This window comes from Toxorhynchites rutilus, chromosome 3 (assembly GCF_029784135.1).
Source record: "Toxorhynchites rutilus septentrionalis strain SRP chromosome 3, ASM2978413v1, whole genome shotgun sequence".
NCBI classification, from domain to species: Eukaryota; Metazoa; Arthropoda; class Insecta; order Diptera; family Culicidae; genus Toxorhynchites; species Toxorhynchites rutilus.
The window spans coordinates 151508361-151580449 of record NC_073746.1 but is presented as its reverse complement, the minus strand read 5'-3'; the positions used below and the strand labels follow the sequence as shown (position 1 = coordinate 151580449).

Here is a 72089-nt window from a genome sequence, read left to right as displayed (position 1 = left end):
ATACCAATTTTCCTGTCGATCGGTTCAGTACTTTCCGAGTCCATACGAATTAGACAGACAGACAGACAGACAGAAATACATTTATATTTATATATATAGATAATGTAATTTAAATATAATTTTAATATAATTTTAATTTTTCCCAAACGTATCATCAAAGTTATCATCAAAAGTCGCTGCGAAAGTGGTACGATTTACGCAATGTTGTGTCCAGAATGCATTAAGGTTCGAGATGTAAAGCGATATAAATCTGGAATCTGACGAAGAGTCATTCAAGAAAGATCTACAAGAATTTGCTGACGACAGATGATTACGTCGTTGTGGATGATGAAACGTTCTACTAGACCGTCTGGACAAGAATTTTATACCTCTCTCGATCACTGAGTTTCATTGAGAATTTATATCTCAGAAACTATAAGTCGTACCGAAAAAGTGTCTGAGAAAGAGTTATAGAGTATTGATGTTGAAACGTGAAAAAAATATACACTGAGAATAAAAATTAGTACTCCTTTTTTATTTACGAAAAAAACTTTAAATTGCAATATCTAAAATATGTATTTTTTATTTCTTTTTATTTTTCATATAGAATATAAGTAATGTAGAAAATTTTAAAAATAAGTCCAAGATGGTAAAACTATTTAAAACTATCTGCAACAGTCTTCCGAAAAACACTTACACATGTCCACGCGATGTGAAAATTCCATGTTTTTGTTTGAACTCGAGCATGGTTTTCGCTAGTGTTGAATGTCCATCCCAAACACGAACAATGATACACAAACATAAACATGTGTAAACAAACACGATGTTTATAATTCAAGAACATCATGTACAAACATACCACCCGTTTTCGCAGTATTCATTGCTTTCGTTTCGTTTCTTTTTATGCACGGGAAAAAATAATTCCTCCTAAAACATTGTAGTTTGTATTCATGCACATTTTGCAAGTCTGATTAAATAATCCATAGCTATTTCCCGTGAAAAGAAAACATTCTCTGAATAAAAAGAAGCTTTCTATGATTTTTTTTTCTCCGTGCATGTTGCCAATTGAAGTCTGGGGAACCGAGTGCACAGCGGGGCGACGTCATACAAATACTGGCCAAATAAATAAATACCCAAAAACTAGTTTTAGACGCAGTTTCAGGAAAGTTCAAACCTATTCTTGGTATTTTGATGTGGGTAACTAAACATCTCCGCCACACTCTATTCAATTTAAGTACTTGTTCAAAAAGCTAATAATAGCGGATATATTTAATTTATAAATTGATGCGTGGACTAAATAATGACATTAATTGTGAAGAACTTTGATATCAATTGACGCTTATTTTGTTCAGAACAGATTAAGAGGTGTATTTTTTGCCCAAAATTTCAGATGAAGCACCCATTGTCATGATTAATGCTTCCCTTCCCTTTTCATATCAGCACACCAACTCACCATGTGTTGAGTGGTGTCCAATTCGCTTCTTTTACTCTACACACTGCTGTTGCTTGGGATGAAAATGCGAGAGAAACTGAACATCATGTTTGAACATCATGTGGAACAAACATGTCACATTTTGAAACAACGTGTACGAAAAAAATATTTTTTTTCTGCAAACATAAAACTGCGAGAGTAGGGAGAACATTGTTCGTCTCGTACCCAGTGTTTAATGTGAAACACGGAAGACTGATCCGCTAAATAAGCTCCATCGTCAAACGGAACCTGCAAAATCCCCGAAAAACGGTTGGAAGCGAGAAGCGAGAGATTTAAATATATTGCTTTATTCTCATTTGTTCAAAATTTCCAGCGATTATCATTTTGTCTCAAATTCCGAACACTTCATTCTAAATGTAAATTTACTGAACTTTAATATTATAGATGATTGAATAAAACCCTTTGAATAACCCTAACAATCTTTGTGGTATAGGCTTAATTTTAACATCATTTGTAGGTTTCGATACTGCCTTGGGGTAGTGGGGGCAAATTGGTCATGGGGGGGGGCAAAGTGGTCACCTGCTTGTTTGGTACCGTATTGATAGTCACCTTACGTTTGGAGAATTTAATGGCTTTTGAGTCACCCTGTACTTCAGTAGAGCTGTCGCATGTTGAAATATAAATAGAAACAGAAATTGCTCTCTCGATAGCAATTCGGCCGTAGTTCTGTGCACAATTTTCTCGAATTTCTCGTGAAATTTAGTTTATTCAATTTGATATATTGCACAAATCATCATTTTGGATGGCTTTTCACATATTCTAGGAGAGGTGAACAAATATTTTGTTTAATTTCAGCGATTAATCAGCATAGACATTATTTTGATGTTTGGGGGCAAGGTGGTCATAGGTGAATAACAACTTACAATGTTCTATTTACTAAAGCTGATATACCTCATCACATTTTGCTCTTGAAGAAGATCCTTTTGTAGCTTTCACCCTGGATAAATATGCCACTCCAACTAAACCAAGCCTTATTATGCGGAACGTTATGTGTTTCTTACTACGTTTTTGTATGCAAGAGAAAATTTAAATTAAGACTCTAGGTGAATAGGCCAAGCTTATTTCATACATGTACCTACTGTATCAAATATGATTTGAACAAGTTTGGACGAAAAAAACGCATAAATCTATCCCATTTAGCTTGATATGTGCGGGTGACAACTTTACCTCCAAGCAAAAAAAAAGTTCGTTTTTGCACCTTTTTTTCTAATGATGAAAAATGTACTATTTTTATAGTACAAACCGTTTGCTATCTTGAAGAACAATGAGTTGAACTATAATATTCTTCGAGAAACGGGAATTGAATTGGTATGTGGGCTCTGGAAATGCGTATATTTCTAAGGGTGACCACTATGCCCCCACTTCCCCTATAACTTATAATACTAAGCATTCGCAAAAAAGTGACTTGAATCAAATGTCGAAGCACGAAATCCAAATTTTTGGGAGTATAGTATTTTTCCAAAGAAGAATAGCTAATTGGCTTTAATTTGATGTATCGATCATCTGAATCGGTCTAGTAGCTCAAAAGTTATGGTTTTTCTGAAAAAATTGCATTTTGGCTTTTCGGAATTTGAGACAAATGTAATGAAACATATTTTAAGTATTTGTAAATCAATTTTCTGGTGGATAAATGAAAGAAAACAGACTCTATTGTATCCAAAAACTACACTAATCTCACGAAAATGTACCATTTTGAGTAATGAGACACTGTTTAAAGGCCAACAATGCTTAAGTGTTCGGAATTTGAGACAAAACGGTATGTGCTTTGTGGATGACTGCCCAGAAAATGAAATAGTTGACTAAAAAAATTATTTTTATGCAGATTTCGGTGGGTTCGAAAAGAGCCTTTGGTACTGTCGAGATAACGTTGCTGGTGTAATGCGAAGCCATTAGTGTAACTAGATTCGATTTTCGTTGGATTCAGATGAATTTTTATTTTGTGTATACAATTTGCCAATTCCTTCTCACTTCCGTTTGAATTCTTCTTCTCATCTGTAACAGAGGTTTAGAGATTTAATCTTCTTTATCTAATCGCATGTAATCTTAAAAACGAACAATTTGGAAAAGAAACCTACACTTTAATATTTCGGCCTTATAAAAGGCCATTTGGACGCTTTCACCGCCGTCTGATTGCTGGCTGGATGACTGTTGAATCGTTAATGATGTTTTGGCGAGAGAGTGATTGTTTGATTATAGAGATTTTAAACTTTTGAATTCATTCGTCTCTAGCCTTGAAAAATGCCAATCAAGTAAATTTATTTTAAACTCCGAAAACGCCGTTTTGAACAGGCTTCTCGATTTTGTCGTTCGAGTTAGGGAAACACATTCCGATGGTACAAATGTACGCTAGAACAAACGTGCCAGCAACTTACATCTATCGCCAACGACGATTTCGTCAGGCTTCACAAATCCTTGCATCTGATGATGTTCTGGCGGTTCGGTTCAGTTTTTGTATTATTGAGACTTTCAGCTTTATCAGTTCATTCGTCTCCGTCTCTAGCCTTGAAAAAGGCCCTTTCTGGATAACATAAGCTAAACTTCGCTTAACGCACGCGGGCAATTGATGTTGACTCGATAATACACCAAACGAGATTATGATGTGGCGTATGCAAATAATGTGTTACCAAAATCATGCTATGCAGTTTGGGAGGAATTCTGTTAGCGCATAAACCGGGCTAACTGCGGTTGGATGGTTCTGGCTAAGCACACTGTGGAAATTGAAAAACACAAGTTTTTGGAGTCCAAATTTTCTCTTTATATTTCACTCATTACACAACATTTGGTAATCACTTTGTCGATGGCGGTTAGGAAAATAACTGGGATCATGAATCACGTTGTGCGTTGCTTTTATGTTTGTCGGAAGTTGGTGGGGTGATTATCCTGTCGGCTCGACTCGGCTCGCTCGGGTGCTGTTCGTTTGTAATGTTGCTACTTATTTCATCTCGCTCTCGCACGTTGCGGGTGATACGATGGAATGAAATGGAGTGCCTTTCCTTCGGGTAGTGAATGGAAAATTTCTGTTGCTGACAAAATGGAGGATTTCAATTTATTTGTCCTGACATGTCAGAACACGTAAGCGCTCGCTACACGTGGCGCGAACTATTCCTTCGCTTCCACACTTCCAAAACCACAAATGTTCCTTTTCACAAAAGCCCTCGTTGTCCAAGCCACGAGAGACGCTTACTGGTATCACAAGTTCACAAAAAAACTTATTGCAGGAGGATATCGATCAATTGTAATGCAATGTTCTTTCGACACCTCTATTCACAAATGAAGGGATCTATCGTTGTTTGGCAGCTTCACGCAGAAGCACTACCACAGGAAATTTTCAAATAAGTTGATCAATTGCTACGCAATGTTCTTTCAACTTATTCACTTCACGCAACATACTTTATTCTCAAATGAAGGGCAGTTTCACGCAGAAACACTACTGCAAGAGAATTTCACACATGTTGATCAATTGCTACGCAATGTTTTTTCAACTAATTAATTTCACGTAAAACACTTGTGAATGAATTTCATTCTAATTCCACAGGGTAGCAGAAGCTAATCCGGTTCGAAGGACCAAATGTTAGCGCATAAACCGGGCTAACTGCGGTTGGATGGTTCTGGCTAAGCACACTGTGGAAATTGAAAAACACAAGTTTTTGGCGGTTAGGCTTTGTCGATGGCGGTTAGGAAAATCACTGGGATCATGAATCACGTTGTGCGTTGCTTTTATGTTTGTCGGAAGTTGGTGGGGTGATTATCCTGTCGGCTCGACTCGGCTCGCTCGGGTGCTGTTCGTTTGTAATGTTGCTACTTATTTCATCTCGCTCTCGCACGTTGCGGGTGATACGATGGAATGAAATGGAGAGCCTTTGCTTCGGGTAGTGAATGGAAAATTTCTGTTGCTGACAAAATGGAGGATTTCAATTTATTTGTCCTGACATGTCAGAACACGTAAGCGCTCGCTACACGTGGCGCGAACTATTCCTTCGCTTCAATCATTCTTAACTGTTCGTTGTCTGGGTGTACAGCTACGATTTTTCCCAGCTTCCATGTTTGGGTAGGTGTGTTGTCTTCAGCTATGATGACTATCATGTTCGGCTGTATGTTCGGACGTTTCTTTGACCATTTTACACGAGTTTGTAGTGTGGACAAATATTCCTTGGACCATCGTTTCCAAAACTGGTCCCGTAACAGGTTGAGATACTGCCAACGAGATAAACGATTTGATTGGACGTCTAAATAAGAAGGTCTTGGTACTGGTTCCAACGGTTTTCTTTGCTGGAGATGAGCTGGAGTTATCGGCAGCGGGTCATTTGGATCATCTGAATGTGCATATAATGGACGAGAATTTAGTATAGCTTCAATATGGGTTAGCATAGTGTAAAACTCTTCAAATGTTAAAACAGCGGTCTGAAGAGTTCGTTTCAGGTGATTTTTCACACTTTTTATTCCGGCTTCCCATAGACCGCCGATGTTCGGTGCTCTTGGCGGAATAAAACTCCATTCGATTTCCTTTGGATGAAGAAAATTGACAATTCTTGATTGCGTTGATTCGTCCTTAAGAAATGAATACAAGAAATGCAATTCACGAGCGGCTCCTGTGAAATTCGTTGCACTATCGGAAAAAATAGTTTTCACCAAACTTCTTCGATTTACGAAACGATCCATGGAGGCTAGGAAGGCATCAGTGCTCAGATCTGTCACCAGTTCTAGATGGATATTCTTTGTTGTAAGACATACAAATAGCGCGATGTAAGCCTTCACGTGTTTTGGCTTATGTTTCCCTTCCTTCACAGTGATTGGACCAGCGTAGTCAACACCAGTTAATTCGAAAGGCAAAGCTGGAACCACACGATTTTTCGGCAAACTGCCCATCAATTGCTGAACGCCTTTCGGATTCATTTTAAAACAAGTAACACAGCTGCGGACGATCCCTGACTTTGCCCTTGTCAACCAAAATTTCTGGCGAACCGTAGCTATAAGTCCTGATGACCCGATGTGGAGATTTCCGACATGTAATGCGTGAAGTAGTGATTCGGTAACTGGATGACCATGCGGTAGAAGTAATTGATCCTTTGCATCATTATGTAGAGTCGAGTTTTGAAGACGACCACCAACTCGTAACAATCCTTTTTCATCTATGATCGGACATAGTGAAGATAATTTGTTTAGAGTTTCGCCATTGATTGTACTATTCACCACAAATGAAATTTCGATTCCTTGAATCACCTTCACGATGCATTCTAAGGACTGTCTCATTTCGGAAACCATAACAAACAGGGTTTTGATTCTTTCCGATGGTTTTGATCGTAAATTTCGAGTAAAACGTTGAACATGAGCGATGACTCTTTGTAATTTCCGGAAATTGCTGAATTTTTCAAACACTGGTAAATATTGAGTGGAGCTAGATGTAACAACTATAACATGTTCTTTAATTCCAGGAAGACCTTCATCAGGAATGTCAGGAATTGCTTCAACATCATAGTTCCTAAGGTGCAAGAAGTCTGGTCCTTCCCACCACAATCGATTCTTCTTTAGATCAACAGGATACTGACTTCGCGAAACAATATTAACTGGGTTGAATTCTGTGCGAACGTGTCTCCATTCGCAATTATTTGTTGAGCGATTCATTTCGATAACTCTGTTGCGTTGGAAAACCTCTAATTTATGAACCGACTTCTTCAGCCAGCACAACACAATTTGACTATCTGACCACAGCCAAATATCATCAATGGATAGTTTCATTGCGGCAGAAACCTTCTCCATCAACCGAGCCAGAAGTAATGCAGCATATAATTCTTTTCTGGGAATGGTCATCTCGATAATCGGAACAATTTTAGAACTGATGCACAGTAAATTAACTGTTACTGATCCATCCTTCTTAAAACATCGCAGGTAGACACACGCCCCACATGCCTTATTGGAAGCATCGGCAAATCCATGTATTTCTATACGAGTGGAGTTTGATTCAACTATGCATATAGGCGTCCGCAGTTCAGCAATCTCCGACAATGAGTCTCTAAAAATAATCCCCTCTCGAAGCAAGTCATAATCGAACTTGTCGCCCCAATCAATTTCGGAGGTCCAAATACGTTGCATCAGTATTTTAGCAAGTACTAGTACAGGAGGCACTAGTCCCAACGGATCGAATAATCTAGCGATTTCTGAGAAAACGTACCTCTTAGTGACAAGCTTGTCAATGATAGCATCACCGACTTCGAATCGGAAACTATTAGGAATTGAATCCCACAATATTCCGAGTGATTCAACTGATCCATACACAGAAAGTTCATCGAATGTAGTGCAGATTTCTCTCGCCAACAGCTTCTGGAATTCTTCTTGTAAACGGACTGCTTCATTGTAACTTTCAGCTCCAGACAATACATCAGTAGTGAGCTCTAACACCTTTAATGGTTCTGAAGGAAATTTTCGCCAGAATATGCGCTGGAAGCGAGTTTGATGTTCATCAATATTAATTTGTCGATACATCTTGCTGATGTCAGTGATAAATGCACGACGATGTTTTTTAAATCTCAGGACCATCGAAAAAATATGGCTCTGTATCGTGGGACCTTCCTTCAGTACGTCGTTTAAAGAATGTTGAGATGATTTTGCTGTTCCATTAAACATAACTCGAAGCTTAGTTGTTGTACTAGAAGGTTTTAAAGCAGCATGAACAGGAGGATAATATACTTGAACACTTGGCGGATCCTGCCCATCATCGATTTTGTTACCATGACCAACATTGAGATATTCATCAATGAAACTGCAGTACTGACGCTTGATGTCTGGTTGACGGATGCTACTTAGATCACTTTCGGTTTCTCTGAGTGGAAGTTGCATGATGAATCTCCCGGTTTCATTACGACTGTGTGTTCGCTGGAAAAGCTCTTCAGTTCTTTCCTTTTCGGTTGTGTGTAATGGGCTGAATCCGACGTCTTCTATCTCCCACAGACGTTGAATGCTTTGTATAAAATCTTCAGTTGTTACCTCATTCGAATGTATTTCTGTTTGTTGATGTACTATGACTGGAAGCTGATTACTACCTGCTGAGTTGTTCTGCACACCACCTGGATCAGTGACATAAGCTTGCAGTAGTTCCTCGATGGTGGTTGACACTGAATTGAAACGGCTTTCAAAGTCAATGTAGATTTCCTCTTGAATCTGAATCGCTTCATCGGCAATAATCGCAATTACTTCGCTGTGGATACCACTGAACTCCGAGTATGCCGCATCGACATTTTTAGAAAACGTTTTCAGCTGCGCCATACTGACTTGGTTCCTTGCAGTTATAAGAGCATCCTGCACACGAACAATCTTCTGATTCGCTTGCTCACGTTGACGAAATAAAGACGCTAATAGTATTTGGCTGTCAGAATCGACAGCGAGCTCCCAATTAACAAAACTTATAAAACTTGCAGACTCATCTGCACACTGTGTAAGTCTCGGCACTGTCTTAGAGCCTTCAGCACTGGTGGCTTTGTTTGGGATATATTGCGTCATCATTTTTTACGGTATAGTTTGTTAATCGTTCAACACTGTTCCTCACGTTAAAAAACCACAAATGTTCCTTTTCACAAAAGCCCTCGTTGTCCAAGCCACGAGAGACGCTTACTGGTATCACAAGTTCACAAAAAAACTTATTGCAGGAGGATATCGATCAATTGTAATGCAATGTTCTTTCGACACCTCTATTCACAAATGAAGGGATCTATCGTTGTTTGGCAGCTTCACGCAGAAGCACTACCACAGGAAATTTTCAAATAAGTTGATCAATTGCTACGCAATGTTCTTTCAACTTATTCACTTCACGCAACATACTTTATTCTCAAATGAAGGGCAGTTTCACGCAGAAACACTACTGCAAGAGAATTTCACACATGTTGATCAATTGCTACGCAATGTTTTTTCAACTAATTAATTTCACGTAAAACACTTGTGAATGAATTTCATTCTAATTCCACAGGGTAGCAGAAGCTAATCCGGTTCGAAGGACCAAATGTTAGCGCATAAACCGGGCTAACTGCGGTTGGATGGTTCTGGCTAAGCACACTGTGGAAATTGAAAAACACAAGTTTTTGGCGGTTAGGCTTTGTCGATGGCGGTTAGGAAAATAACTGGGATCATGAATCACGTTGTGCGTTGCTTTTATGTTTGGAGGAAGTTGGTGGGGTGATTATCCTGTCGGCTCGACTCGGCTCGCTCGGGTGCTGTTCGTTTGTAATGTTGCTACTTATTTCATCTCGCTCTCGCACGTTGCGGGTGATACGATGGAATGAAATGGAGAGCCTTTGCTTCGGGTAGTGAATGGAAAATTTCTGTTGCTGACAAAATGGAGGATTTCAATTTATTTGTCCTGACATGTCAGAACACGTAAGCGCTCGCTACACGTGGCGCGAACAAATTCTAAACAAAATTTTAGTTCACTTTGCCCCCCGGTTCAATTTTGTGAAAAAAACATACAGAAAACTAGAAGTGGGTTACATCTGTGATACAACCGCAAGGAAGACGTAGGACTACCGCTGGCTCTGTAATCATTTATTTTGAAATTGCATGGCTTTCACATTATCTGACCACTGATGTACACGACCTTATAGATGGATAGTTTAATGATTTCTGTATTGACAAAATATTGTTTTCATACTTAAATATATATTTTTCCATGTTCAGTTAGCGCTCATCTTCCGAGCCAAGCAGACGCGTTTCACGCTTTAGCCAAAATAGGAAGTCAAAACAAGCTAACTTTTCTATCGTTCCGCTGCGTCATTATTGTCGCCGAGCCGTTTGCGTGTTGTCGCATACTACGACTCCGCGATGGTACGCCGCGAAAACACATTCCGCATAGATTATGCGGTGTTGCAACGAAAACCGGACTATGCGAAAGTGCAAAATTTCGTTGGGACTGTTCTGGGTTTAAAACCAGGTGAAGTGACACGAATCCAATGCAGCCGAAGCCTTGGATGTGCCTTCGTGAAGGTCGTTGATCTAGCGCTGGCACAAAAAGTGTGCGAAGAGCACGATGGGAAGCACGAAGTGACAGTGGAAGGAGGGGTGAAGCTTCCCCTACGAATTACGATGGAGGACGGTGCAGTGGAGGTCAAATTGTTCGATTTGTCTGAAGATGTATCGGATGAAGCCATCACTGAATTCCTTTCCGCATATGGTGATGTTATCTCAATACGAGATCAGATATGCGGAAATGACCAGCAGTACTTCTTTCCGGGTATCTGCACAGGTGTTCGAATCGCGAAAATGATCGTGAAACAAAATATTGAGTCGTGGGTCGTCATTGATGGCGAATTAACATTGCTGTCTTATTTTGAACAGCGTCAAACATGTCGACACTGCCGGGAATTCATCCATGTCGGAGCGTCCTGTGTGCAGAACAAAAAGCTGCTAGTGCAAAAATCGTACGCCGATGCTACGAAACAGCCCGCAGCAGCAACGGCAAAGCCGATTGCGAAGCCGCCAGTCCAAAAAATAGCGAAACCGAGTCAAAATACGTCAGCATTGCGATTCCCGCCGTCGAAAAAGCAGAAACAGCAACAACAGCCGATGCCTGTACAGACAAGTAAACCGATCGATACGCAGTCGGTAACACAATTTCCTCCTCTCACTAGTCCCATCATACCCATATCGGATTCGAAACAACCATCGGATAGCAGGTCAATGCCCAGCACTTCTGGTCAACAACCTCCTGCTAGTGGCGAAGTGTACCACGGACCTGCTAGTGGAAAATCCGATGGGAACGAAACAGACGAAGCGGCAATTTCAATCACACGCTCGAGAACACGCCGGCAATGCAAGAAGCGCCGGGACGAAAGCGACGACGAGCGGGAACAGGCCAATATATAATGACTCATATCGCCAGTTACAACGTCGCCACTATAAACATAAACAATATTACCAACGAAACGAAGATCAATGCCCTCAAAACCTTCTGCAGAACGATGGATCTTGACATCGTGTTCTTGCAAGAGGTAGAGAACGAGCAGCTGCTTATTCCTGGCTACAATGTCGTCATAAACGTTGATCAGTCAAGGAGAGGGACGGCAATAGCACTAAAAGAGTACATACGTTTCTCCCATATCGAAAAAAGTTTGGACGGCCGACTGATTGCTCTTCGCGTCGAAAACACGACGTTGGTCAACATCTACGCACCATCGGGCACAGCAATGCGCGCCGAACGAGAGCGTTTCTTTAATGACACAATTTCTTTTTATCTACGTCATAATACCGACAATATAATTCTCGCTGGCGACTTCAACTGTGTGCTGCGCACATGTGACTCGACAGGCTACAACAACAGCCCCGCCCTCCAATCCACCATACAGCAGCTCCAACTCAGCGACATTTGGGTGAAATTGTATCCCACGACTCCTGCCCCCACATATATAACGCACAACTCTGTCTCTCGGCTCGATCGCATTTACGTCACCCATGGACTTTGCAGGCATCTGCGAAAAGCAGCAACACACGTGTGCTCGTTTACAAATCATAAAGCGCTAACTGCTCGTATATGCCTCCCAAGTCTCGGACGCGCACCTGGTCGCGCATACTGGTTGCTACGTCCACATGTTTTAACAGCAGAGAACATAGATGAATTCCAAATCTCATGGCAATATGTTACAAGACAGAGGCAAAACTACCCAAACTGGCTCACGTGGTGGCTATCATTTGCTAAGAAAAAAAATTCAGTCCTTTTTTCGATGGAAATCCCGAGAAGCGTACAGCGTATTTTACGCGGAACATCAACGACTATACACGCAATTAAAGCAAGCGAATGATGGGTATTTCCAGAATCCTGCGATGCTAACCACAATAAACCGTGTTAAGGCACAAATGCTCGCGCATCAGCGCAGTTTCTCTCAAAATTTCATGCGCATCAACGACACCATTATTGCTGGAGAAAACATCAGTACATTTCAGCTGGGTGAGAGACGTAGGAAAAAAAACATTATCACAGAAATGCGTGGCGAAAACGACGAAACTCTAAACACTTCCGAAGCGATCGAGAACCATCTGCTTCGGTATTTCACGAGATTGTACACAGCGACAGAGGTAGAGGACACATCTCGGTATCCATTCCAATGCGAGAGGGTGATACCAATAAATGACGAGTCGAACGAAGCTTGCATGGCTGAGATAACAACAGCAGAAATTTGGTCAGCAATTCGAACATCAGCTAAGAAGAAAGCGGCGGGGAGTGATGGGTTACCCATCGAATTTTATCAACGCACATTTGACGTCATCCACCGAGAGTTGAACCTTGTGTTAAACGAGGCCCTAGTATCGGAGATGCCGTCTGAGTTCGCGAACGGTATTATCGTGTTAGTACGAAAGAGAGGAGCAGAAAACACTGCACGAGGATATCGACCAATCAGCCTTTTGAATGCGGACTTCAAAATCTTGAGCAGAATCCTGAAGTCTCGCCTCGAGCGTGTAATACAGACTCATCAAGTACTGAGCGATGCACAAAAGTGCTCTAACGACGGGCACTCAATCTTTGAAGCCACTCTTTCTCTGAAAGATAGAATCACACAGCTGAAAGCGAGCAAGCAAAAAGGGAAGCTGATTAGCTACGATCTCGACCATGCGTTCGATCGGGTATCCCTTTCTTACCTTCACCAAACTATGCGGCAGCTAGGAATAAACCCAGCTTTCGTAAGCTTATTAGTTCGAATTGCCGAGCGATCTTTCTCTCGGTTACTAGTGAACGGACACCTCTCGGAGCGCATCCGCATCGAACGCTCGGTTCGGCAAGGAGATCCGATGTCGATGCTGCTCTTCGTCCTATACCTCCACCCGTTTCTGAAACAACTAGAGCGACAACTCGGTTCCGATCTTGTTGTGGCCTATGCAGATGACATATCTGTGATTGTAACCAATACAAATACAATAGAGAGTATCAATGATCTATTTAATGATTTCGAGCACGCTGCGGGAGCAAAACTCAACAGGCTAAAAACTGTTGCAATAAACGTCGGGCTCATAGATGAGAATCCATTGAATGTTCCGTGGCTGGTCACAGCAGAAAAGGTGAAGATCCTGGGTGTGATTTTTACCAACTCGATCCGGGAAATGGTAAACATAAATTGGAACGCACTTGTATCGAAATTTGCTCAGCAGGTGTGGTTACACTCGTTGAGAAATCTAAATTTACAACAAAAAATTATTTTACTGAACACCTTCATTACCGCAAAGATATGGTATGTGGCATCAATCCTGCCAACGTATTGTATCCACACAGCGAAATTAGCGGCGATCATGGGCTCCTTCCTGTGGCGCGGAATACCGGCGCGAGTTCCAATGGAGCAACTGGCGCGTGACAAAGAAGCTGGTGGATTTAAACTGCATCTACCAGGCATAAAATGCAAAGCGCTATTGGTAAATCGTCACATGCAAGCAAGTGGTTCCCTTCCCTATTATCAATCCCTTCTGAACCAAGCTACTCCTCCTCCCGCAGACCTTCCCTGCCTCAAAATCCTTTCCCAACAAATCCCCCTTCTCCCCCCACTTGTTAGAGTACATCCCACGAGCGATCTAATACACCGCTTTTTCTTGGAGCGAACTGAAACGCCTCGTATTGAAAGGAGAAATCCGGAAGCGAATTGGAAACGAATATGGAAGAACATTGCGACTAAACAGCTATCATCATGCCAGCGGAGCAACTTATATTTGTTTATAAACGAAAAGATAGAGCACAGAAAACTGATGAGAACCATTCAACGAGCAGACGGTGAAGGCTGCTTACATTGTAATGCTGCAGTAGAAACACTACAACATAAATTCAGTAGCTGCCCCCGCGTAGTAGGTGCATGGGCAACGGAAGATAACTGACTTACTAGAAGGATGGCAACTCCTGTCTTTCGAAGAATTGATTAAACCAGCGCTGCCAAACATCGGACCTACCAAACGAAGTCACATACTGAAAATATTTATATTATACATCTCCTATGTAAATTCAATGAACGATAGAATCGATGTAGGCGAACTTGCATTCTTTTTAAGATGCGAAAATTAATTTAAATGTAAATAATATTTTAAAATAGAATGGAATAAACGATATATTAAATTTGAAAAAAACACCTTATTTTTAGTCCTCTATTGCGTCATGCGCAATTGTCGTTATTTGCGGTGACCTTGTCAGACTATTCCGCGAATTTTCGGGATTCCACTGTATTTGATACCTGAGACGATAACATTTTATATCTCATATCTGATAACATACTATAGTCATGCCATTCGCCTTTGGTAAATACGTTATTCGCTGCGCGGAATAAAGAAGTGGCATCAACCAATTGAAGAAGCCGTACACTAATTGCACAGCAGTGGAACTCCATACAATTCACTGACTAAAAAGTGTCCACATTTTCATCGCTTGTTTACGTGAAGAATATAATTTTTTCAGGCACACTTGATTTGAGAGTGTATCGATTTCTAGCTGTCCTGACGAAAGGTCTTTAATGAAGAATGAGAAGATGGGAAGGTTCATATAAACATGTTTATAATTACATAAGTTTATTCAAATATTAATATTGCCCTTATTTAACTATTCAGTGCAATTTTATCAAAATTTGAAAGAGAAATTAAAAAAAATTTTCAATATTTTGCTGAGATGGTTATGAAAAATCCATGATTACCCTTGCTTTATTATTTACCCAACCCCCCACAACACAGTTTTACAGTACCATTTGCTTATTGGCGTTTTTTTAGTTGGAGTGCCTTTTAATTGGCGGTTCGCCAGTTGGAGCACGCGCCAATCAAAAAACAATCCTCCGTCATAATTGTATGTCAGTTTTACTCTGTTGTTTCAATGCCATTTTTATTGAAGGGTCTTTGCATGTTAAACTCAAAAAATGAAGGCACTGTATAAAAGTATTTAGTTTTGCATTATGTTTTACACGTTTATTCCTTTGAAAATATTTATTAATATATATACATATATAAAGTGGATTATATCACATTCACTATTCAAGGAAGTTAATGATATGTTGTAGCATCAATCCAAATGCAGTAATCCTAATTATTATTATGGCCGCACTAAAAGACATGAAAAACAAAAAGAAAAACGCGAACTTTGAAATTTGTGAACTATTGCCATTTCATGCCAAACTGATATAGTGGTTTTCAGATTTTCGTGAAAATTGGTAGCTTGTTTTCGTTATGGTAAAACATTGAACCTGTATTATTTTTTTTGGGTAATTCGGTTTTGTTCACTTTTTCCCAAAAATGACTTTTATCAAAAACTCCTAACTTTTGAACCACAAAGCCGATTCAGATGATCAATACATTTGAAGTTAATTAGCTAGTTTTTTTTTGGAAAAATATCAAACTTGCAAGAAATTTGAATTTTGTTTTCGTAATTCTTGATTGTATCCGTTTTTATAGTTTACATGGTTTCGGCACCAAATGGCGCTTTATTTTTCTATATTTTTTTTTTTTGGAAACTGAAGATTTTTTTACACATTCACATTTTTTTTTTTAATTAGATATGTTCTTTTTTTTTTGAGTTATATTTTTTTAAAGTTAACCGATAGTTCGGAATATTAATTTCTTCCCCTTTTTCCTATTCTCAAAAATTCATAACATTTGAACTGCTAGAGCGATTCAGATGATCGATATATCAAATTAAAGCCTAGAATTTTTTGGAAAAATATTGCACTAGCGAAAAAAAAATTGTTTTCGTGATTAATAATTGTATCTGTTTTTTTGTAAGTAAAAAAAAATAATTTTTTGCAGGTGTGAAATTATTGACTTAAATTAACTATGTCGATTATCTGAATCGGTTCAGTAGATCAAAAATTATGAATTTTTGATAAACGTAATTTTTGGAAAATAGGGGAAAAATTATTTTTTGAACCATCAATTAAATTTGAAAAATTATAATTTAAAAACGAAGAAGAACACATTTTTGGATATGTTATCTAAAAAATCCTCAGCTTTCGAGAAAAAATATAAAAAAATATAGCACCCCTGAATGAAAACTATAAAGAACAATTACGATCAATAATTAAGAAAACAAAATTATTTTTTGTTGCAAGTATAGTATTTTTTCAAAAAAACCTAGCTAACTGGCCAATTTGATATATCGATCATCTAAATGGGTTTAGTAGTTCAAAAGATATGAATTTAAAAAAAAAATATTTTTGGAAAAAGGGGAAAAACTAGATTTTTTGAACCACCCTAAAATGGAATGGAATCTAATATTTAACGATAAGGAACAAAACTACCAATTAACACGAAAATTTGAGAACCACTATGTCGGTTTGGCATGGAATATATATAATACTAAAAAAATATAGTTAGTTAATTTCACCTGCAACTAAAAAGCTGATTACTAGAAACTAATTGACGTTAACGTTTCATTGCCTTGTAAATTCTGGATACAATACCAACAGAGGGTATTTTAAAAAATATAAATGGCTTTTTACGGGGTGTGTTCGAAACCGAAAAAAAAATAATTCAGAAATCATATTTTTATGTTGTTTTTAAGCGTACATACATCATTTAGTCGTATAATTATTGTATCATTCAATTTATTCCGATGAGAATGCTTTAAAATATTTCAACTGTTGCTCTTACTACATTTTAATTTTTTTATTCAATGTTCAGTTTCTATGGCGAAGCTTCATTCGTAAATTACACAATTGTCACCATTGGTGGAATACGACCATAAATGTTGTTCTGAATAGCACAGCAAGTTATGATTACAATACATATGGGTTTATTTCGATTATGCATTATACATAAACCGATAAAAATACATTATAATATTAGTCCACAGCGTTTCAGCGTCTATATGTATATTTTACTCAATTTTCAGTTCGTAATTTCTATCCCATTCGCCGTGTTTATCATGATGATGCTAACATTAATAACATTATATACGAACCTCCCACCTTATATATGATGTCTCCCACCCTTTAAGAGACATCTCAACAATATGTTCAATTTTTAGAGCGTAAACCATCTGTCAATTTTTTCACTGTTTACATTTTCTTGCCACAAATCGTTGCCACTTTTTTCTCTCAAGTTCCACTTCTCTTCTCTGCTAATTGTCTGGTGGTCAAATGACAGATTTGTACAAACACTATTTTGTTTGCCACTCTTCAATTATCAACAGTGGTAAATAATGTCAAACATCAAACATGGAAGAATTTTGACTAAACTATTTAAGGTAACCTAACCATCTATCGACAGGTTCGAAGAACAGATCGAAAAAATATATTAGGCTTCCAATAAGTGTCAAATGTCAATCTTTCGCTACTTTTATTCTAATAGCAGGAAAAAATCAACACTTGTTGCTACATCGAACATGTTTCAATCAATTGTTGCTCATTTGTTGCTCCTCTCCCCACCAATATTCATCCCACATGGAAACAACTGCATTCAAAGGAATTCTTAATCGGACAAAAACAAAACTGGTGTCTTCAAAATTTATCTCAATTCATATCACCACAAGAATAGCCCGTGTCATCACCGGATCTCAATCCTTTGGATTGCTATGCATGAGCACATACGAGGGCAGTCCGATAAGTACATAGCCTACAAAAACAACAGAAATTTTGGAAAAGTGGCGATTTATTTCTCAACATAGTCTCCTTTCAGCTCGATACGCTTGACCCAGTGACTTCTACAACTTCTTTAATCCATCTAAAAAATACGTTTTCTCGAGGTCTGCAAAGTAGGCCTCCGTGGCGGCGATAACCTTCTCATTCGACTCAAATTTCTGCCCGTGACTTTTTTCAGTTTGGAAACAAAAAAAAAAGGCGCACGGGGCCAAATCTGGAGAATACGGTGGATGGGGCAGCAGTTCGTAGTGCAATTCGACCAATTTTGCTGTGGCGACGGCGGAATTCCCATTCCCTTTTTCCATTTTTCTGAAATCCGCGGACACGCCCGCTTCCACACACGGTCAAAACAAAACTACGTGGCCGATTCGGCTGAAATTTTGACAGTAGCCGTTTACGAGAATGTTCTACACGATAAGTAATCTCTCTTGCGATACTGACACCATCGGGCGATGAGACTAAGTACTTATCGAACCGCCCTCGTATACTCAGTAAAATTGGAAGTGCAAAAAGACACATTCCAGAATCATTCAAACAACTTCTGATCGGTGTTTGGGATAGTATGTTCCAAGATGCCGTACGTGTCACTTAGTTAACTGGTAAATCTGTTGATTCCAACACTTTAAACATTTCCTTAGAGTGGAACAATCATGAATCATGCTCGGATTATTGTTATCATCTGAATAACGATTTTGTTTTCTATTGCTGTTGCTGTTACGTTATTTTTCCTTTTGTTTGTTATTACAGTGTACGAAACACTCTAAACTTTTAACAGAAGTGATAGCGTTTCTTCAACTCACCATTACCAGACCAAGTTGTGACAGTTGAGATTTTTAATAGAAATGTGAATTACTTCCATGAACTGCTTGGAATATTTATTCTCTGTCTCGTTCACAACTGTATTTAAATAATACCCACGATGCAGTCATTCAGTATGAAAACACAAACCAGACAGAAGAACTTGTGAAAGAATACTAAACAAAATCAGTCAGAAATTACACCTTTCCATATCATCATGGTAATAATACCGTTATTCGCGCTTAGGATGCTGTTTTGTGGCACCATTTAATATCTGCAACATGTGCGCTCGTCGCTCCGGAATCTCGTTAACTCCAAATGTATTCATGAAAGTCTTCCGTTTAGTTTCTGATCTTCATTTCTGCAGAGTGTGTAGAGCAAACTCAGAATATTCACTACAAACCGAAATCTTCTTCGAACATTAGGTAGAAGGAATTATTTCATTCTCTCTCTTCCCATGCTGTGTATAAGTATTTATTGCCAGAAAATATAATCGATCCAACGATTCTCAGAACGTCAGGAATTTTGCGACATCACAACCTTAATAGGATCTCCAACGAGCGCATGTTGGGGAACTGGGGGGAATACTGTTAGGTTAAGAATAACTTCACTCGTATCTGTGGAAACTAATGTTCTCCAAAACTTAAGTACAGTTTTTTTTTGCAGTTCTATATACAATAGTCGTTCGCTAACTGGATTGCTGTTTAGAAGTGCGTGCATAAAAAGTGTGTTCCATTAGTGTTACAAATAGATCAGAGAGTTGAACATTTATTGTGGTGCCGATAACACAGACATATTGTGGGGTGTGAAACAAACAGTTACTGTAATATACAAACTAGGATATGACATCATTTCGAGTGTTTGAGCTTGAATTTGAATTTGAAATTGAGCTTGAACTTGAGCTTGGGTGGACTTTACACTTCATAGTTGCTCTCCGTGATTGACCTGAACCAGGGAAATTGCACGAAGAACACACTGAATGATGCTTGAGAGTAGCAAACCATTCTCATTGTGCAAGTATCTGTGATCCGAGCCTTAAATAGTCAATAATGTCGCAGGCCACGTCGTTACAGTCACCAGGGGAAGCGAAGGAATGTTAGTATGTTATTTGCGGCTAGAAGGGTTGCCTCTATAGCGTCCTTTGTGATTATGATGGAAGGGATAGTTGTTAGTGGGGAAGGGTAAGAATCAGGATTCATTGATGTATGTGATGTAAACACGAACTAGCGCTCACTCGACGAAACAAAAATCCGAAAGGTGCATGTGTCACAACAGGCGTCAGAGATTTTCTTTAGGTTGTCTGAGAACGAAAACCTTACAATGAAATGGACCGACTACATATTCCGTTATTTATTGCACGTTCTTTTTATCGAAATTCAATCGCAACTCGCGAGTTAACTCTGGAAAACCTTAGAAGGTAACAGAGAGAACTTCTTCCAATCTAGTCGGATCGGCGATATATTCCGTTATTCAACGCGCGCAGACTTTTTTATCCCCAATCCTGACGACGAAGGGTTATCGTTAGGAAACCTAAGATAACCGAGAAAACTCATCTAGAATCAACCGACTTGGCGGTAGATTCCGTTGCACATTGCACATACGCTTTATAGAACTCAAATCGAGACGACTTTCTTTTGAAAACCTGAGAAATTATTCGAGAGAACTTCTCTAGAACTGTTGCGTCACGGCGATATGTTCCGTTCTGCATGTGTCACAACAGGATAATCTCTGCCACCTGTTGTATGCATCGCATGTACGTCTCCAATATACAGTCAATCGCAAAATTTGTTATTGTTGAGTTTGTCGGGGTTAAAAAGTAAATAATTAAATGCGACTTATATTCATCGTAAAATCGATCCATTTTACTCTCATGTGATAAGAAAAAAATTAAAATGATCACATTTGTACTTCATGTTTGAAATACAAACAAAAAATCTCCAATTAAGACGTTGCAATATTGAGTGTAGAGATCCTAGTATTTGGTACGACCCCCCTTCGAAGTCCATCGTTTCCTGCAATCACCGAGGCGAGATTTCTGGTCACTGTAAACGGAAGTACCTCCCAGATCTCCGTAATCGTCGTTTTGAGTTTCGCTTCGTTCCCTGGATTTTGATGGATGGATGGTTCTTGATTTCCAACCATACATACTCAATAGTGTTCAAGTTCGGTGATTTTGGAGGTGTTTTGAGTTGATTGAGACATAATAGAGCAGGCATTCCAGCTCCACAAAGTCAGTTTGCTTCGGGTCATTATTCTGTTGAAAGTAGTAATCACGAGAGAGACCGAATTTCTGAACGGGAGACTACAGGTTACGTTTCAGGAAGATCGATTAAGCCATCTTGTCCATCATCGAATCGATAAACACCATGGTTTCAGTTCCAGGAGCCGGCAATGTACCATGTATCATCTGACTACAGCCGCCGTATTTTACTGTGATAACCAAATGCTGAATCTGAAGCACCGATCCGGGTTTCCTCCACGCCATCTGTCTTCCATTCGATTCAAAGATATTGGTTTTCGGTTCATCCGTATAAAAGACCCTGTTCCAGAGCTCCATAGGTCTGTTTACATATGCTTTAGCAAACTGTAGTCGTTTTTTTCATATTCACCATTGAGATGTAATACTTTTCACGGCCAACACGACCTCTCAGGCTGTTCCTGTATGCTGCTCTCCGGACGGTGTCTGCGCAGACAGGTCTTCCAATGATGCCGGCTACTTCGGTAGTCAATTTAGGAATGTTTGTTTTAGGGTTCTTTCGCAATGTTCGAACAATTACCCGTTCATCATCAGAAGATAGCGTTCTCTACCGGGAGATTTTCCATGGTTCCTTCGTGTTTCCACTTGTTTATGATTTTCTTTACTGTAGAGTGGGTTCTTCCTACAGCAGCTGCTATTTCCTGCAATGTCTTTCCACGACAATTCATGCTTATTATCATTGTACGTGTTACAATATATGTTTCTTTCCTCAATTTTCAGGAATAAACAATTAGCCGAAAACTTTTCTCGTAATTTCATTGCATGTACAGCTAGTTGAATGTGTGAGTAATAAATATGCATCAAAAAATCAATGTATTCAAAATATTTTATACCAAATAAATGGAAAGTATCGTCGAGTAGCATTTGTACACTCAATTTTGCGATAGACTGTAAGTACACGCAGGGTTGCCAATAATATATATATTTTTTTAACTGGATCCTCTAGGGCCGATTCATTTTAAGAAAATGTTTAAGTTTTCACTTATTTTAACCATTTTGTTGCTAACTTCTGACTACCTAGCTCGTTCGCCATGGACAAAACAGGTGGTAGTCACTTGGTGCAAGGTCCGGACTATACGGCGGATGCAAAAGAACCTCCCATCCGAGCTCCCGGAGCTTCTGGCGCGTCACCAAAGAAGTGTGTGGCCTGGCGTTGTCCTGATGGAAGACAATGCGGCCTCTGTTTATCAAAGATGGCCTCTTCTTCATGAGTGCTACCTTCAAGCGGTCCAGTTGTTGGCAGTACAGGTCCGAATTGAGCGTTTGGCCATAGGGAAGCAGCTCATAATAGATTATTCCTTGACAATCCCACCAAACACACAGCAGAACCTTCCTGGCCGTTAATGAGGGCTTGGCCACCGTCTGAGCCGCTTCAGCGGGCTTCGACCACGACCGTTTGCGCTTCACGTTGTCGTAAGTGACCCACTTTTCATCGCCAGTCACCATCCGCTTCAGAAACGGGTCGATTTTGTTGCGATTCAGCAGCGATTCACATGCGTCGACACGGTCAAAGATGTTTTTTTGCGTCAACGTGTGTGGCACCCATACATCGAGCTTCTTTGTGAATCCAAGCTTCTTCAAATGGTTAATAACGGTTTGATGACTTATCCCCAGCTCTTGGCCGATGCTACGGCTGCTACTATGCCGGTCTTTCTCGGCTAATTCAGCGATTTTGTCGCAATTTTCGACGACAGGCCTTCCGGAGCGTGACGCATCTTCGACGACCTCTACACCAGAACGAAAACGTTGAAACCATCGTTGTGCGGTGGAAATGGAAACTGTATCGGGTCCATAAGCTGCACAAATTTTATTGGCAGCTAGAGATGCATTTTTGCCTTTGTCATAGTAGTACTGTAAAATATGTCGGATTTTCTCTTTATTTTGCTCCATATTTGCGACACTATAACTCACGAACGACGAACCAAACAAAACACTGTCAAGGACTATTTTAGCGCGCAAAAATACCTTTCCAACAAGCTATAGTATGACTCAATACAATGAATACAACTAGAACTACGCGCTTACAACGACACCTCGCGGAAATACCGCAGAACTTTTTTGACAGCCTAATATTTCAGATTTAAAAAGTTTTGCCGGGGATCACAAATTTTTGCGTATTCAATAAAGTTTTTGTGGCAAAAATGATTGTTATCTTCAAAGCGAAGTAAATGTGCAATATTTCCTTGCACAATTCTCCCTTTTAATGTCCAAATTCCCCACGAGGAGGGTTTCCCCACCGGTTCTTCTGTAGGAGCATTATACCACTGTTGAAAATCACTGATCTAAAATGATGTTTTACCCATTCCAACGCCTGAGACATAAAATCTCTTTCGAAGCGTCGTGTAGAAGTTATGTGCAGTTCATTACATGATAAAATTAGTCATATTATTGGAGCAGATCAAAATGACGTTTCCCACCACTCGAACATTACTGTGAAACAATATTCGAGGATCTTCTAGATCCTCTTAAAAATAGGTTTTATTCTGAGAAAATTTGAAAAAAACTGCATGTCCATAAAATCGCTGTCAGAAGATTAATGTGTCCCCATACACCTCAATTAATCTTTAATCAGAAGATTAACATTTTCGACGCCCCGTCACCCACATATGGGTGACACTTTCCTCGTTCAAATTGAATAGGATTTTTAGAAGGAATTTAATAGAAAAGGCACCCAAATATAACTATAGGATATGAAGAACAATAATAAAATCATAACCATAATATTATACTGTTTGTACTATACTTTTTATTAATTTATAGTACGGATGGTTTGTACTGCAGTTTTTTGCAAGACCCCTAGAATATGACTTTGGCATGTGTTATTGTCATCAATTCGTTTTCAATTGAAAACAAAACATTGCGAGATCAGGTAAAAGTTATCTACAAACTAAGTTTATTCGCAAGTTGGACCCTGCAAGAAACTCAAAGACGCGTTGGGCGACGAACGTGTTAAAGATTAATTGAAGTATATGGGGACACGGTTTCTGTTTATAGAGTGCTGCATCGAACCTAACCTCAGTCATATTGTTCCCATTCACAAAGAATTTGGAATCAGTCAATACATCAGAGACGTCAACACACGTCTCTGTACACTGATCTGTGTATTGATATATGTATTAGAGTTATGGAATAATTTTCGATAAGTTCGTACCGGCTATGTTATATATAGCAGATATGACCTAATAGAAAAATATTTCAGGATTGAGTGCTCTAGTAAAGGGTTTTCAATAAAAGCGCTAAGAAAGTTTTTTTTTAAATAAAACAAAAACGATTTTGGATATCATTGAAAGTCTTTATTCATGTGAAAGTACATTTGATGCCATTATGTATGGAACTCGATTACTTTTGCATGGCCACCACCGGCACGCTTGCAGAAGTCCAGACGCTGAACCCAATTTTCGACGGTTTCAAGCATAACTCGACCGATACTGCTGCAATTTCACGATCGATATTCGTACGAAGTTCACCAATCGTCGCTGGGTTATTGGCATAGACCATAGACTTGACGTAGCCCCACAGGAAATGATCTAACGGCGTCAAATCGCACGACCGAGACGTCGAATTGACTGGGCCACTTCGTGAGATAACACGCTTACCAAACTTGGTTTTCAATAAATCGATTGTTGAATTCACTGTGTGGCTTGTGCCGTCGTCCTGTTGAAACCACATATTGACCAAGTTCCTATCATCCAATTCGGGCCAAAAATATTCGGTTATCATTGAGCGGTAACGATTCCCATTCACAGTAACGTTCCGGTCTAGATCATCACGGAAGAAGTACGGCCCAATGACGCCGCCGAACCATAAACCGCACCAAACCGTAATTTTTTTTTGGAATGCAATGGTGACTCATGGAGTACATGTGGATTGCTGCCTGACGCATATTTTGCTTATTGTCGAAGCCATTCAGCCAGAAATGAGCCTCATCGCTTAAGATGATTTTTCGATGAAAATCCGGATCATTTTCAAGTTGTTGCTCAGTCCAATTCACGAACATACGACGCTTCTGGTAGCCAAGCGGCTTCAGTTCTTGCGTCAATTTGATCTTGCAAGGATATAGGCCAAGATCTTTTCGCAAAACTCGCCACAACGACGTGTGAGAGACTGATTTGGGTCTTCCTCAATTGATGCGCTAGCAGCAGCAATATTCTCGACACTACGGGCACTTCTTTCTCTGACTGGCACGGGAACATTTTGTACTGTGGTACAAAATAGTAGTAAATTTAGGTAGTAAATTTTGATGGAATCTCGACTCGTTGTTGGATCATATATCTTTCCATTATGAAATGGCAAACCTTACTGAAGAGAAATGTCAAGAGAGCGGGAATATTGAACGATTTGAACGAATCATCTAACTGTAACATAATAACTGAAAAAAAAACACAACTTGAGGAATATTCTAATACCTCAAAAAGGTATGGACGACCATGAGATAAGAGGAAAAATACCATATACCATCCCACAACATTATTTTGAAATACTAAAAAAATATTGAAATGATCAATTCATCTGAACTTCAGAATGTTTTTAAGGACCTAGAATATCTGATATTTATATAAATTCGAAGATAGCGTAGAAGGTTGTTGAACAAGATAAAAATTGAGTTGAAATAGTTTTAAACGAGGAGCCGCCCCAGTTTAGTTTTTGCTGTTTAAGGGACTTTAAGGAGCCGCCCCCGAACTAGAGCATCATTAATAAACTTTCTATCTACCCTAGATCGGTCCTTGTGGCCATGAAACTCTCTATAAATCATTTTATAACTTCGTTACTGTCGTTTCGACGCACTCCAAACGAAAACTGCTCCGTCGTTCCGATGAGACTGACGCAAACCAGACAGAAAATCCAATGTCAGTCCCCAGGGACCGACGCGTGGCTTAACGTGTTAATAAGTTTCCAGCATTCATGGAACCTTTTTGTTTTGATATTTTAGACAAAACACCGACGAATCGGACGAAATGGGAAGAACCAAATTACAACACGCCTCGTTTGTGGCAGAAGTCCACAAAGATAGGAAGGTGGAGAAAGGGATAAAAAAACTGGGAGTTTTTAGGAATCAACTCAATGACTAGATCGAGAAAAAAAACTGAAAGAATCAAGTTTAAACTGAAACATTGGCAACCATTGGTATACTTAGTCCACTTCCGACTGTCCTTTGGTCCGCATGGTTTTTAATTTTGTTCTAAAGCTTTAATTCCAAGTGCAGAGTGCACACACTATTATTTAAACAATTCTTCGTTCTTTTTTTATTCTTTCCCAGAAAACTAGACTGTAGGGTATCGTATACCTACATTCTGTCCAACTTCTATAAGACCAGGAAATGATCTTGCTGATTTGTGTCATTGTAAACAAAAAATGCTTCAGTTTATATTGTAGTGTGTAGGTATTGGTGACTACCATCAACTGCATCATTTGCATATGTGTGTGCAAGCGCTGAGCATAAACAAATGTTTTGGTATTTTTCAAGTGTCTAGTTTGTATAAGACCAGTTACATTTTCCGTTGTTTTAGTCGTTTTGATCAATAAAACTGGAAAATGCCGGAGGGAAAAGTGCTCACAGAGAGAGAAGAAAGACAAATCGATACCATTTCACCAAGAAAATTTTAGTATCAGAGAAATTGCTCGTCGGATTGGACGATCCCATCGAGTAGTGCTCAATTATTTGGCGAATCCTCAACGATACGATAAGAAAGAGAGAGCTCCACGTAAATCAAAGCTCTATGACCGGGATAAGCGGGAAATAGTTAGAACAGCTTCGAATACCTCAAAATCACTTATGCAAATAAAGTAATATCAAAATTTATTTTTTTCTTCGGCTGACAATTCGTCAATTTTTGGTAAAAAGTCCTCACACAAAGAGGGCTTAAAAGGTTAAAGTTCCTCATCTTACTCCATCTCACATCGGAAAACGTCTGAGTTTTGCCAAAGCTCACATGAACCGACAGTGGGGCATGGTATGCTATGACAAAGAATGTTTCCATTTACATTTTGCTATATACCATAACGAAAAGTTCTTCAATATATAGGTTATCTTCACTGAAAAAAAGGCCCGTTTGGATGGTTCTGATGATTTCAACGGGCACTGGCGTGATTTACAGAAGAAGGAACAGTATTTTTCAACCAGGAGTTTTGATGGAAGCTCGTGTATGGTTTGGGCGGAATTCTGTACAACCGGAAGGCTCAAGATAGCTTTCACATCATTCAAGGATTACATACATGTTCTGGAATCCTCTCTTCTACCGTTTTTGCGTGGATATCGTCACAAAAAATTCACATTCCAGCAAAACAATGCTACTATTCATACCAACAAGGAAACTAAGCAATGGATTAAGGACCAAAAACCTATTTTTTTGGACTGGCCGACTCGCACTTCAGACTTGTATTCTGTTGAAAATCTTAGGAGGATCCTTGTACGCAGAATCTACCAGGTTATTAGGTTATTAGCCGAAATGGCAAGGTTGCCAATTATTGACATGTAGATCAGTCGATCGTTTTGAATTTTTCAATAATACTTATGAATTTTAAAATGGTCTTATAGAAACTGGACAGCTGAAATTATCATTTTTTAGCACAATAAATAAACAAACAACTCTTTTGAACGAAATTGACGTTAAATATACTTTATTCCAAGCATTCTACAATGTATGAATGTATCTTGTTGAAATTCTAATTGTTTGCGTTGTAACGAAATATAATCAGAGTGGTCCTATAGAAGTTGGACAGAGTGTATTATATTAGGATGGAAAAAACGTAATTAATTATTCCTACTGTCAACAAATGGACCGATTGATGAGAAACATCCAGCATTGGCCAACAGAAGAGGTTTTGTGTTCCATCAGGACAACGCAAGGCCACACAACTCCGGGAGCTTAATTGGGATGTTTTAATGCTTCCACCATATAGTCCGAACATGGCACCGAGCGATGCATATTTGACACAAATCGAACAATCCAAAACATATTAAAAAGAGTTTCAAATTTCACGAGAAAAATAATGGATTACTTTTCCCCAACCTAATAGATGAATAGAATCCAATCTAAAACGAATATCGAAAAAAGAGTTGGAATATAATTCTTGGAATCGTAGTCCGGTATTTATTCAGTTCAACAGTTGAAATTAAACAACAAAATAACCTTCCTGCAACTTTGGCATCAACGTACAGAAAAAAACTTAACGACTCAAATTCTTCTTTCACTCCTCCGTCTCTTGTAGTTTCCCATTCAACACATCAATGGCACGCTGAATATCCTCGGTCAGTTCCTTCCGCTTGGACAATACTGCCACCGCATTTTTGTACTTCTTCGATGCGGTCCATCTGGGAGGGAAAAAATCCAAATTGAAAACAAGAAAGGGAAACAACGAATCACTACTTACATGAGTGCCGCTCCCTCCATATTACCAACACTTTCCAAATATTGTGCCCACTCGTTGGCAACCTGCTCCAGAACGGGATCATCGCTGGCTTTGCGCATCCTGCAAATGACCCACGCTTCGCGGAAGTACTTGTTTTTGCAGAGATAATCTATGGCTTCGGCGATCTGCAAACAAAAACACCTTTGCGTTATTGAGCTGTTAGTCTATTCTGCAGGACCGAAATCGCTGTTTTATTGCTATTTCAAAATTCAATTTTCAAAGATTTTTTTAGTATTTCACATGAAATTTTTATTTTTTCCTGCACGTTTCCTCGATTCATGAATTATTGAAACATAGTATTTTCCTTTTTCAAGGCATATACAACACACCGAATCTTTCATCGTATTTAGGATGAGATTTAAAATCGCTAAAAATCACAAGAATAATTGCCGTAGAATTTCATGCCATTTATGATTTGAACAAAAGTTCTTTTGAATAAAACCGCGACTTTTGCTGTCTAAATTTCGATGACCCTGTACACCAGTTTCGATTGCATAGCAAAAATGGTAACTCGTATGCTAGTTTACTAGAAGATACTGTTACTATTTTATGTTTTATGTGCCCCAAGGGTGAATAAATTAATAGGATCCCTGTGAAGAACGAACACTGATGATACGATAAAGAAACCATATTCCGGGAAATATCAATATCAATATCAGAATGATGGTTCGAGCACTTTCTCTACGATGCATTTGTCTTCAAGGATATCAAACTATGCGTCTTCTTCGCCATATATACTCATTTGATGAATTTAATTCGTAATGCTCTTCAGCCTTTCATAAAATACGGATAATGACAAATCGTCTTCAACATCATCAGACTCCTTCTTCTTCTTCTTCTTCTTAACACATTGCGGACCGCTCACGAGATTTCTCGTGTTTCTCGTTCCATCTGTTACGGATGGATCACGAAACAACCCATGTTTTCTACACTTGAAGGTTAAATCCTTGGTTTTCCACGAATCTTACAAGGGCTACCGATGGCTCGCCTTCGTCTCATCCACATCAGAGGGAACGATCTCAGTCGTGGAACAAATGAAGCGTTCAAGTTTGCCCCAAAACGTGCGGTCCTTAATGTGTTAAATGGCACTAACGTTCCTAGAAAAACTTCGCTGCCTCAACTTAGTATTACTTGCGTGATTTTTATTTGTAATTAGTTGAAATTTCTATGCCGGATAACACGCCTTGAATATATTCTGTAGGGACTAGTTACGCTAACCACTCGGCCACGGGACCACATCATCAAACGCTTGTGCAATCCAGAATATCGTGTATGGAATATTGATGTATTTCACATAATCATGAAATTTTTTGCTTCATCTAAGAACTAAGAAAGATAGTCATAATATATCTGTTTCACATGCTAGTACATTGGTTGGAGATGTTGGGAAACAAAAGCTTATAAAATATTGCTTCATCATTCTTTCGTAGTTTCTCTGTGCCATATTGTTTCGAGGATTTATCGAGAACACAAGAGACAAGTTGATCAAAAACCAGCCCTTGTCGTAAGCAGACAGCTCGTTAAGATTCTTAAAAATTCGATGATTGTTGAATCTTCCAATTAACATGAGTAGAAGCTATTACTACGTCCACGCAACAATCATCATGCCAGTCCTGCTCTTGGGGATATTGGCGTTTTTTTTAAGAAACAAGATGTATAGCACCTTGTCTATCTCCGGATGCTAGGCCTTTTGAAACATTTCCGGTTTGCTGCAAAACAATTTTCGAATAAAAACTTGTCATTCATGATGCTGACCGTTGAATACGATCTGGTGTTGTACTTCCGTATAATTAAGATAATGAACATTCCTTGATCCGTATGTTAATTTTTTTTCACAAGCTGACCCGGCAAACTTCGCCCCACCCTAAATTTATTTTTGGTTATCAAATCCACGTTTTCTTACTAAGCACACGTTCATGAGTCCAATCGCAGAACTGTTCATTGATTGATTTTCTAATCTACCCTTTAAAATTATTTTTTGCTATAAAATTTCAGTACTTCTACCGAAACTTGACATTGTCATATCAGATTATTTTCAGACACAATTCTCGTGCAAGATTTTTCATCCACTTACAAATAACATGTTTCTCCGCTACATGGAATAAATGTTTGATACGGAAAATATGATAGAATGAAGACAACACATTCGACGATCCATTTTTATTTATATAGATTGTTGCGGTAGTTAGGTTAGGCGCGATCCTTTGTTCGATTTCGTCGAGCAAATTACGAAATTCCGTTTAGTTGTAATGTAGCTTTTGCTATAATTTTATTAAATTAGTTTTGATTCATATAAATTCTTGAGCTATACTCACAAAAATCGGTTGCATGGATGGAACAGCGCCCTATCCTAACCTTAATATAGGCATTCACACGCGGAATCTGTATGTATATTTTTACGTTAGGTTAAGTTTCATCGTATCAATGTGCTACTTACAACTTTTATGCCTATATAACTTTAGTATAGACTTAAGTTTTACTAGCTGTAAGTCTCAATAGTTTTACTTTAGAAATATAAGTTTTAATATAGTTCACTCTTTTAATTCACTACATGTGCTTGTGGCTTTTAGAATGCGAATGAAACTTGTATGATGTGCTGTTCCGTTATTTCGTCCCGTTTGGACTGTCACTTTGACAACTTCCATGACAGCCCGCCTCAATCGTTACAGAATCGTTACCAGCAGAGCTGCCAGTACCAACACTCTCTCCCCCGTAACACTGGCCACCAGGTCCAGTTTTACCAACCACATCAACCTCCAGTACAGCCAACCTAGCCACCGACCTACGCACGAGCCCCCTCGCAGTTTGTATGATAGCTTGCCGAGCTCTTCCGTCTACCCCTTTAATAACTTGAACGACCCGACCTTTCGTCCACTCATTTACGATTTCCTTCGCCTACAACCAACACCAACTGTCCTTCAGCTATTTCCTTTGCTTCGCCGCACCACTTCGGCCGCTTAGTCAGCGTCGGAAGGTACTCTTTAATCCACCTTCTCCAGAATATGTCGAGCTGGTGTTGTATTTGGTTCCATGATGAACGTATAGCTTCCGCCGAATTTGTAGCTTCGATGGGCGGCTGCCGTGCACCGCTTGAGTTGCCTAGAAGAAAATGGTTCGGCGTGAGCGCCTCATTCTCTTCTGATGTAAGTGGTAGATATGTTAGAGGACGGCTGTTCACAATAGCTTCTGCCTCAACCATGAAAGTCTCCAACGCCTCATCATCCAGCTTCCGATTATTGTTGTACGCCGTTTCCACGGCCGTTTTGATCGAACGAACCATCCTCTCCCAAGCACCACCCATGTGGGGAGTGCTAGGAGGATTGAATATCCACTTGGTAGCGGTACCTGTGAACGTTACAGCCATTTTCTCAACTTGTTCCTTAAGTAGTCTATCAGCGCCTTGAAAATTTGTCCCGTTATCCGAATAAATCTCGGCTGGTGATCCTCGGCGACAGATGAACCGACGAATACATTTCATGCAGGAATCCGTTGATAAGCTATGAGCCACTTCAACATGAACTGCACGTATTGTCAAACACGTGAACAGAGCTATCCAGCGTTTTGCATTGCTCCTTCCAATCTTCACCGTCAGGGGTCCAAAAAAATCCAAACCAATATACGTAAACGGTCGTACAAACGACGCAATCCTTGCGAGAGGCAACGGTGCCATACGTGGAATATTCGGTTGGCTCTTGTGAACTCGACACCACTGGCATGCTTTCGCTACTTTTCTGACTGCCGACCGGAGTGCTGATACATGATAATGCTGCCGAACCTCGTTCACTACTGTTTCTGAGTTACCGTGATGATATCTACGATGATAGTTATCTAAAACCAAATATGTCAGCGGATGATTGCTCGGTAGAATTATGGGGTATTTGGTATCCTTCTCTACATTTGGTGCCGCTCCGATTCTGCCATCCACTCGAAGAATACCTTGCTCATCTAAAGTGGGGCAAAGTTGATACAGAGAACTGTTTTTTCCTACGCCTGTTTTTTCGTAGATCGGCTTTGTCCTATTGCGTATCAGCACCATCATCTCATCCGGATATCTTTGCCACTGTGCCTCACGGATTAAAAGGTTTTCCGCTTTTTGGAGCTCTTCGGATGTCAATGGACCTGCTAAACGTTCTTTTCCAACAATATTTTGTTTCAAATTTCCTATGAATCGGTATACATAGGCTACAGCACGAATGGCTCTGGTTAGTTTAGAGAAACGTTCCATTTCGACCAAGCGTTCGGGAATCGGATTTGCTTTATGAGCATAACAGGGACGTAACTCTTCGTCAGTTTGTTTGCTGGACAGGTTTTCTTTCGGCCATTCTGTTTCTGCCAGCCGTAGAAACGAGGGGCCCTTGAACCAAACACTGTTTGCAGACAGATCTGGTCCATTTCCCCACTTTGTCGCAAGGTCCGCCGGATTTTGCTTAGAGGGAACCCAACGCCAGTTCGTTACATCGGAGATGGTCAGCAATTCTCCGATTCTGCAGGCGACAAATTGTTTGTAGCGACGATGGTCAGACCGTAGCCAGGCTAATACGGTAGCTGAGTCACTCCACAGGACTTTCCTGGTGATGGATAGTGTGTGGTTTTCGTTGATGAACTGTGCTAATCGACCCCCAAGAACTGCGGCCAAAAGCTCTAACCGTGGTACTGATTGGGTCTTCAAGGGGGTAACCTTTGTCTTCGCCGCAACCAGTATGCATTCCGGTAATCCGTCAGGGTTCAGAGTTCGGAAATACGCCGCCGCACAATACGCAGATTCACTGGCGTCCACGAATATGTGGAGTTGTAGATCCCTGTAGCGCTGATGAGTTGCGCCTGGGAAGTAGCAGCGAGGTATTTTCAGGTCACGAACGTCGACTAACAGGTTGATCCATTTTTTCCACCTTTGGTGTAGCTCATTCTTCACTTTTTCATCCCAATGTGTTCCAGATCTCCACACCTCTTGCAGTAAGATCTTCCCGTGTACTACAAACAGACTTAGCAGACCTAGCGGATCGAAAAGCGACATCAAACATCTTAGCAGCTGTCTTTTCGTAGGACTTTCATTGCTGTTGAGCAAGTCAACAATTTCCTGCTTCATCTCGGTTGCGAAACTGAAGGTATCTTCTTGTGTTGACCACAGGAGACCAAGAACTCGTTCGGGGTCATTGTGTTTATCCGCCGCAAACGATTTATCTTCCCCGAGGTTTGTTTCACCCAAACCTTCCAAAACCGCGTTGTTATTGGACAGCCAGTTCCTCAGCTCGAAGCCACCTTGCTCATGGACGAGGCGCATTTCCCGTGATACTTTAATAGCGTCTTCCACGGACTCGTAGCTCTCCAGAGAGTCGTCCACGTAGTGGTTCTTCACTATACCTTCAACAGCTCGCGGATACAGTTCTTTGAATTCTGCGGCGTTCTTGTTTTTGATGAATTGCGCTGATGCCGGTGAGCACGTGGAGCCAAAGGTCGCTACATCCATGAGGAACACATCGGGAGTCTCGGAGGGATTATTGCGCCAAAGAAATCTTTGAGAGTTGCGATCTTCCTTCCGTATGAGAATTTGATGGAACATTTCTCTTATGTCAGCCGAAACGGCTACGTTGAACTGGCGGAAGCGTACGAGTACACCGGGAAGTGATATCAGCTGATCTGGGCCCTTTAATAGAACGGAATTGAGAGAAATTCCGTTTACGGCCGCTCTAGCATCCCAAATCATGCGTACCTTTGTGGGCTTCCGAGGGTTCACTACAGCTCCTAGTGGCAAATACCATACCCGTCGCAAGTCTGCGCTGTTCAGTTCTTTTTCGGTTGCTCGATGGGCGTAGCCTTTGGATTGGTAGTCTTCCAATTGTCGTTGTAAAACCTGCTTCAGATCTGGATTACGATGCATTCTTCTCTCCAAGCATTCAAGTCGACGTAGAGCCATATTATAGCTATCCGGCAATTCTATATGGTCGAACTTCCAAAGTAGGCCGGTTTCAAAATGACTGCCTACTCGAACTGTAGTATCCTGCAACAATTGTTGAGCACGTTCATCGGATTTCGACAATAGTGGAGTCCCAGGTAAAACTCCGACTTCATCCATGGTAACGAATTCCTTGACGATGTCATGAAGAGCTTGATCTGACTCACATCCGCAAGCATGGCAATTGACAGATAATTTTTGACCGTTGCTTGCTCTGCCTCCGTAGATACACCAACCAAGTCTCGTTTTCGTGGCGATTGGCTCTTGTCTGGATCCTTCGCGAATTTTCAGTGGAACCATCAAGTTCAAGTTGTTGACTCCAATTAGAAGTTTTGGAACAGCTTTTGAATAGCTTATGACAGGTATTCCTTTAAGATGAGTATACTGCTTCGAGAGATATTCATACGATAGTGACTGCGTGGGTAGCGACAATTCTTTAACCGTTTGAACCTCCTCCAAAGTAAATTTCCTTCCTCCAGTTGAAGAAACGGCCAGTGATATCAACTGCGATTCTTTCTCCACTCTGGTTACGTTGGCAGTCCACAATAGGCATAGAGGCATCGTTACACCATCTACGCCAAGCTCCCTAGCTAAACTATCTTCGATTAGTGTCAAGGATGAACCATCGTCTAAGAACGCGAAGGTGTCCACAGCTCCTTTGGGTCCATGTAATGTGACAGGTATTATCCTGAAAAGTAGTGTCTGTTTCACTAATCGATGTGAATGATTTTCTGCAGTATTTACTAAGGCCTTTACATCTGAACTACTACGCGATGAATGTAGAAGTGGATGATGGCGGAACTCACATCCGTTTATTCCGCAGTTGGACGGTTTTCTACAACTTCTTCTGCCGTGAGCGTTCAAACAGTTTCGACACAGTCCACCGGATTGCACATACTTCCAACGGTCCGCGACAGAAAGGGATGTGAAGGTTGAACAGTTCTGGATCCGATGACCGGTATCTTTACAAGCTGGACATGGCCTTGCCTCCTCTCGGTTGGTAAACGACGGGATACTAGCACTGTCTTCCATATCACCTTGATGCGTGTTCATATTTCCTTTTGTGTGCATAGTATTCTTCACGATTGCACCTGATTTCACACTGCTGTTGGCATATACGGTCACTTTGCTCACAGCTTTCACTACACTCGACATAAAATATCCAAAGGTTTTAAGATTAACTTCAGGGAATCCCTGAAGATACGAACCCCACTCCATTTGAAGATGAGGGGGAAGTTTGGCGACGAGTTCCGCGAGAAGAGAGGGGTTTGACAGATGTGTGCTTTGACCGGCGACTTCTAAATGATCGCATAGAGTTTGAATAGACATTCCAAAGTCAATGATGGTTTGGAATCTTTCCATTTTAGGCGGAGGCGTTGCTCGCACCTTTTCCAGGAGGGCTGATATTAGTAGTTCAGGCCGACCGTAAAGCAACTGAAGCGTCTCCATGATATGGGGGACGGATTCAGGAAGGAGCAAACGGCTTTGAACAGCTTCGTATGCGGCGCCCTTCAGGCTACGTTGAAGGCGGCAAATGTTTTCAGCGCTTGAGAACCCACAAGTTAATGTTGTGTTTATAAAGCTACTCATAAAAACTGGCCAATCAGCTGGATTTCCAGAAAATAGGGGTAAATCCCGCGGCATGACTTGCCTGGCGGCTAACTGCGAGGGGGTAGGGGCAAAGGTGGCTAAATTCATGTTAAACAATGGCGATTGCGAGGGTGACAAAGCAATACTACCGAATTGTTTCATTAGATGTTCAATGTTCACATCGTTGATGTTTGGTGGTATATTCGTTTGCATCGGATTATTATCTGACCTACCTGGTGGCACAGGGAAAGATACTTCTCTTGGTAAAGATGCGAGGTGAGTTTGTGGTACAGTTGTGATAAACGGGTTCACCGCTGGAACCGGTGGTGGAGGAGCCAACTCGGGTCCAAGGGCTGCAGGAGCTGATGCGAATGTGGTTGGGGGCGGCAATGCTGACTCCGGTTCACGAGCTCTCACGAATACTGGCATTATTGCTGGCGAATCGGTTGATACACGTTCAGGATCAGGTGAATTAATCAGTAGCGCAGGAACGTTGGTCGCTTCCAAGGTGGGATGCTGCTCGATGAGTTGCACAGGTCCTGGGGTAGATTGTGCCAGAGGAACTGTTTCTGCTATTCTGTTGAAAACAGCATGTCTTGTTGGTTGTTCATACTGTTTCGGATCTGTTTCCGATTTTCCAAATTCCGGCACGAAGATCATTGAGGGAGGCGCAGAACGTTGCTTAGGCAGCGATGGACGTTCCAAGGGACTCTGATGTATATCGTTAACCGGTAGCTGCTGCTGGTGCGGAATATGACTGCTTACTGCAACGGCGTTCACGTATGTGGGAGGCACTGGCGGCATTGGAGTGGCGTCCTTCGATGTAGGAACCTCTGCTTCCTCCTCCTGCTCTGCACATTTACTCACCCAAGTTGCGATACGAGAAAGCCTACTCTGCTTGCTAGTCCGGCTACGCTTGCTCAGGACACTACCGTGTTCGTCTTCAGGCTCCAGATGAGACTCGAGCAATTTATATTTTTCTTCGACGAACTTGGTTTCGATGGCTTGGAGCTTCTCCAGCTTCTCAAGCTGTAAATTTACTTTTGCTGATTTATTAGACATTCGCGATCTTCGGGACGTAGATGCGATACTCTCTCGGCAGTCCACATGGCATTTAGTGCATGACCATGATCGATCCTTGATCGAACCGGAAACGCCAGCACACGAGAAATGCCACCATAACTGACAACCATCACACTGCACCATACTTTCATCGCCGTTCCGGCGGTCGCACTGTACGCAATCTGTCCGATTCTCGTCGAGCGTTTGTGCGTCTTGCAATGTATAGTCGCAGGGCTTCTCTGGAATCACTTTCTTTGGAGTTTGATTCATATCGACGAGGTCAACTGCGGTCGATTTTTCAAAAGAATGTTGCGGTAGTTAGGTTAGGCGCGATCCTTTGTTCGATTTCGTCGAGCAAATTACGAAATTCCGTTTAGTTGTAATGTAGCTTTTGCTATAATTTTATTAAATTAGTTTTGATTCATATAAATTCTTGAGCTATACTCACAAAAATCGGTTGCATGGATGGAACAGCGCCCTATCCTAACCTTAATATAGGCATTCACACGCGGAATCTGTATGTATATTTTTACGTTAGGTTAAGTTTCATCGTATCAATGTGCTACTTACAACTTTTATGCCTATATAACTTTAGTATAGACTTAAGTTTTACTAGCTGTAAGTCTCAATAGTTTTACTTTAGAAATATAAGTTTTAATATAGTTCACTCTTTTAATTCACTACATGTGCTTGTGGCTTTTAGAATGCGAATGAAACTTGTATGATGTGCTGTTCCGTTATTTCGTCCCGTTTGGACTGTCACTTTGACAACTTCCATGACAGCCCGCCTCAATCGTTACAGAATCGTTACCAGCAGAGCTGCCAGTACCAACATAGATAGAAGATGACTTTCAAACGAAGATCTATTTCGTTACCGCAAACATCAAATGGACTAACAACGCTTGTCAATATGTAATTGTAGAACACATGCGAATTAAATTTTTCGAATTTTCCCATTTTCATTTCCCATCTCAAGTTTGGCTCCATTTGAAACGAAACGTTTATCGATCCCTAACACCTCTATATGCTAAGTTTCATTCCATTTGTTTGATTAGTTCTCGAGTTGTTCAGCATCCTCTCTCCCTTCTTTAGGGGAAAGAAGTATAAGACCACCATAAAAACATTTATTGCCCCCTAAAACCTCCATATGCCAAATTTGGTTCCATTTGCTTGATTAGTTCGAGTAATGCAGAAATTTGTGTTTCATTTCTATGGCGGCCCCCCTTAGAAAAGTGTAAGGAGTGTTGAACCACCTAATATACTAATACTAGCTGACTCGGCGAACGTTGTTCTGCCATATAAATTATTTCTAGTGAATATTTTGGCTGTTAAATAAAGCATAACTAATATATTGTAAGTATGTTTGATTGGTTTAACGATCTATAAAATTGATCGAAGGTGATCGATAAAAAACAAATGAAAAAAAATGGATCGAATGTTTATATGATGTTTCTTTATTCAATATATTTCATAAAGGTAACTGACATGTTCGATCTCTTAAAAGTAAGTGTAAAGAGAAAAAAGTAATACATTTTTTGTCAAAAAGTATATAGATGAAATAAAGAAAATCAATATTCGTTTCTTTCAATCGTTGTCTCGTTGATTAAAAATACGCACTTGCCATCATCAAAATGGACGGTCAAATTCATAAATGCTGAATGGACCATACATTATTGGCAGAGCTCGCAACATCGTAGAATGGCGTTGTCTTGACCATGTCGAATCATCATATGATACACATGAAAATCCATCGAGCGCACTTGTATTTGTAGCGTCTCCTCTAACCGCATGTTCATCAATATTATTTCAAAATGAAAAATGATGTTCATGAAGAATAAAGTACTTGTGGCGGAGTCTTGTTGTTTAATGTTTATGCTACATACGTCATGTCCCATCAGAATGGCTGGCAAATTTTTCGTCAAAGAAACACTTCTGACTTGCACTATAGTCACATATATTCTAGAGCTTGACGACAATGTCCGGGGTTGTCCACGGTGAGGGGGGAGGGAGTAGGAATAATGGCCACGTAAATTTTCAAAAAGAATGCATTCACATTTATATTCAAAAATAAATTAAATCTGTTCTGGATGCACAAGAATTTTCACACTTTTTCACACTCCCGCTCAATCTGAGTAATTTTAATTGATCAAGCGGTCGATCAGCCATATTATTTAACACATATATTTTTCTCATACCGTTGATATTATTTTCACAATATTTTGAAAATAATTGTGAACGGTCGGGTTTTACCGTTAATAATAGAGCATGTGAAACGAAAGGATCCGAAATTGTGTAAATCGATCGGTTAATATTGATTACAGGGACAGGATGATTATCGAGGATCTCTCAGGGTGGGACTTTACGCGTATCATGAAACCAACTATTACAGATTCAAAAGTATTCATAGTTGTGAACTATACATATCTAAAACTTGTTCTGAATAGGAACTAAAATAATTCACAACTCAAAAGTGCCCTCACATTTACGTTGTCTGTAAATTTCAGGAATATTTCAGAAGTTTTTTTTTTAAAGTTAGTGGTTTTTAGAAGTTGTTGTCATTTACCCTCAAAAACATAACAAACATTAATGTTTTGATCAACCAAAATAAAACTGTCATACTGCAGTATGATTCGTTCTTTGAGACCGAACCTTTTTCTTATTGCACCAATTTTATTCCAAACAAGTTATTTCGTGAGATCCCAAAAAAGATATAAATTCTGAAAATAAAAACGCTTAGATTGATTAAAACGCGACTTCATTTTGGAATTCAATTGATACATTGTATTAATTCCATTATGGGTAGATTTTTTATAACTCGGCTGAACAATTGCTTAAGAAATTGATAAGAGATAAAGAGATGAAAAAGGAATCTATTGTTCGACTGCAATATTTTGAACGCAAATTGTTTGTGCAAGTTATTTATGCGTTCCTTGGTTTTTGTGTCAACATACGTCAGGCTTCGAATTAGTATACTTAGTCACAATGGAGTAGATTTCGTGGTTTTTGTAGATGCTTAGAACGAAATTACAGTAAAAGTAAAAGAATTTGTTTGGTGCTTAGTATCAAATACAAATCATAGAGTAGTTTGATTGATTAGGTGGATGAAAGAATTAAATAGTAAAACCCACAAATTTCAAGAAAAAAAATTAGAAGTGGTTTAAAATTTTTGATAAATTACTTATTCACAAGAAAATGTGAGGTAAACTTACTTTTTGATTTCAAACTTGTTTTCGACATACGAGGGCGGTCCGATAAGTACATAGCCTCATCGCCCGATGATGTCAGTATCGCAAGAAAAATTACTTATCGTGTAGTGCATTTCTCGTAAACGGCAACTTCTCCAAAAATTTTGTTTTTTTTTTGTATGCAAAGTACTTATCGGACTGTCCTCGTACATAGCTCAAATCTATAGAAGTTCGGTGACAAAAAATGACTATGACTAAAAATAAACAACTCTATAAAAGTCCAACCACCAGCTTAGTTCAATTTGATACTCAATTTCATTGATCCTCAATGATCTATCACGCCCTGAAATATTCTCAACACACAATATACCAGATGATTAAAAATTTTTTAGAGTGTCGACTTACGCTTACGGTTTAGTTGCATGTTAAACGGATATGTCTGACAGCTTTGATGTCTGAAGATGATTTGGTTGTTATAATTAAATAAATGATTTAAAACACGAAGCAGCTGGATGTTATGACTAAGTTCTCGAAATTGTGTAAAAATGCCAAAAACATGACTTATAGAATATTTCGAGAAAGGCTAGCCTGTTTCATCACTGTACTATTGTGAAGTTTTGGACCGATTAAGAACAAAAGGCCAGGTTTATTGGCGAAAGGAGTGTTCCTCATCCACGATTATGCGCGGTCCCATTCTGCTCGCGTAACTAAAGAGCAATTGAAAAAATTCAAATGGACTGTGTTCGAGCATCCTCCTTACTCCCCAGACCTCGCTCCTAGCGACTATCCTTTATTCCCGGTGTTCGGCGTTCGGCTGTCAACGATTCGATAACACTGAAGAAAATCGCGACGCAGTTAGATCGTACTTCAAAAAGTTGGACGCTACGCACTTCGCGCTCGGAATAATAAAACCCGCGCCACGCTATGAAAAATGCCTCGAACGCTACGGCGATTATGTAGAAAAATAGAAAGTAAAACGTAAATTTCGAAAATCACCTTGTTTTTTGTCCTAACTTTATTTTTCCGCGAATTCTGAGGCACTGAAACTTATTTTTTGAACGACCCTCGTTTAATGCAAGAGTTTGCGGAAGAGAACAGAGACAACACAAATGAAATCAGGAAAAAATGAAGAGCAATACAAAACTCTGCTTGGAAAATCAAGCTACAGTTGATTAATATCTATCAATTAATGATTCAAGATTATAATTGAGGGGCTTAGAATGCAAGGGGTGTAAGTGACTTGATCGATTTCTCTTCGTAAAGGTTTTCTTTGATTAATAACTCAACTGCAAAAACATTCCAATTTGAGTTTGCTATAGAATTCGATAGATGAGGTTCAGACTTCCTTTCAAATTGTCAATTACAGCTGGGAATGAGTTTGCAGCTAAGTTATGACCAAAAGAGAGAGTCGATGTAGAGAAATCGATCAAATCACTTACATCCCTTTCATTCTAAGCCCCTCAATTAAAAAAAATACTGTGAAAACAAAGTAATATTCTCGAATACACTTCACGGTGGAAACGGAATGAAACGTATCCGCGATGACAACGGTACGGTGTCGACATCTGGATACGAGATTAGTTTCCCGCTAAACTTATCATTATAATATCAAATTATCTTCAGATGAATTTTTGTATGAGATTATTATATCACATGAAGAAAACAAAGTTTTCCACTCACATTAAATACCAGTTTGATACGAAGAAGTTAATTTTTATTAATGATTTTTTGACGTAGGATTACGTCTTTCGGGAACATATTGGGGTAAAAATTGAAAATCGAAAAACGAGCACATCGTGAAAATTGTCCATTTTTAAACGCTTATTGCTCAGTCATTTCACGATGGATTGATGAAATTTTTGCGTCAATCGATTTCGGCACTCCATAACAATTTTTTATATTGAATAAAATAATATATGTCATGAAACTAATTATCGAATAATTGAAAAATCTCAACCCCTATCCTAACGGAAATATCCACTTCTAATTGGTCGAAAAATTGGACACATGCGGGGGTTCCCTAACAGAGACATCAAAACCAAGCTGCCTGGGGGAAATCGGCATTTCAAATACATAGTGATAGGGGGAACTTTTGTTCCTACCGCAATGTGTTCCCTAACAGAGACATCAAAACCAAGCTTCCCGAGGGAAATCGGCATTGCAAATATATGCAAGTCGGGGGCATTTTTATATTGCATTTAGCACAAGTGTAAGTGAAAAATTGTATATGGTAGCAGTCGTGTTAAAAATGACTTGATGTATGAAACGATTTATTCCAATTTTCATTAATAAAAACCAAGGTGTGTTCTCTCTCGAGAACGGGCTGTTTTTTTTTTTTTTTATTTCATCCATACATAATACATGAGGCATCTCGTCTAAGGTCACAGAGCGCGGTTTTCATCATATCTCATTCCACTTCGGCATCTTTTATCTGATACGCACCACCCAACGACTGTTTACCATACTTCTGTCATCATCACTTGGTAAACACTAGTGGAGTGAATAAACAATACCCAACAACCAAACAAAGTTGGCCTTTTCAGGGCCACCAAATTACTATCAAAGAGTTTAATGATGTAATTCTTCGAAATTCCAAAATCAAGATATAGCCTAACGGTATCCTACGTGAACTATGCGGTCGTGTCTCGGACACAACCCTCCTGTGACTTTTTTTTTATTTGAAAAGTGCTCATTCTGCCTGAAATCTCAGGGGGAGTCTAAAATCGTGCCTTTTCTTTTTTTTTTTCTGTATTATAGTGACTTTCAACGCTTCTGGCTGGTTCGTCACTTTTACCTTCCATTTTGGAAGAATGTCGGGAGTGAGAATTGAACTCGTGATCTTGAGCGTGAGAAGTATGGATGTTACCTCCACGCCAGATCGGCTCCTCGTGCCTTTTCTGTCCACGTGGTATGTGGACAGCCCCTGACAAAAACAAAAGAAAATAATTCCTGACTCCTAACTCCACTCCCTGATAACTTTCGGTGAGGCCTAAAGATTAACTTCGGAACTCGCTTTCGCGTATAATCCGCACCGCGGACCGTTGGCTAGCGGATAATCGGGGTTCTACTCTACACCACGAGAAAAACACGATGTTGAAGATGGAAGGGTTTTTACAGCCGAACTTACCTTATGACTCGCCAAGAAGTATGGAATCGACGCCAGTGTGTACTGTTTCTCCAGAAACTGATATGCATAAGCTTCGCAACACTTTTGCCAAAATCTAGAATTTCATTCAAAAAATTAATTCAAAGCTTATCCTTTATGTTATAGGGCAATGATTGTGGCTCACTGATAAGAAATTGATGGAGCCAAAGCAACAAGCTGATCTGTGAGCGTCTTTGAGGCGATTCTCGCAATGATTTCTTCCTTCAGACGGAAGCCAATCTGTGGCAGTAGAATTGTTCCTATCGATGCCGTATGAAAATCGTGATGGTTCTTAACTGAAAAAAAACACATGATTAAAATGGTTCCATAACCTCACAACCATCCTATAGTCACATTACTCACTTTCTTCATCTATCAATTCCTTCAAATCCTTCTCCGTGGTAAAAAGCTTCTCATTGAAATATTTATGCTCCTTTGGGTTCGTATCCTCCTGGTCCTCGTCGGGTTCCTTGAAGTGGGCCAGCTTCGTGATGCAAGCAAGTATATCCACAGACTTATTAATTTCCCGATTTGTCAGGTGGAAAGTAGTCGGAATGTTTGTCTTCAGCTGAACAGGCTTAAACTCTTTGATTTTAATTTCTCTCAAATGATCCGACAGAAGATCTACTGATTTTCTGCAGGTTTCTGTGTCATCAGCTTTCGGGGGCGCCATACGCTCAGCGGACAATGATTCTGGTAGTGATGTCTCAGATCGGTCATCCGAAATTTGTTCAAAAGAAACAGATTTCTTCGACTTCTCCATAGATTTCCCTGCCCGTTTCCTATCGCGAGCCGCCTTCTTATCAATTCTGTCCTCTTGTGTAGCCCACTTGATCGATGGTTTTGTTTCTGGAAACAGGGGTTGATTATCCGTGCATTTATTAAATTCATACTTACTCTTTGCTTGTATATCACTTTCTGCTGGGTATTTTGTGTAGTCCACAAATTCCAATGTGGTACCTTTTCCAGAGAGGATAATAATATTCTCATGAATTGGCGAAAACAATGCGCTGAACACGGAGTCCACACTGCGATACGACGCTATGCAACTGCATGTTTGTGTATCCCACACCCGAACGGTATTGTCGAAGCTTCCAGATACCAGCAACTTACTATCCCCATGGCCCCACCTCACGGTACAAACACCCTCAGTGTGACCTTCCAGCAGTTTGATGTTGTCGTTTACTTTATCTACGTGTGTTTTGGAAGACTCAAATTATCCGTCATTCAGAAATTAAAATAATACCCACCATCCATTCCATCACTGAAATCAATCAGTCGAATGTGGATCTCATTCGACGACACAGCAAGAATGTTATCCTTGAATTGCATTGAACAAATGTATCGTCTAGTGATGCTCCCATGATAAAGCTGAGCCATGTTCTTACTCAGATCGTTGATGAACAAAAACCCGTCTTGAGTGCCGACGAACAGAAAATTTCCCGAAGCCGAAACGCTTGAAACCATGCCAAACTGACGCAGTTCAATTGGGTCTGAAATCATGGGAGCAAATTGAAATAATCTATTGGGTTGTCCGAAAAGTAATTGCTGAATTTTTCATTACTAATAAAATACAAATTATGTGTACATAGAATGAACGCATCCTTTGATGAACATCATACTCCCAAAACTCCCAAGTTTTAAAATATATTGCGCACAAATTTTTAATTTGGTGTGTGTAGATTAGGGTACCAATCAATGTATGGGAAAAAATGGACCCCAAAATATCAAGAAGTTATCCTATATAAAATGTTCACTACCTCGAAAAAAACACCCTATGTCAAATATCAGCTCGATCGAACTTAAGGGAGAGTGGCGCAAAGCGGTCAAAGTTTAAGTTTTTTGAAAATCGAAAAATCACCCAAGGGGGCAGAGTAGAGGAATTCGGGGTTTTCGAAAAAAAAGTGTTGATGCCAAATGTCTTAAAATTACTTGAAACGTCGAGATCTCTGAGACATTTTTTTTCGAAATAACAGTTAATCTCGACGAGTAATGCAAGTTTAAGACATTTTGGCATCATTTTTCTTAAACCCCGATATTCGGTGATCTTTCGTTTTTCAAAAAAAATAAAAATTAACGTCTGTGACACTTATAAAGTTTGAAGTTTGAATAAGCTAATATTTTGGATAAGGTATATTATCGTGCGAATCAACCTTTCACAGCAAGTTACGAATGAAAAATCGAAATAACTATTTTTATTGACACCTAAGACCATACTATTCATACTATTCCCAGAGTCCCAGAGTCCCAGAGTGTCGATTTTTGACAAAAAATTTTTTTGAGATGACACTAGATCTCGACGTTTCATGCAATTTTAAGACATTAGGCATATTTTTTTTCGATAGCCCCGATTTTCTTTACTGACCCCTTGGATGATTTTTCAATTTTCAAAGAAGTTAAACTTTGACCCCTTTGCGCCACACTCCCTTAAATCCGATTAAGCTGATTTTTTTTTTCCAAAATATATATTTTTATCAAGGCTCATATGGCGTTAGCCTCACGGGGCCGGGAGTTCAATACTTTGACAATTTTTCTTATTATCTATGTTAGTAATATGTAACCGATTACTCGCGGTTGGCTCGAGGTTAGTATTACAAGTGTTTTCGTAATTGGGATGTTGCTGTCTCCAATGCTCTGTACGTGTGCCCGACACGGGATACTTCCTATTGGGATGCAGCTGACCATTAACCAGCAACGCCCCCCTAGTCTGTACCTCGTATCTAGCGTGGTGCGTCTTTCTCGACTCGAGGAATCCAGGATAGAATGGTCACTAGCCGGCGCAATCATCAGTTCGTGTAGAGTTGTCATGATATAAGCTGATATTTTACATAGAGTGTTTTTTCGAGGTGGTGAACATCTTTGACGTGGGACTACGTCTAACCGGAGTATATGGGGATGAATTGAAAACCTAAGCACAAAACATGCAGGAAATAATGAAGGATTTCGAATGTCTCTAACTCAAACATTTTTTAATAGATCGGAAAGATGTTTGCATCAATTGATAGGAAATATTTCTACGCTTCTATCACAATTAATGAAATGTTATTTTTCATGAGATAAACAATTGAATAACTGTAAAAATGTCAATCGTTTTCTAAACACCCTAACTGCCTCGTTTTAATTGGCCCGTTTTACGGCTTCCCCAACACAGGCTTCAAAATCAATGTACCTGGGGGAATCCGCTTTGTAAATAGACATGCGCGTAGGGGGTATTTTTGTTTCCACCGAGCTGTGTTTCCCTAACACGGACTTTAAAACCAAGGTGCCTGGAGGAATCTGCTTTGCAAATACATGCAAGTCGGTGGTACTTTTGTTCCCATTGAAATATGTTTTCCTAAAACGTACTTTTAAACTGAGAAGCCTGGAACAATCGTCATTTTAGATACTAGAGATGAATGAACTTTCGCGTTTCGAGTAAGAACATAATCTATTACGATGCATGAATTGATCTTTCATGGCAACTCATCAAACTTTTTATTTGCAAAGCAAATATGTTGAATTCAATTGAATTCGAAATTTTTTTCATTCAATCGATAATTTAATTTATACAATTCAAATGCTTACTAAGACAACGGTAGTCCCACGTCAACCTTGCGGTTATATCATAAATATAACCCACTCCTTTTTATGTGGTAACTTTTTGAAATACGAGATGACCATTTTCATTGGCACCCTAATCTACACACACCAAGATCAGTGGCGTCTCGTCCGCCTGTTCAAACTGTTCATAGGACAGGTAAACAATCTCAGAAAAAAGATTTTTTTTTCTTATAATTTTAAATTTGTAGTATTGATGAGAAATGATCGAAGGTAATTTATTTGTAATTTCCATATTATCCCGAACATCCTTATTTATTTTTTTTTGTTTGGAGGAAACTGATGGCTACATTTGACTACATCACACAGCCCGCACGCAACACAACACTACAAAATAATCAGTAATGACTAGCTTTTTATCTTTTTATCTGAACCCGCTATCATTGAAATACTTTTTTGCATCCTCAACTGCGACAGGGCAAATGCAGTCAGTTATTTATAAAACGATCACTACTACTGATGCGCTGTCTTACGTAAAATAACATTTGAGCTTCAAAATTTTCAGCTGACCGAAGCCGATGGAAACACATCAATGTTGATTGAACTGGTTAACTCACTTGGTCACGCGTCGCCACTGACCAAGATAAAACATTGTTCGTAAAATATTCCAAAACTTGAGCGTTTAAGCTTTAAAATAATGTACATCCCATAGTTATGCGTGCATTCTAAGTACAAAAAAAGTATTTTATTTGTAATGAAAAAAATCGGCAATTACTTCAGGGCAACCCGATAATTCATAACAGTTCAACAACTTACCATGTTTCCCAGCACCAATCATTTTGTAGTAAGCCAATTTAGATTTACCAGTTGCGAACAGCACCACGCTTTTCTGGTGGAATTCATCAGTTAGCTCACACCATTTTAGAGTGTATACGTCGGTTGATAGAAAAGAAGCCAACAAAACCGGCACATTATTCGGGTTGTTCGTATCGTAAAGGCCAATTCTACCTTCCGAAGTTCCGAATGCGATATAATTCTCCCGCACAGGATGCCAATCAAGTGCCGTTACTTTGCTAGGAATCTTATTCATAAAAGGCACACAGATGATCTCGTCGAAATTTACGCTGGCCAGATTGATGGTTACTAGTCTTCGATCTGGACAAGCCACTGCTATACTGTAAAATACAACTATGTATACAACGAATGCTGGTAAACGTATCCACCGTAAACATACACGGTTGATTCCATTGGATTTTCCACGATGCACATGTTGCCCGTCGGTAGACAGGTCAGATCAGCAACTACCTGCGGTTTCTCCGTTACAGCCACGCCAACAAGTTTTCGATTAATAGACGTACACCACACGTAATCCGCATTAGCGTCGGTCAACTTACCGAAGGCACCATTTGCACGTATGAGATAGATAATCATGTCCACAGGATAACGAATTGGATTTTGCTTTGCAACCAACCTAGAAGATAAAAATAAAACTCTCGATTCTTTTACCAAAACGTAATGAATACGTACCGGATTCTTGTTCCCCGTAAAACGAAGGAAACACTCCATTCGAACACATGCCCGGACACATTATTGGCAATAACTTTCCGCGGATTCAACCAAACTGCCGTGGTGAAAATTCCGGGGCACAACCGCTTACTTGTGTGGCTGTTGGGCAGGTATAGTTTATCGATAACAACACCCGACTCATAATCCCAAAAGTACAACACGTTCTCTCGACTTCCAGACAGAAGAACCGTCATCAGCCGTCCCTCATCTTCTTGGGCTTCCTCTGGAGGATCAACCTGTGACTCATCTTTGTCAACAATAATAAAATCTCTCAGTTTCTCCGCTTCATCCAGCTCATTCTCCTCATCGGTATTGCAGTCTTGCGGTTGTTCCACGTCATCCGGAAGATCTTCGGCATCCGGTTCCTGATTGGCTTTGATAATGTCCTGTTTCAAATTCTGACACGCCTCCAGGAAGTTGAAACCCTCCGTTGTGTGAACTTTATCGCGGAAAGTATCCTTGCGATCCATACTGGACGTTTCCCGATCGACGATTGTACCGAACTCTTCATCGTTCTCGTTGTAATCATAGATGTCGAAGATATCCTCCGATGCTGCGGCTGCATTGATTGCTGCTGCTGCTGCTGCTGCAGGTGCTGCTGCTGCTGCTGCAGGTGCTGCTGCTGCAGGTGCTGCTGCTGCTGCTGCAGCTGCTGCAGGTTTCTCTGTAGATTTTAAATGATAATTCATCATAAACACTACTGAACGAGTTTTAGCGATTTAATGATATTGTTCGCGATCGATCACGCGAAAGATGAGCAAGTATCTCATGAAATAGATTTTCATGTCAATCGCTTTCCTTATCCCGATCCAAATCACTTCCTTCCATTCTAATTGCAATGTGCTAAAGACAGCAGCATACGTCAGCTTACAATTTATGCAACGTAAAACAAACAAAGGGTACCGTTCTCGTGATATGTTCATTACATGCGAATTCCAACCAAGAGCCAGGTTCATTCCAAGTGGTTAATCCTCCAAACAAGCCACATCTAAATGTTCTTCTCGTCCGATTCCTGAGCTATCAACATTAAGGCCTTCTTCAACCGAAGCATCGCTATTCCCATCAATGGTCAGAGCCACCAGACATGTCTCTCAAACACACTCTACTTTTTAACGTTCATAGATTATTTAATATATAGATGTTCTGGTTGATAAACGACTGGACTAAACATAATAGGAGTACCGGTAAGTTGCTTGGTTTTTTTCCAAAAATTAAAGCTTTATTCTGCAAAAATGGTTACAAATTTAATATTCAATACCCATTGCCCATTGTTATTGTCACCCATTGCCCATATAATAGGAGGTGTATGCCATTTCCGGCCAATCGGGAGTAAATTCATAAAACAGCAAAGGTATCTATACATTCTATTGCCGAAGTCGACAAAAACAAGAATTTTGAGTGATGAATGGCCATGCTTTACCATTAATCGATTTCACTCTCAATTGGTTGACGTTGAATTTTATGCTCTGATTTTCAGTAACACGCAATGATCTTCAATTTCTACGTTGCGGATATCATGACGAAAATGAAGATACAAATGAAAAATGAACTTCATGGCAAGCTGATGTGGATGTTCGTTCCACTGGTGTTCATTGATAGTGTTGTTTCATATTTATCGATTTGAGTGTCGTGAACATGTATATTTTCGGTACTGATCCAGACCAAGGCGCCTCTATATATACCAGGTGAAACAATCATATGAAATGCACTTTCAGCCATATTGGAATTGCTGTCGGTATTGTTTACCGGCGGCTCTCTACAAACTGCCACGACGCTTATTCGAACGATGCCTACTATGTTCGGCTTTCGCAAATTTATGTGAAAAAGAAGAGATGGTTTTGTAGAATTTCATTCTCATCCAGTTCATCCACTACTCTCGCATGTGAAAATGCAAAAATGGCGTATCCTAGCAATAACAAAACAAACAACCCCCGCTCCACAAACCGTAATTCCCTTCTTATTGATGTGATGATGTGGCTTCACCTGTTATACATTTATACAAGCGCCTTGATCCAGACATAACCGCTAAGAACGTAGGACTACGTATTCGTTTCATTTAATTTACTTGTTTATCATTTCGGATATCTATATAAATAAAAATGGGAGGCCAAATGTGTTGCTAAGCGCAAAACCCGAAGAAGGAATAGTTCGATTAGAACCGTCTTTATTTTGTTGTATTTGTCTTGATCCATAGATCAACATAGTGGAGAGACAAATCGGAAAATTTTCGAAAAACGGAGAGAGAACTGAATAACTCGAGAACTAATCAAGCAAATGGAGCCAAATTTGGGATGGGAGGTTTTTGGATACGAGAAATATTTCTATGATAGTATGACACCCCTCCCTCCTCTGAAATGTAGAGGAGGTCCCATAAAAATATTACACATATTTCAACCAAACATGACAATTGAAAATTTTCGGAACACTCTGAAGGAAAATGGGAAAATTCGGAAAATTCAATTTACATATGTTCTACAATAACATAGTGACAAGCGTTGTTAGTCCATAAAAAAAATGGTCCAGAAGCAGCCATTCTCTCTTGCCTTTGCGAGAACAATACACGAAGTGGTTCTATGTCGCAATTTGTATCTTCGTGTCAATGTAAGCATTGCACTGAGTATTCATCGCACTCCTAACGCATTTGACACACACACATACTCAGTCGCGTGCGATGAAATATTTGTTCCGCTAGCACCCACCATTGATTCAAGTCTGGACAGCGCAAGCAATCAGTCGTTTACTTTCGCGTTCCCGTGGTCGTGATCGAGTGCCGTAAGCTGTTATTAACCTTACTCGCCCTGGTGTTTTTATTGTCGCGCGTTTGCCGTGGTCTTGTGGACATTGTGTTCAACCTCGCAATCAGCGAGTGGAGAAGCCGCAACAAGGCCTGCCAAAGTGGCTGGCTTTCATTTCTCGCCAATTCATCGCCATCGCAAATTAGAGTCGGACACGGTGGTCAGTCGCACGCACACAATATCAGTGTGGAAGAACGCGCTTAGTGGTGTGATACACCATTTCATTTGTGCCGAGCGCTCAACACGCGATCAGCCGATCGCTAAGTTCAATTGTACTGGTGCATCTCGTGTGAATCGTTGTGAGTGAGAACGTGAGAACGAGCACCGGACTGAAAAGTGCACAATCGCAGCGGCGTCTGCAATCATCCGATCGAGCAGCAGCCGTTACCGCAATCATCGCACTGGTATGCGTTAGCAAGTAGTTTTATTATTTTTTGTTTTTTTGTTGTTTTTTTTATTAGGTTATAGGAATCATTCAAACTATTGCAATTATCAGCCACATAAATGATGGATGAAGGTGGGGGGTCTTTTAATATGGAGATCTCCTTCGATGACTCCCTTTCCGTTGCACAAAAAGGTGCCGGAAAGTCGCTTAAGCGCGTTCCGTGTGATACAGAAGAGTCGTCGATTAAAAAGCCCCCCTCTAAGAAATCCACAAACCTCGCCACTCATCCCCCGAAACCCCCCCCCCCCGTTTAAACTCAACCATCGACCTCGCATTCCTCATCTGTTGCTCCTGATCCCTCTCAACCATCCACCTCATCTCCCCCCTCTACCGTCCCCGTTCCCGCCCAAACCTCGTCCTCGTCTTCTTCTTCTGTTTTGTCCTCTCCCCGTGTCAAGGTTTATCCAGAGGATGCACCTGGAACTGGTCCATGGGTTGTTTTCTTCCGGCCCGAAACCCAACGGGAAATCGCTGAACGTCATTCAGATTATGAAAGATCTGACAAAAAATTATTCCTCCGTGGTCGAAATGAGAAAGGTTAGACCGAACAAACTGCGTGTTGTCGTGGCTGATCGGAAGCAAGCTAACGAGATTGTTGTCGACAATAGATTCATCCTAGAATATCGCGCCTATGTGCCCTGCCATAACGTAGAAATTTCGGGGGTGATTACAGAAACGGGTCTGACGAGCGAATTTATAAAAAAGGGAGATGGCAGATTTAAAAAGCTTCCTCTGTCGATAGTTAAAATTTTGGACTGCCAACAGTTAGGAAAAGTGTCCCAGGAAGAGGGAAAAACAAAATTCACGCCGTCCGACTCGTTTCGAGTAACTTTTGCTGGTTCCGCCCTCCCTGACTACGTTATGGTAGACAAATTTAGGCTACCACTGCGACTCTTCGTCCCAAAGCCCATGACTTGCAACAAATGCAAGTCAGTTGGTCACACAGCAGATTATTGTGCCAACAAGGAGCGCTGTGTCACTTGCGGAGAGCAACATGTGGGGAAATCCTGCAGTGCGACTGAGCATAAGTGTCCATATTGCGGAGGATCCCCACACGTGCTCTCAGCTTGTGAAACTTACAAGAGTCGCTGGGAGAAGCAGAAGCGCTCTTTAAAGGAACGCTCGAAACGTACTTTTGCGGAAATTTTAAAGGGCGCTTCTCCACTGGCTCAACAACAACAACCAATCTCAACACACAATACCTTTTCCGCGTTGCCAATTGATGAAATGGAAGCGGACACAGCTAGCGAGGGCACACCGTTTATTTTCAAAGGGAATCCCCGGCGCAAAAATGTGACCACTCCCAAAGTTCAAGAACAAGTCCCCACGGTTATATCCTCTGTTAGCTTGCCTGAAAAATCGAGTGCAGCGGACAAGCAAAATCAGGTTCCTCCTGGCTTCCGTGGGAATATTTCATCTTCGAACGACCCAGCACTCGAGGGGACATCAAAAACCCCAACTGTCCCTATTTTTCCGTCCAGTTCAACTTCCCAATCGGGATTTATAAAGTTGTCTGACCTTTTGGATCAAATCTTCAAGTGTTTTAATGTTTCCGACTCCATCAGAACCATTGTCACCGCAATGCTTCCAGTATTAAAGACAATTTTGCAACAATTGATGCAAACATGGCCCCTCCTTGCAATGATTATCTCTCTTGATGTCTAATTCAAATAGAGAGGTCGGAGATATCACTGTTTTACAGTGGAATTGTCGTAGTCTTATCCCTAAATTGGATACATTCAAATTTTTAATTCATAACTTCAATTGTGATGTTTTTGCTCTGTCCGAAACTTGGCTTTCTTCGCGAGATGATATCTCTTTCCACGATTTTAATATTATACGCTTGGACCGTGATGATAGATACGGAGGGGTGCTTTTGGGGATCAATAAGTGCCACTCATTTTTTAGAATTGACCTTCCAACTATTGGAGGGATCGAAGCTGTTGCTTGTCATGCAAACATCAGAGGCAAAGACCTCTGTATTGTCAGCTTGTATTGGCCTCCGAGAGCTGCGGTTAGCCGCAAACAACTTGATGACATGTGCTCTCCTTCCTGAGCCACGATTGATCTTGGGAGACTTCAACTCTCACGGAACTGCCTGGGGGGAACAGTACGACGACAATCGTTCATCGTTGATATATGACCTTTGTAACAGCTTCAATATGACCATTTTGAGCACTGGGGAAACAACACGTGTACCTAAACCTCCTGCTAACCCAAGTGCTCTTGACCTCTCGCTTTGCTCGAATTCACTATCGTTAGATTGCAAGTGGAATGTAATCCAGAACCCCAACGGTAGTGATCACTTGCCAATCAAAATTTCCATCACCATTGGGTTGAATTCTTCTGAATCTATAAACATGGCATATGACCTCACAAGACACATTGACTGGAAAAAATATGCGGACGCGATTGCTCTAGCCATCAATTCCAGAGATGGTTTACCTCCATTGGAGGAGTATAACTTCCTTTCTCGTTTGATATATGACAGCGCGGTTCGCGCTCAAACGAAATCCATCCCAGGTTCCACCATTCGCCGAAGGCCTCCCAATCCATGGTGGGATAGCCAATGTTCCAAGCTTTATGTAGAAAAATCAAATGCATTTAAAGCTTTTCGGAAACGTGGAACCCCTGAAAATTATCAAATGTATTTAGCCCTTGAGAATCAGTTCAAAAATTTGATCAAAGGGAAAAAACGTGCTTATTGGCGAAATTTCGTGGGAGGTTTGTCACGAGAAACGTCAATGACAAAATTATGGAAAGTGGCTCGAAACATGCGAAATCGCTCATCAACGAATGAAAGCGAAGAATATTCACATCGATGGATTTTTAATTTTGCTCGGAAGGTTTGTCCTGATTCCGCTCCTGTGCAAAAAATTGTTCGAGACATACCACAAGATAGGTGCGATCTTGATTCCGAGTTTTCGATGGTAGAATTCTCTCTTGCTCTCCTTTCTTGTAACAATTCGGCTCCAGGATCGGATAGAATTAAGTTCAACTTGTTGAAAAACCTCCCTGGTGTGGCGAAACATCGCTTGTTGAATTTATTCAATCGGTTTCTGGAACATAATATTGTTCCAGATGATTGGAGACAAGTACAAGTTATAGCTATTCAAAAACCTGGAAAGCCCGCGTCCGACTTCAATTCGTACCGCCCAATAGCAATGCTGTCTTGTATACGGAAATTGTTGGAGAAAATTATCTTGTTTCGCCTTGATCGATGGGTTGAAACGAATGGCTTACTCTCAGATACACAATATGGGTTCCGCAGGGGCAAGGGGACGAATGATTGTCTTGCGTTGCTTTCTTCAGAAATTCAAATGGCTTACGCCGGAAAAAAACAAATGGCTTCAGTATTCTTGGACATAAAGGGGGCGTTTGATTCAGTTTCAATAGAGGTCCTGTCAGACAAATTACACTCTCGGGGTCTGCCGCCTCTATTGAATAATATGTTATATAACTTGTTTTGTGAGAAACATTTGAATTTTTCTCATGGAGATTCGGCAGTGAGTCGGATCTCTTACATGGGCCTCCCTCAGGGCTCATGTTTAAGCCCCCTTTTGTACAACTTCTATGTAAGCGACATCGACAATTGCCTTACACAAAATTGCAGCCTAAGACAACTTGCAGATGACGGAGTGGTGTCTGTCGTAGGATCAAACGAATCCGACCTGCAAGGACCCTTACAAGATACTTTGAACAATTTTTCAACCTGGGCTATTCGGCTTGGAATCGAATTCTCCACGGAGAAAACAGAGATGGTGGTTTTTTCTAGGAAGCATAGACCAGCAAAACCAAAGCTTCAACTTTTGGGTAAACCGATCACTCATGCTATGTCATTCAAGTATCTTGGGGTCTGGTTCGACTCCAAATGTACTTGGGGGGCCCATATTAGGTATCTGAGTAAAAAATGTCAACAAAGAATAAACTTTCTCCGTACAATTACCGGCACCTGGTGGGGAGCCCATCCCGAAGATCTTATAATGTTGTATCGAACAACTATTCGCTCAGTGATGGAGTATGGCAGTTTCTGTTTTCAATCAGCTGCCAAAACACACCTCATTAAACTCGAGCGAATTCAATATCTTTGTCTCCGTATTGCGTTGGGATGTATGCCCTCAACGCATACCATGAGTCTCGAGGTTTTGGCAGGCGTACTCCCACTAAAAGATCGCTTCAATTTATTATCTCTTCGGTTCCTCATCCGGTGTAAGGTTATGAACCCATTGGTGATCGGAAATTTTGAGCAGCTTATCGAGCTAAATTTTCATTCTGGATTCATGAGCTCATATCATGAATTCAACACCATGCAGGTTGATCCTTCTTCGTATATTCCCAACCGTGTTTGTTTTTCTGACTACATCAATTCCTCTGTACATTTTGATCTGTTCATGAAGGAGAAAATCCATGAAATTCCAGATTATCTTCGATCGAGGATCGCTCCTACGATCTTCAAAGCAAAGTATGGGCGTGTCAATTGTGATAATATGTACTATACAGATGGGTCCTCAATGAATGAGTCCACAGGATTTGGAGTGTTCAACGAAATTTTCAGCACCTCCCACAGTCTTCATAATCCTTGCTCAGTGTATATTGCTGAGTTGGCAGCAATTCACTGGGCGCTGGACAGCGTCGCCTCACGACCTGTTGAACACTATTACATTGTAACGGATAGTCTTAGCTCTGTCGAAGCTATCCGTTCAGTGAGGCCGGAAAAGCACTCGCCGTACTTCATTGAGAGAATACGAGAATTTTTGAGTGCTTTATCCAGACGCTGTTATGTCATTACCTTTGTCTGGGTCCCTTCACATTGCTCCATTTCGGGTAATGAGAGGGCTGACTCATTAGCAAAGGTAGGTGCAATTGAAGGCGATATTTATCAGCGTCAAATCGCCTTCAATGAATTTTATTCTTTAGTTCGTAAAAATACCATCGCTAACTGGCAACGCAAGTGGAACGAAGATGAATTGGGCCGGTGGTTCCACTCGATTATCCCTAAGGTTAGCCTCAAACCATGGTTCAAAAGTCTGGACTTGAGTCGGACTTTATTCGGACCTTCTCCCGACTCATGTCCAATCACTGTTCTTTAGATGCGCTGCTTTTTCGTTTCAAGCTTGCCGACAGCAATCTCTGCGTTTGTGGCCATGGTTACCACGACATCGAACACGTTGTTTGGTCGTGCGAGCTATATCTTGTCGCCAGATCGAATTTAGAAAACTCCCTTCGGGCTCGAGGAAGGCAGCCCAATGTGCCGGTGAGAGATGTGTTGGCTCGGTTAGACCTTGATTACATGTCCCAAATATATGTTTTCCTTAAAGATATCGATCTTCGAGTGTGATTGTTCTTACATTCTTTCCCCCCCATTTTCTCCTCCTTTTCGTCCTTCGCGAGCTATCGGTTCCCTTCCTACTAACATTAGAATAAGTTAAATTGTTAATACATATTAGATGTGAGGATAGTTTAAGAATTCAGTGTGATGTGTGAGTATGAATGTGAAAGTGAGTATGAGTGTGAGTGTGAACATGGTTACAATCTCCTTACATCCCATCCTTTTCCTAAAGAAAATGTGTCACCCTTCTAAACTCGAGTCGACCGCGAGTAATCGGTTTCCTATTTCATTAACCGTAGAATTAAGAAAACATGTGCAATCATCGCACTGGTATGCGTTAGCAAGTAGTTTTATTATTTTTTGTTTTTTTGTTGTTTTTTTTATTAGGTTATAGGAATCATTCAAACTATTGCAATTATCAGCCACATAAATGATGGATGAAGGTGGGGGGTCTTTTAATATGGAGATCTCCTTCGATGACTCCCTTTCCGTTGCACAAAAAGGTGCCGGAAAGTCGCTTAAGCGCGTTCCGTGTGATACAGAAGAGTCGTCGATTAAAAAGCCCCCCTCTAAGAAATCCACAAACCTCGCCACTCATCCCCCGAAACCCCCCCCCCCCCCCCCCCGTTTAAACTCAACCATCGACCTCGCATTCCTCATCTGTTGCTCCTGATCCCTCTCAACCATCCACCTCATCTCCCCCCTCTACCGTCCCCGTTCCCGCCCAAACCTCGTCCTCGTCTTCTTCTTCTGTTTTGTCCTCTCCCCGTGTCAAGGTTTATCCAGAGGATGCACCTGGAACTGGTCCATGGGTTGTTTTCTTCCGGCCCGAAACCCAACGGGAAATCGCTGAACGTCATTCAGATTATGAAAGATCTGACAAAAAATTATTCCTCCGTGGTCGAAATGAGAAAGGTTAGACCGAACAAACTGCGTGTTGTCGTGGCTGATCGGAAGCAAGCTAACGAGATTGTTGTCGACAATAGATTCATCCTAGAATATCGCGCCTATGTGCCCTGCCATAACGTAGAAATTTCGGGGGTGATTACAGAAACGGGTCTGACGAGCGAATTTATAAAAAAGGGAGATGGCAGATTTAAAAAGCTTCCTCTGTCGATAGTTAAAATTTTGGACTGCCAACAGTTAGGAAAAGTGTCCCAGGAAGAGGGAAAAACAAAATTCACGCCGTCCGACTCGTTTCGAGTAACTTTTGCTGGTTCCGCCCTCCCTGACTACGTTATGGTAGACAAATTTAGGCTACCACTGCGACTCTTCGTCCCAAAGCCCATGACTTGCAACAAATGCAAGTCAGTTGGTCACACAGCAGATTATTGTGCCAACAAGGAGCGCTGTGCCACTTGCGGAGAGCAACATGTGGGGAAATCCTGCAGTGCGACTGAGCATAAGTGTCCATATTGCGGAGGATCCCCACACGTGCTCTCAGCTTGTGAAACTTACAAGAGTCGCTGGGAGAAGCAGAAGCGCTCTTTAAAGGAACGCTCGAAACGTACTTTTGCGGAAATTTTAAAGGGCGCTTCTCCACTGGCTCAACAACAACAACCAATCTCAACACACAATACCTTTTCCGCGTTGCCAATTGATGAAATGGAAGCGGACACAGCTAGCGAGGGCACACCGTTTATTTTCAAAGGGAATCCCCGGCGCAAAAATGTGACCACTCCCAAAGTTCAAGAACAAGTCCCCACGGTTATATCCTCTGTTAGCTTGCCTGAAAAATCGAGTGCAGCGGACAAGCAAAATCAGGTTCCTCCTGGCTTCCGTGGGAATATTTCATCTTCGAACGACCCAGCACTCGAGGGGACATCCGTAGAATTAAGAAAACATGTTAATAGTAAAAGTATAGTTGAGAGTTTGGCTTCTTTAAACCTATGTAACTGAGCCTGTACAAATAAACGAATTATAAAAAAAAATAGCACCCACCATTGTTCCACATTCCTTGACCACCTCACTTCTTATTGGCAATCCATAAAAATAACAAAAATTGCAAAATTCGCAAGTATCAAGTGTCGGGCTTCATGTTGTTAAGTGTTGTCCCAGTGGTATCACACCTATAGCCATTTTCCGTGCATCGCCACAGTAAGGCTAGGCGCAAATTGGAAAGCGTATAGCGCTCGTAAGCGAACACGAAACTACCAACACGACTCATACGTGCCACAAACGTAGCGTGGTGGAGCGCATATTGAGTCGCAGTTTGGTGTGAATAGATGCCACTCGTCTACAATATCTGATTCACACAGTGCTGCGCGATATATTTATTTTCTACTAGCTAACCCGCCTAACTTCGTCCCGCCCAAAATTTATTTTTCCTTATCACATCCACGTTCTCTTACTAAGCGCTGTTCATGGGTCCAATCGCATTCATTGATTGATCTTCTAACCTACCCTTTAAAATTACCTTTTACTATAAAATTACCAAAAAAATTAATTCAAAATTTTTCAAGCACTTGCAAATAACATGTTTCTCCGTTACGTTACATGCCAAATTTGGTTTGATTTGCTTGATTAATTCTCGAGTAATGCAGAAATTTGTACTTCATTTGTATGGCAGAACCTCTAAGAGAGGGGGAAGGGTATCTAACCACCATAGATTCATTGATTGCACCCTGAAACCTCCACATGCCAAATTTCATTTCATTTGCTCGATTAATTCTCGAGTAATGCAGAAAGCTGTGTTTCATTCGTATGGCAGCCCCCCTTATAGAGGGAGGTGGAGTGTCTCACTACCGTAAAAACATTTATTGCACCCTATAACCTCCACATGCCGAATTTGGTTTTATTTGCTTGATTAATTGTCGAGTAATGCAGAAATTTGTGTTTCATTTGTATGACAGCTCTCCCTTAGAGAGGGGGTGGAGTGTCTAACCACCATAAAATTATTTATTGCACCCCTAAACCTCCATATGCCTAATTTGGTTTCGTTTGCTTGATTAATTTTCTCGAGTAATGCAGAAATTTGTGCTTCATTTGTATGGCCCTCTAAGAGAGGGGGGAGGGTATCTAACCACCATAGAAACATTTCTTGCACCCTAAAGTCTCCATATGCCTAATTTGGTTTAATTTACTTGATTTTTTCTCGAGTGATGCAAAAATTTGTGTTTCATCTGTATGGTAGTTAAGTAGTTTCCGAGTCCATAAGAATCAGACAGACAGATATCACTCCAATCTATATATATATATATATATATATATATATATATATATATATAATATATATATAATATATTATATATAATATATAATACAACCACCCGACCGGTTTATGATTGTTCACCAACACAACCACCACAACTGGCACGACCATCACGAGTAACTGTGGTTCAGCCACAGCGTCACGCGAATCGTGTATCACGAGCGCTCTACCACCTCGCGTCATCTGGCCAATTCGCGCCGTTCTATATATTTTAATTAGCCACAAAAACAGGCGCTAGACAGGGCCAATGCACACGTACGCACACAAATATCCATATATCGATGACTTGAAGCAACTAAATATACACACAATCCACACACACACCGCTTTGCGCTTTTCTCAACATAAGCCATTTCTATTAATATTTCCGATCCCGATTAGCTTAGCTGTCATCCTTGGTGGAAATAGTTTTGCTACTGTCATGCGAAACCAAATCACATAAGAAATTCCAGAACATTTATATTCTTGGCGAGCCGATGATAGCCTGATGATTGTATTTATCAAAACATTAATGCAATGGAGTCAGTTACATGCAATAATTGCAATGCCAGAGCCATCAGCAAGTAAGTAATTTGGTCGCGTACACAGCTCAATCCGAAACAAAGACATGCGATGGTACAAAACAAGAAAGAACAAGCGATGTTCATTGCTTCGCATCTAGAGCGATACTGACAGTTTGCCTGGTCAGGTAATTAATTAAAGAGACTTTGAAAAGCCTTGAAAAACGCCCTTGGAAAACTTTACTCTTGCAACACTACACCTCCACCCTTATTGCCTTGAGTAAGGTACTCGATCCCTCACCGTCCCGCTCGTCTAGCAACGATGTTTTCCAGTCGGTGTCCTCACGAAGAATGATGAAGTTTGCCTCAGCGAGTTGTACTTTTTATATTCTAGGCAAATATTCCCTTCGTTCTTCTTATTTTCCTTTGTTCACGGAGACTTTGGTATATAAATCGCCAAAATTCGATTGCGGCAAAAATAGTTCTCAACGTTAACTTTATTTCATAAAAACGTGACCTGTTTTCTGATTTGACCCCCTAATGAAAGACGTAGTTCTACGTCAAAAAATATTGCAGATTAGCAAATGTAGGAAAATTGACTCAAACTCGTATCCGAACACTAGTTGAAATTTCAATTCGATTTTGAAGGCGTTGATTAATTTAAAGTTTCTCTCTTCAGCATGGTAATTCTTATTCATTGCATCTTCCTTTAGTTGCCATTGGCCGTTATCTACGAGCTTTTTGTTGTGTTTGGGAGGAATATTCACTCATTCATCCATCAGGTTTTAAGAAAAGGGGCTGTCCACATACCACGTGGACAGAAAAAGCATGATTTTAGACACCCCCCTCCCCCTCCATGGACAAGAGTGGACATACCTTATACCCTTTCCCCTTGTTGTCCACGTGGACATTCCTCCTGTTTTTAGAAGGAAATCAACACAATTCTATTTTTTTCGCTTAAATTTCATTCCAAGTTTGTTTCTGTTTTCTATTTCATGTTTTCATTGATGAAAATGATACCCTTATTAATGATTAGGATTTGTTTTTAATTTATTTTCGACATTTCTGGGAAACTCATTATTTTCTTCCAAGTTCCATTTACGTTATGTACATATCCATATCAAAATACCTCTTGTGAATCTACTCTCGAGTATTTTTAATAAACCAGGCTGGTTGTTTGAGATTAAAAAAAATCAGACAATGAAAACAAGCACTTTGTATGAAAACAGTTATTGGCATCTATAAAAAAAAAGAATCTTGAAACAATACAATAAACAATAATAAAACGATGTTTAAATCATCGCGCTGTTCAAATTGTAAATATGTTGTAATGTATTGCTAGATTTGGATCGTTCAACACACCCGAACTGCCGCTCAAACGCATATACGTGAGACAGTCCAATTTCTGATGCTGTTCATTTAACTGATCCGCAGATTCATAAATAACATTAGTTTACTACTCGCGTTGACTGCATATTAAATTTTACATTCCCGTATCAATTAAAACCAAGTCAAAATCTCATTAATTTTTCTTAAATTTAAAATTGGTTTCGAGCCAGCTAATTCAGCAGAATGTATTTTGTCTCAAAACTCGTATGTCGCAACTACATGTGGACATTGACATTCGTGATCACGGATTGCGAAATATTTTCTCGTCTAATATGACTTTCGCTTCTACAGGTTCGGTAGTGCCTGGCGGCTACAACGAACCTAGTCGAAACAAAACACCTGCAGTATCTTCGTGATCGATGATTTCGTTGGCCTATAACCCTTGATTCTTAAATCATGGTAAATATTGTCATACATATAATCGATCATAGATGCTCTGTTTTGTTTCTCAATATTTCAGTATCCTTCACGCAACTTGAGAATTCAATTCTCTCAGAACTTCTTTATTTTCTCGTCAAAAAACTGGGCAAAGCGCTTTTTATGCTAAACAGTTAGTTGAAGTTCTTACAGGAATCTTAATAGTTGATAATCTGAAGATGCAATATCTGGTGAGTACGGCGGTGGAGTCTTAGAAGCGCTCTGAAAGCGTTCTGGATCGTTGATTTTAATACATTCAGCTGCGAGCAGTCTTGTTGGAATTCATCGAGACTAGTTGCTTACAGATTTTCCTTCAGTTCCACCAGACCCAAACCATGACTTCAGACGAAAACCTGCTTCGGGAGCTCTATTCACTTGCCCAAGATTTTTTTTAACTCAACATCATTGTGAATGATATGCCTGTCCTTCACAACTCGCTACGAATATGTATTTTCGTTGCGTTTATGAAACGAATTGCCAATTGAGATGCGTTCCGTCGGATGTTTTGTTTGGTAAAATAAACCCTTATTCCGGAATCCAATCGGATTTTAAATTAGCACAATGTTGCATTCTTCAATCTGATCAAGTCAAATTCTATAAGGTTGTGCAAATGTTGCAACCTTGGATTGCAATATGCAAAAGTCGATCTCGTTCGGATTGAGATACGTCAAATCCGAGCGGGTTCCGAAATATGGTTGAATATGTAGTCCATACATTGTGGCGTGCTCATGAACGGTGGTTTTAGACATCTGTACCGAATCTACTAATTCATGTGTCGTGTACCGAAGATTAATCTTGATAAGTATTTCGATTTGATTGTCATCAGTAGCAGCACGGATTTTTCAGACAATTGTAGAAGCGTAGAAGCGTATGACAATAATTACCAGATATTGATATTTTTTTTTATTCTTTATTTGAGAGGCTTTCAGCCTCTTGGGCTGGTTCGCCTCTGACCAGATATTGATAAAGAAATACATCATTACAAGAAACAGATTACACAATTCCAACATTCTTTGTGTCTTTGGGTGTCTTTATCCTGACGGAATTCATTGCCCTCTATTACCGATTGGAATAAATTGATCGACTCCAACTCATGTTAGTTCCATTCAGAATATACATTTCAGAGAAGAAGTTCAGCCATATGAAAAAATATGAATGTTTAACCGGCCAGTACTCGGTCTTTTTATCGATGAATACAGAGTACACAGGGTGGGCATAAAATTTCTTGTAAAAATCTTGTAAATACAGAGCAAATCTCATTCAATTTTGACATTATCTGAATCCCCTCCCCCCTCACCGTGGACAAGCGTGGCCATTTTCGTAACCCCTACCCTCCCTAAAGTTGTCCACGTGGTATGTGGACAACCCCAAACTAGAAGCCTTGCCATTTTCCCATACATTTGTTCTGTTCATTTGTGTGCTTGCCTAACCGTGCTATCAATAACGGGTAACTTATGCAGTCTTATGCAACGAAAAGAGAATATTTGAGACGTAAACTCCATCCTTGCACTGTAAGTACCCTGTCGCTAGAGTATTAATATTGCATTTCCTTTGAGGAAAACTTTCACTTCCCGTTTGGTGGTCATCGAAGCAACATCGCTGCCGGCGAGCGTCGAGTGGGAATGAATCGTCTTTCTCATTTTGTTCATTTTGGGTCATCTTCGTTTGCCCTCGAGCGAATATTTGACTCGCTGAGGATCTGGCATTGCAATCAACACACCGAGCCGAGTCATGTAGGGAAAACTTAGCTGGGCTATCGCCGATTCACAAGAAAAATTATACTTCTGCTGGAATGCTATTGTGATTTAATTCACGTTCCAGTCGCAAAATTGTCTCCACCAAGGAACTACGCAATACGGCCCCTTCCCGATGCAACAAACTCCTAGATTTGTGAAAGGTTTTGACCGAGAAATCGAGAGACGGTCATTCTTCTTCTGCATTTGGCCTTAAACTTTGTAGTTCATTTGCCCCTAGAGAAACAGTCATTCTCGCGATGTTTTCTTGTGTTAGGCAAGGCGCAAATTGAGACGCGTATAGCGCGAGCATCTAGGCGCGATCTAGCGCCTGTTTTTGTGGCTAATTAAAATATATAGAACGGCGCGAATTGGCCAGATGACGCGAGGTGGTAGAGCGCTCGTGAGACACGATTCGCGTGACGCTGTGGCTGAACCACAGTTTCTCGTGATTTCCGGAATAAGGGTTTATTTTACCAAACAAAACATCCGACGGAACGCATCTCAATTGGCAATTCGTTTCATAAACGCAACGAAAATACATATTCGTAGCGAGTTGTGAAGGACAGGCATATCATTCACAATGATGTTGAGTTAAAAAAAATCTTGGGCAAGTGAATAGAGCTCCCGAAGCAGGTTTTCGTCTGAAGTCATGGTTTGGGTCTGGTGGAACTGAAGGAAAATCTGTAAGCAACTAGTCTCGATGAATTCCAACAAGACTGCTCGCAGCTGAATGTATTAAAATCAACGATCCAGAACGCTTTCAGAGCGCTTCTAAGACTCCACCGCCGTACTCACCAGATATTGCATCTTCAGATTATCAACTATTAAGATTCCTGTAAGAACTTCAACTAACTGTTTAGCATAAAAAGCGCTTTGCCCAGTTTTTTGACGAGAAAATAAAGAAGTTCTGAGAGAATTGAATTCTCAAGTTGCGTGAAGGATACTGAAATATTGAGAAACAAAACAGAGCATCTATGATCGATTATATGTATGACAATATTTACCATGATTTAAGAATCAAGGGTTATAGGCCAACGAAATCATCGATCACGAAGATACTGCAGGTGTTTTGTTTCGACTAGGTTCGTTGTAGCCGCCAGGCACTACCGAACCTGTAGAAGCGAAAGTCATATTAGACGAGAAAATATTTCGCAATCCGTGATCACGAATGTCAATGTCCACATGTAGTTGCGACATACGAGTTTTGAGACAAAATACATTCTGCTGAATTAGCTGGCTCGAAACCAATTTTAAATTTAAGAAAAATTAATGAGATTTTGACTTGGTTTTAATTGATACGGGAATGTAAAATTTAATATGCAGTCAACGCGAGTAGTAAACTAATGTTATTTATGAATCTGCGGATCAGTTAAATGAACAGCATCAGAAATTGGACTGTCTCACGTATATGCGTTTGAGCGGCAGTTCGGGTGTGTTGAACGATCCAAATCTAGCAATACATTACAACATATTTACAATTTGAACAGCGCGATGATTTAAACATCGTTTTATTATTGTTTATTGTATTGTTTCAAGATTCTTTTTTTTATAGATGCCAATAACTGTTTTCATACAAAGTGCTTGTTTTCATTGTCTGATTTTTTTAAATCTCAAACAACCAGCCTGGTTTAATAAAAATACTCGAGAGTAGATTCACAAGAGGTATTTTGATATGGATATGTACTTAACGTAAATGGAACTTGGAAGAAAATAATGAGTTTCCCAGAAATGTCGAAAATAAATTAAAAACAAATCCTAATCATTAATAAGGGTATCATTTTCATCAATGAAAACATGAAATAGAAAACAGAAACAAACTTGGAATGAAATTTAAGCGAAAAAAATAGAATTGTGTTGATTTCCTTCTAAAAACAGGAGGAATGTCCACGTGGACTACAAGGGGAAAGGGTATAAGGTATGTCCACTCTTGTCCATGGAGGGGGAGGGGGGTGTCTAAAATCATGCTTTTTCTGTCCACGTGGTATGTGGACAGCCCCTTTTCTTAAAACCTGATGGATGAATGAGTGAATATTCCTCCCAAACACAACAAAAAGCTCGTAGATAACGGCCAATGGCAACTAAAGGAAGATGCAATGAATAAGGATTACCATGCTGAAGAGAGAAACTTTAAATTAATCAACGCCTTCAAAATCGAATTGAAATTTCAACTAGTGTTCGGATACGAGTTTGAGTCAATTTTCCTACATTTGCTAATCTGCAATATTTTTTGACGTAGAGCTACGTCTTTCATTAGGGGGTCAAATCAGAAAACAGGTCACGTTTTTATGAAATAAAGTTAACGTTGAGAACTATTTTTGCCGCAATCGGATTTTGGCGATTTATATACCAAAGTATCCGTGAACAAAGGAAAATAAGAAGAACGAAGGGAATATTTGCCTAGAATATAAAAAGTGCAACTCGCTGAGGCAAACTTCATCATTCTTCGTGAGGACACCGACTGGAAAACATCGTTGCTAGACGAGCGGGACGGCGAGGGATCGAGTACCTTACTCAAGGCAATAAGGGTGGAGGTGTAGTGCTGCAAGAGTAAAGTTTTCCAAGGGCGTTTTTCAAGGCTTTTCAAAGTCTCTTTAATTAATTACCTGACCTGGCAAACTGTCAGTATCGCTCTAGATGCGAAGCAATGAACATCGCTTGTTCTTTCTTGTTTTGTACCATCGCATGTCTTTGTTTCGGATTGAGCTGTGTACGCGACCAAATTACTTACTTGCTGATGGCTCTGGCATGGCAATTATTGCATGTAACTGACTCCATTGCATTAATGTTTTGATAAATACAATCATCAGGCTATCATCTGCTCGCCAAGAATATAAATGTTCTGGAGTGTCTTATGTGATTTGGTTTCGCATGACAGTAGCAAAACTACTTCCACCAAGGATGACAGCTAAGGTAATCGAGATCGGAAATATTAATAGAAAGGGCTTATGTTGAGAAAAGCGCAAAGCGGTGTGTGTGGATTGTATGTATATTTAGTTGCTTCAAGTCATCGATATATGGATATTTGTGTGCGTACGTGTGCATTGGCCCTGTCACGATGCAACAATCGCCAAATTTTTTGATGCTATGATTGACGATCGTTTGATGGTGCAAATTATGCAGCTGTAATGATAAATATAAACAAGGAGGGGAGATAGCGGGAGGGAAATATTTGCGCTAGGGAATTAGTAATGGATCTCTGCTGAGGCAAATATTCAGTCTTAACAGTCTTAGCAGTTGACATTGTTTCTTTTCCGTCATCATAAAGGGTTCGTTGGTGCCTTTGACATTGCATCAATGCATTGAATTGAGGCTATGGCGAAACAGACGTTAAGGTTGTTCGCAAAAAAATATTTTGGGGAATACCGAGCATCTTGAATGTCATGCTGGTTCGTGTACCAGTCGCAAAACTACCTTCAACTAGGATTACATTTACGCTAATCTTGATCATGATGAAGCAATGCTACTCTTTTGAAAGTTTTTGTGATTAACAGAAAGAGTTTATTTCGTTTATTTAGTCACCAACAAAGTAAATGTCGTTCTGGAATTTTGTATGTAATTTAGTTTTGCTCGACAGTAGCAAAATTTTCCCCACTAAGGATGACAACTGCGCTTATCTTAAGGTTAGTAAAATTAATAGATGCGTTTCGTCAGAGATCAAAAGTAGTGAAGAGTGATCTACATGGTGGCGTAGTAATTCGAATTTGAGTCACTGTATGTTTTTTCGCAGTAGCTATGTATCGCAGTAGCCTTGACGAAGAATTGTGGAACAGATGTGATCTGATGATGTTTATTACTCTGGTAGACCTTAAATATTGTTCAATCATACGAGAAGCGATTCTTTTAAACTATTTCATCAAGAAAATCCCTCCAACTTTATAATGATTAATCCTAAATGATAAAATGATCCTGAATTCATATCTGAAGGTTACAAAACAAAATATTTTGAATCTAAATGAACACAGCAAAGCGAGTCCGAGCATAATTACCTTCTTCACGCTTATCGGTCGCCTTAGTGCGAGCCTCGATTTTGGGACGCTCTTCACTTCTCCAACTTGTTTGCCCCCGCTCCTCCTGCACCTTAACTTGCATCCAATCGATGGAAACAACCTCTTTGTCGTGTCCTCGCAAGCTGCACAAAACTGTCATGTCCTTGATGGAGAACAGTTGAATTAGCCCATTCTTCATACCAGCGGCGAAAACATATCTATTCTGGGGACATGCAGACAGAACCACTATTATACAGTTTGGACGGAAAAAATCCGCATACAGTTTGTATGTGTCCGTAACCATACAGTAGATTATCATGACCGAATGGTCCACCGAGATTATTTTCTCTGTCTGAGTGAAGCATATAGCGGAAGTGACCTCGTTCTGACCAAAACGGTACTCAGTGCGCGACAACTTGAAAACATGACCTTTGTGGCCCTTTACTGCCACACCCTGATCCAAGTTCCAGACCTGTAAATGATTCTGATCGTCAAATGTTGCAAACTCTCGCCGTTCGGTCCAATCTGGAGAGCAAGCCAGCGATTTGATTCTGTTACAAACAATAAACATTAGTTTCGAATGTAATAGCATAATTACAATAAATACCCCGCTCTACAGTTAATGATCCGGACGCGAGGCATCTGACCCTGCTGGAGCGGTGCGATGTAGTTCACATCTGTCCGCGAGTGATACAACAATCCGTTCCCAGGCGTGGATATAATACTGTTCTGTCGGAACCATGATTGCATGTTCGGAACCACGAATCCATTCATATCGATGTCCATCGCTATTCCAAGATTGAAAACTAATTTTTTTCAAATATTTCACGTTTTACTCGAAAACGTAACTTCTTTGTAAACGAAAATATGGTTAATGTTTTTTGCGATTCAGACCGGCTCTTTTGTTTTGCTTTGCAAATCAAAAATGTTCAAGTGTGCGTAAAACAGTATAATCGCGCCATACAGCCAGATAGAAGGTGTAACTGATTACACCGCGAAATTCAAAAACTTTACATAGTTGTTCAACTGTAAAGGTTGTCGCAGATTATAAAATGTGTTGAAGAAAAGTGCATTGTACGATGCATACTATAAAAATTGTATTTGTCTCGTATTAATTTTGTTGTGTCTGAATGGAATACTCATCACCCTGGCCTTACTTTTCATACTACTAAGATACTCCAGCATAGTTAAGGTAAAATCTATAGAATTTTTCCCTATGTTATAGAAAGACTGGTTCATCTTTGGATGCTGGATGCATATGGATGATATAAGTGCGATTCACATACAACATCCACGTCACGTTCACGTCCCGTCACGTCAAGCTACGTCAGTTATTCTACCATGCAATTCTTATGAAAACATTCACATACACCGGCGGCATAACAACACGTCAGCGACCGTTCATCGAATGCGACCGGCAGGATTTGTAGAAAAGAATATTTGACGGAAACGGTAGGTTCGTTGGGGTTTTGTCTGGGCTTTGTGTCTCGGCTTTTGGTTTTGATTTTGGTTGTATTCTTTATATCAACATATCGCTTAGCTTCAAATTACGGAGTCAAAATCATTCGCGACTAGCTGAGAAAAATAGCCTATATATTATTATTGTTGAATAAGGGTCGGGACTACGGGGTTTATCCATTTAAATAATATAATTCAATGATTTTCATTGATTTTTTTCTAAATTTAGTACTGGTTCTAGGCATGTTGATTCGAAAGAAGACATTGCAATTTAGAACTGGTGTAGGTGGCGACACCATGAATAACATCAAATAAATCATTCGTTTGACACTTGACGTGACGGTGCTGGTGCAAGCATAGACTGCATGTGTGAATTGGCCGAGACGATGACGGAACGTGGACGTTCTTTTCCGTAACATTCTATGTGAATCGCACAATATGTGGTTCAAACTTGTATGCAGGCTTCGAAAATGGTGTGCGATGTTTGGTACAGCTCGGATATGCAATCGACCGTCTTCGTTTCTCTCTTTGTTTAATCATTTAGTGTAACACAAGTGATTACTGTCATTCATGCAAGTATCTGAATGAATGGTTATTTGTTCGTGAGGGGTTACTTGCATGACACATTGGACCTGATTCTCGAATACACTTCACGGTGAAAACGAAATAATCGGCACGCCATTGAACTACGTTTTACGAGTTAGTGAAGTGTCGATGATAATAATGAGTTTTCAGGCAGAATGAGCAAGATATCATTAATGAAAATTAACTTCTTCGTATCAAACTGGTGTTCAATGTGAATGTGAAACTTTGTATTCTTCATGTGGTATCATTATCTCATACAAAAATATCATCTGAATATAATTTGATATTATAATGAAAAGTTTTAGTGGAAAACTAATTTCGTATCCAGATGTCGACACCGTGCCGTTGTCATCGCAGATACATTCCATTTCGTTTCCACCGTAAAGTGGAAACGAAATTCCTTTTCGGATTTTCCGCTCAACGCAACCGCAATCTCAATCGGTTCCTGCAAGGGTACTAACGTTTCGAAGATGTTCTTGTCATACGTTCCGAAGCACCAAAATCTGCTAACCACTTTTTTTTCATTCCGTCATAATCAGTTCCGGCAGCAAAACACAATCCACCACTTTCTTCCGTTACGTTCGCACTTGGTTTCTTCTTGTCGATTTTCTTTTTCTCGCGATCAGGAAACTCTGCCGCTTTGTGACCAATCTGACACACGAAACACTTCCATTTACTTTTCGTGCCTGTCGACTTTCCGATAAAAGCAGCTGGCTCACGCTTGGGGGCACTCAAACCGAGATCTCTTCCCTTATACTTGATCTCCTCATCAAGCAGCCTGCATTTGACATACTATAATGTCAAATTCTCCTCCGGCATCGTTTCCAACGCAGTAACTGTGTAACTTGATTCCGCCGCTGAGAATCACCCATTGCACCCGGATCACGAATGCACGTCTTACCTTGTTGGCTGTTTAACTCTCTCTGACGATTGTTGTTGTGATAATTGATCGAGCTCGAGACGGCATATAATATATGGTGGAATATGAGACGGCACGTCTTGCCTCACACATCCTCCTTCCTCTCCGGAAAAAGAATGTCAATGTCATAGAAAAAAAAACTTGTAATTGAGCACTTAACAAGTATTGAAGCTGTTAATTTGGCTGCATGTATTGAAATTGGCAAAAAAAATCACAAAAGTGTGATGAACCAAGTGCCCACAGGTTTCTATGGTAAATGTTTCTTTCTATTATCTATATTAGTAGTTCATTAAACGTTTAACATTCCGCCTAACATTCCTCAAGGTTATTTTCTAATTCTTCTACTCAAACGCGTCGTGCTGAATTTACCGTCGTCTTTACTTTGTGATCACCCAGTCTCATCCTATTCGCGAATAACACTTAGCATAACTTTCACCGTCAAATGGTGATCATTATTAGAATTCATTGTTCTTGGGAAGTCTTCTTGATCAGCATCCCACAGCACCCAACACTGTACTCTGATGCTCAAACTTTGGAGATTTAACAGGTCAGACATTTCTGGTCACTAAAACAGTCAACGGAAAAAAATTCTCCAACTTGGCTTTAAGTGGATGTTTTGCGTGAGCTATCCCCAATGTTTAGCCTTGAAGCTTTTGAGGGATGGCGGCACAACCAGTTTCCACTATGATTCCTCCTATGGAATCTAGATCGCCGCTACGGATTTGAATTTCATCAAGCTCATCGGCCACGTTTGAGTTTCCATGGCATGAATAACGTTTC

The 72089-nt window shown here is 40.2% G+C and overlaps 1 protein-coding gene across 1 annotated transcript; it reads right to left on the bottom strand.

The window, feature by feature from the left end:
- Window positions 1-28156: 28156 nt before the first annotated feature.
- LOC129774730 (protein rigor mortis) lies at window positions 28157-69267 on the bottom strand. The gene is made up of 12 exons (XM_055778643.1): window positions 68955-69267; window positions 68348-68898; window positions 48501-49203; window positions 48208-48444; window positions 47790-48148; window positions 44687-44929; window positions 44334-44627; window positions 43800-44285; window positions 43582-43732; window positions 43419-43512; window positions 28463-28626; window positions 28157-28403 (listed from the first exon to the last, which is right to left on the bottom strand). Exons 1-12 carry the CDS (start codon window positions 69131-69133, stop codon window positions 28280-28282), a joined length of 3585 nt encoding a protein of 1194 aa, XP_055634618.1. The 5' UTR covers window positions 69134-69267; the 3' UTR covers window positions 28157-28279.
- Window positions 69268-72089: the final 2822 nt, after the last annotated feature.

What these genes read in the sequence shown, in the direction of transcription:
- LOC129774730 (XM_055778643.1), bottom strand. Translation starts at nt 69,133, where the DNA reads ATGGACATCGATATGAATGGATTCGTGGTTCCGAACATGCAATCATGG. An exon ending in GACCGATAAGCGTGAAGAAG is followed by an intron (nt 49,204 to 68,347) that starts GTAATTATGCTC and finishes TAAAATCTACAG; the next exon opens with AGAAACCTGCAGCAGCTGCA. An exon ending in ATGGAGGGAGCGGCACTCAT is followed by an intron (nt 28,404 to 28,462) that starts GTAAGTAGTGAT and finishes TTTCCCTCCCAG; the next exon opens with ATGGACCGCATCGAAGAAGT.